At 47.5% G+C, this 70,827-nt stretch overlaps 2 protein-coding genes across 6 annotated transcripts; one reads left to right on the plus strand and one right to left on the minus strand.

Moving 5' to 3' along the window:
* Positions 1–4,034: 4,034 nt before the first annotated feature.
* cnih3 (cornichon family AMPA receptor auxiliary protein 3) lies at positions 4,035–25,406 on the minus strand. Of its 2 annotated transcripts, XM_084700765.1 has the most exons (6): positions 25,287–25,406; positions 20,664–20,732; positions 18,200–18,247; positions 8,245–8,357; positions 4,379–4,522; positions 4,035–4,059 (listed from the first exon to the last, which is right to left on the minus strand). In XM_084700765.1, the coding sequence occupies exons 1-6, from the start codon at positions 25,302–25,304 to the stop codon at positions 4,044–4,046; spliced, it is 408 nt and encodes a 135-aa protein (XP_084556891.1). In that variant the 5' UTR covers positions 25,305–25,406; the 3' UTR covers positions 4,035–4,043. The 2 variants fall into 2 exon arrangements, 1 of the variants encoding a protein (XP_084556891.1); XR_014758542.1 differs by lacking the exons at positions 4,035–4,059; positions 4,379–4,522; positions 8,245–8,357; positions 25,287–25,406 and adding exons at positions 16,164–16,300; positions 24,467–24,647.
* Positions 25,203–30,580, plus strand: spats1 (spermatogenesis associated serine rich 1). 4 transcript variants are annotated; one of them, XM_084700762.1, is made up of 7 exons: positions 25,203–25,548; positions 25,667–25,703; positions 26,417–26,520; positions 26,783–26,980; positions 27,490–27,592; positions 30,200–30,247; positions 30,347–30,580. In XM_084700762.1, the coding sequence occupies exons 3-7, from the start codon at positions 26,505–26,507 to the stop codon at positions 30,483–30,485; spliced, it is 504 nt and encodes a 167-aa protein (XP_084556888.1). In that variant the 5' UTR covers positions 25,203–25,548; positions 25,667–25,703; positions 26,417–26,504; the 3' UTR covers positions 30,486–30,580. The 4 variants fall into 4 exon arrangements, with proteins under 4 accessions (XP_084556888.1, XP_084556890.1, XP_084556889.1 ...); XM_084700761.1 differs by lacking the exon at positions 25,203–25,548 and adding an exon at positions 25,790–26,129 and having other exon boundaries at positions 25,627–25,703; XM_084700764.1 differs by lacking the exon at positions 25,667–25,703.
* The last annotated feature ends 40,247 nt before the right edge of the window (positions 30,581–70,827 follow it).

A 70,827-nucleotide genomic window follows, 5' to 3' on the forward strand; every position in this document is an offset into this window, starting at 1 on the left:
GGGGGACCAATCAGAGATTAGACATGTCACGTGTGCTCGGCTGGGTCAGAGGCAGGGCAGCCAGGTGAGAGTGAGGCATTCTGGGTAATGTGCTCTGACAGAATGGGCTGAAGACACACACACACACACTGAAATAACTGACAGGCCGTCCAGCTCAACCACTCGTCAAGCAGCATACTGCTCAGCGGCATCGGAGGCGACAGCCTGCAGGGAGGGGTGTGTTTGTGTGTGTGTGTGTGGATAATCTACCTGTCCAGACAGCATTTTGAGGGCTTTAGAATTGAGGAAAGTACTTTCTAGTCAAACTGTCTGGTGTTAGGAAATAAAAGGGAGCTAAACTGATAAGGTGGACACTTCTAGAAGATTTCACAGCTTTCAACTGACATCAGTCAAAGATAGAGGTTATAGTGTGTGTGTGTGAGTGTGTGTGTTAGGGGAGGTTGGGGGGTGGAGGGAGTAGTAACCTTTGACCTCTGTCAGTATTAGACAGGTGTGTCCAAGCGGAGAGTGTTTCCTTAATCAAACCAAAACAAGTGCACACACACAGACAGACAACTACTGCTGGGAGGTAGAGATAAAGCCAATCACGTTACACCAGCATCCTGCTACAGGACATCACGTTACACTTTAAAATAGTTAAGACTTTATTTCTGAAACAAGGATCGTAATTAATTTGGGTACACATACACAATAAATATATAAAATGTTAGTTTCTTTTGTAAGAGAAACAAAATGGGCATTCCTTTCAAATCTGTGAGTAAAGGTTCCTGCAGATATGCAGAGGTACGCAAAACAAGGTTAACCCTAACCCAGAGAGAGAGAGAGAGAGAGAGAGAGAGAGAGACAAACAGACAAGGAGCAACAGAAAAAGCAGGGGGAAGAGAGAGCAAAAGCAATAAAATGGTCATAATCAGTTGTCCATTTGACCAGTCGTTTAGTAGGAATGCAACAATTGATAAATGAGTATTTTTTTTAATTCTGTACTGCTTTTCAAAATAAACAAACATGAATATAAATTCAGTGGATTTTGCAAAAAGCTAATAAATACATTTGGTCCGTTATGGAAACAGTAACATGAACATTTCACATTATTTCCCCTCCCATCTACAATAAGGTCCATTTGAACCCTTATTAAAGTTGGAAGACCTCCACCCAGCTGGGCTGATTAGCGTCTTTAAACACAGATATTGCAGATATTGTGCATACGTACAGACACCATTGTGCAAAAGATTAGTGCTTGTCTAGAAGTACTCAACAAAAAAAGCTTCTATTTTTAAGTTCATTTTTAGAAAATTATTTCTCCACCAAATAACACTAGAACTACAGATAATCACACAGTATAATAATACTTTAAGATCGTATCTCAGTAAGAAATGCCCCTTTTAAGAATACACAAAAAAAAGCACACATCACAAAAAGCCATTCATGTAATTTCAGACAGGGTTTGTATTGTACGTGCTGTCTGGTTAAATGCAACATTCGCTGACCACAGTCCATCTATGTAAGAGGTCTTCACTTGGCTCCTGCTACAGTAAGCAGTGGTGTCACCGGTGACGCTACTAGCGGTGACACAGAGCAGGTCTCTTCGTGGTCCTGTAGTGTGACGACAGTGCTGTGCCTGAGTCAAACTGTGCAAACACTACAGTGTGTGTGTGTGTGCTTCCTACGGTTGCGGTGATGCTACGATGCCTTTGCTTCGTCAAGATAAGCTAGCACTAGGCTCAGGGACAGACTGTGGCAATGCTAGCCCTAGGGACATAGACTGTGAGTGTGGCTATGCTAGCCCTAGGGACATAGACTGTGAGTGTGGCTATGCTAGCCCTAGGGACATAGACTGTGAGTGTGACTATGCTAGGCTATGCTAAATTAGTCAAGGGACACGACTGGTTGTGGCTATGCTAGGCTATGCTAGTTTAGGCAAGGGATACCACTGGTTATGACTATGCTAGGCTATGCTAGTTTAGGCAATGGCAAGGGACACGACTGGTTGTGGCTATGCTAGGCTATCTAGGAACAGACAAAACGTGAGTCTGCCTTTGATAAACTAGGCTAGATTAGACCCAGGGACATTGACAGACTGTGGGTCTGTTGAAACTGGGCTAGGCTAGGCTAGGTCCAGGGACATAGACTGTGAGTGCTGGAGTACAAACATTGGCCAGGCAGTGATGATGTAGAAGAAGGTAACACGGTCGATCAGACCTGACTGTAAACAGTAGTCTCTTGGTAGTCCTAACATGAACACAGGAGAGAGGAGGAGACTGGATCAGATGACCCTTCCTAATGCTCTGAGACGTCATCTCCTGAGTGAAACACAACTGGGATCTGAAGGTTCTGGTGTGGCTCTGCTGGGGTCACTGATGCGGTTAGGAGGTGTGTTATCCAGAGGAATGACGTCAGGGGAGGTCATGGCTATGAGGTGACCAGGGAGTAGACCATACTAGGGGAGAAGGGAAAAAGGAAAGTCATCTTCTGTTTTAACCAAGAGGATTAGGGAGAGAAACAATATACACACTAAAGTAAATGAGTCAGTCAGTTATGTTGCTGATGTTATGATCCACACAGAAGCCAGGATGACCTCTGTCCTGGCAGGACTTCCTGCTGAACAGCCACGAGGAGGCTCTGGTGTTCACAGGGTTAGGGTTAACCCAACGCTTCAAACACCAGAGCTTCACGGCTCAGAAGAATCCGAATCAGAAAATCACAGTAAAAGTTACGTTTCATTTATTTATGCGGGCAGATAAAACGGCGATTGGAATGAGATGTGCAGCAAGGCATGACCTCACAAAGCCTCTTTTAATGCGGCCGAACATCAGATGATTTATTGAAACCAGGAGAGGGTTGTTGGAGTGTTTAATTAACCCTGTAGCAGGCCTGGGTGCTCTAATCTCAGACTTCATGTTTGATGGACAATATAGAGGACTGTAGGTGGAAACACCATGTACTGTAAAGCACCTTCAGCTACAATTCTTGTATGAAATGTGCTATATAAATAAAGTCTTACTTACTTACTGAGCTGCCTGTTAGCAATACACTTAGCCACGCAAACTCTGTCTGACTCCACATTGTGTGAGGGTGGGCACAGCTATATTTTTTTTCAGCAAATCACAGATGAGTTTATTCAGTCACATTCTTGGGGGTGTGAGGGGTGGAAGAGAAGTGAGGGTAGAGAGGGGGGTGAGGGTAGAGAGGGAGGTGAGGGTAGAGAGGGGGGTGAGGGTAGAGAGGGAGGTGAGGGTAGAGAGGGAGGTGAGGGTAGAGAGGGGGGTGAGGGTAGAGAGGGAGGTGAGGGTAGAGAGGGAGGTGAGGGTAGAGAGGGGGTGAGGGTAGAGAGGGAGGTGAGGGTAGAGAGGGGGGTGAGGGTAGAGAGGGGGGTGAGGGTAGAGAGGGAGGTGAGGGAAGAGAGGGAGGTGAGGGTAGAGAGGGAGGTGAGGGTAGAGAGGGAGGTGAGGGTAGAGAGGGAGGTGAGGGTAGAGAGGGAGGTGAGGGTAGAGAGGGGGTGAGGGTAGAGAGGGAGGTGAGGGTAGAGAGGGAGGTGAGGGTAGAGAGGGGGGTGAGGGTAGAGAGGGAGGTGAGGGTAGAGAGGGAGGTGAGGGTAGAGAGGGGGTGAGGGTAGAGAGGGAGGTGAGGGTAGAGAGGGGGGTGAGGGTAGAGAGGGGGGTGAGCGTAGAGAGGGGGGTGAGGGTAGAGAGGGGGGTGAGGGTAGAGAGGGAGGTGAGGGAAGAGAGGGAGGTGAGGGTAGAGAGGGAGGTGAGGGTAGAGAGGGGGGTGAGGGCAGAGAGGGGGGTGAGGGTAGAGAGGGAGGTGAGGGAAGAGAGGGAGGTGAGGGTAGAGAGGGAGGTGAGGGTAGAGAGGGAGGTGAGGGTAGAGAGGGGGTGAGGGTAGAGAGGGAGGTGAGGGTAGAGAGGGAGGTGAGGGTAGAGAGGGGGTGAGGGTAGACAGGGGGGTGAGGGTAGAAAGGGAGGTACAGTAGTTAGGGTTAAGGGTCAGTAGCAGGACATGAACAAACGCAGAGACTCACTACTGCAGCCTGTGATGGGGCGAAGTCAGGTCCAGTACACACTGTAGGAGGAAGGAACCGCACTCAACATGACTGCTCTAAATACGACCAATCCCAGTAGGACCGTACAACCAGAAAGAGTAGAGTTATAGAGAAGGTGTAGAGATAGAAGGCGGGGATGAACAGATGCTCACCAGTAGAGATAGAAGGCGGGGATGAACAGATGCTCACCAGTAGAGATAGAAGGCGGGGATGAACAGATGCTCACCAGTAGAGATAGAAGGTGAGGATGAACAGATCGCTCACCAGTAGAGATAGAAGGTGAGGATGAACAGATCGCTCACCAGTAGAGATAGAAGGCGGGGATGAACAGACGCTCACCAGTAGAGATAGTAGAAGAAGGAGAGGATGAAGAAGGCCATCTTGCACCAGGCTTCCTTCTGACAGAACCTCAGAGTGTCTCCGTTCATGACGGAGGCCGGGTCGTACAGTTGCTCCTTGGTGTCTGTTGGGCTATGAAAGTACCTACCGAAGAGAGACACACACACCAGGGTAGTCCACCCGCACACACAGGGGGGAGGGGGAGGACAGGATGGGGGGAGGAGATGGAGGAGAGATGAGAGGATGGGAGAGATGGCAGGATGAGTTGAGCAGGCAGACCATTGGATGACAACATTCCAACTGTTGAATGTTTTCCAGTCTGAAACACCCCGAAGAGGCAGGAACGTGTTCATAGTATATATGAGTATATACTGTGTATATATACTGGGTATATACTGTGTGTATACTGTGTGTATACTGTGTGTATACCCACAGCAGGCTGCAGGCTGGGCCTGTGGGGAGGGGGGGCTCTGATCTACATGCTGGCTGGGTTCACGTGTTCATCATCATGGTTCATGTATGGAAGAAAATCAGTAACACAATGTTGGATTGAATACTTAATATTGAAATGTAAACACCACCAAATGTGTTGGTTTTTAATTTAACTATTTAAAAATGAAATAGGAATTGATTTTGAGGTAAATATATTATTATTATTAAAGATAATTATCTGATCCAAAACTTAAAAGTTCAGAAATTCAGGTTCCTCAAATTCGAATGGTGAAATTTCAATATAAAAAAAAAAGTTTTTCATTTTTCTTCTCAAAATCCATTCGAATTTAAATTAAAAAAAATTAAAACAAAAGAATTTGAGTGAAGAATGGAGCGCGAGGTCGACAGGCGGATCGGTGCGGCGTCCGCAGTGATGCGGGCTCTGCATCGGTCCGTCGTGGTGAAGAAGGAGCTGAGTCGAAAGGCGAAGCTCTCTATTTACCAGTCGATCTACGTTCCTACCCTCACCTATGGTCACGAACTATGGGTAGTGACCGAAAGAACGAGATTGCGAATACAAGCGGCCGAAATGAGCTTTCTCCGCAGGGTGTCTGGGCTCTCCCTTAGAGATAGGGTGAGAAGCTCGGTCATCCAGGAGGGGCTCAGAGTAGTACCGCTGCTCCTCCGCGTCAAGAGGAGCCAGCTGAGGTGGCTCGGGCATCTGATTAGGATGCCTCCTGGACGCCTCCCTGGTGAGGTGTTCCGGGCACGTCCCACTGGGAAGAGGCCCCGGGGAAGACCCAGGACACGCTAGAGGGACTATGTCACTCGGCTGGCCTGGGAACGCCTTGGGGTCCCCCAGGAAGAGGTGGTGGAAGTGGCCGGGGAGAGGGAAGCCTGGGCCTCCCTGCTTAGGTCATTGCCCACGCGACCCGATCCCCGGACAAGCGGCAGATGACGACGACGACGACGACGACGAATTTGAGTGAAAACAAATTTAGCCGTTTAGCAGACGCTCTTATCCAGAGCGACTTACAGTAAGTACAGGGCCATTTCCCCCGAGGCAAGTAGGGTGAAGTACCTTGCCCAAGGACACAATGTCATTTGGCACAGCCGGGAATCGAACCAGCAACCTTCAGATTACTACATTACATTTACATTTAGTCATTTAGCAGACGCTCTTATCGAGAGCGACTTACAGTAAGTACAGGGACATTCCCCCCAAGGCAAGTAGGGTGAAGTGCCTTGCCCAAGGACACAACGTCATTCAGCCGGGAATCGATCTAGCAACCTTCAGATTACTAGCCTGAATCCCTAACCGCTCAGCCATCTGACTCCTCCGTAACTATCCTTGGACTCAGCCTTACCTATCCTTGGTATACATCCTTGGATGTTGCAATCCTTGGATGTTGCAATCTGATTTTCTTCTGTTTTTTTGGGCTTGAATTATTTTGGTTCAAATTTTGGGGTTCTGAATTTCACCATTCAAATTTGAGCAGCCTGAGCAGCCTGAATTTAGTTATATTTGAATTTCTGAAGCTTGAATTTTAGAGATCGGAATTTTGTTGATTGAATATGAGCAACCTGAATTTCCGAACCTTGAATTTTTGCATTGAAATAAATTAATATTTCAATTTTAAAGAGGTGAATTCAAACCAACAAATTTTGTGGTGTTTAAATGTCAATATTCAATATTTTTATTTGTCGCATTTGCATGTAGTGGTGTTGATGGGTCATGATTTTTTGGTTGTCCTTCACAAACTATCACGATCAATTTAGGTAAAGATTAAAATGCAAATAGTTCGAGGGGCAGAGTTGTTGATGATGAGTGATGGAGGGAGAACTCGGCAGGTGAAAAGCGTTACAGGTGAGGAGACTACTTTAGAAGAACATGATGAATGTACAGACATCTCCTAACCCTTCTCTGTCCATAAACACACCTTGCAACACAGCAGGAACACATCCTGACTCAGATCTCTCTCTCTCTCCACTCTGTCAATCCTCTTTGTCTCATCTCTGCCTTTCCAACTTTGTAAGCCATCTTACTATGACTCTCTCTTCCCTATTCTCCCTCCACCACCACCCCCCAACCTCCACCTCCACCTCCCCTGTTGAAGTAAAAGCAGACCTCTGTCTGTAGAGAGAGAGAGAGAGAGAGAGAGAGAGAGAGAGAGAGAGAGAGAGAGAGAGAGAGAGAGAGAGAGAGAGACAGAGAGAACCTTCCGGGCTAAACAATCACCAAGTTCTGCTAGTGAAGCACATCTAACACCTCAGAGGTTAAAACAAGCGTTTCTCTGGAGAGATGTACGACAGGCTGCAGTCACACACTGCTCCTCAGGCTAATATTCAATTTCAAGTTTTTGAAGTATTCAAGGTGTTGAGCTCTGCAACTGTGAAGTTTTCAGCCGAGCTTCACAACCATGTTGCTGACATCAACGTCCTGCTACACAGGCAGGTTATAATGCTTCTGTGAAATGACATAACGGAGATAAGGATGTCAGGTAGAGCAGAGAGCAGAGCAGAGAGCAGAGCAGAGAGCAGAGCAGAGCAGAGAGCAGAGAGCAGAGAGCAGAGAGCAGAGAGCAGAGAGCAGAGAGCAGAGAGCAGAGAGCAGAGCAGAGAGCAGAGAGCAGAGAGCAGAGAGCAGAGCAGAGAGCAGAGAGCAGAGAGCAGAGAGCAGAGAGCAGAGCAGAGAGCAGAGCAGAGAGCAGAGCAGAGAGCAGAGAGCAGAGCAGAGAGCAGAGCAGAGAGCAGAGCAGAGCAGAGAGCAGAGCAGAGAGCAGAGCAGAGAGCAGAGCAGAGAGCAGAGAGCAGAGCAGAGAGCAGAGAGCAGAGCAGAGAGCAGAGCAGAGAGCAGAGCAGAGAGCAGAGCAGAGAGCAGAGCAGAGAGCAGAGAGCAGAGAGCAGAGAGCAGAGAGCAGAGAGCAGAGAGCAGAGAGCAGAGAGCAGAGAGCAGAGCAGAGCAGAGAGCAGAGAGCAGAGCAGAGAGCAGAGCAGAGAGCAGAGCAGAGCAGAGAGCAGAGCAGAGAGCAGAGAGCAGAGAGCAGAGAGCAGAGAGCAGAGAGCAGAGAGCAGAGAGCAGAGAGCAGAGCAGAGAGCAGAGAGCAGAGCAGAGAGCAGAGCAGAGAGCAGAGCAGAGAGCAGAGCAGAGAGCAGAGAGCAGAGAGCAGAGAGCAGAGCAGAGCAGAGAGCAGAGAGCAGAGAGCAGAGCAGAGCAGAGAGCAGAGCAGAGAGCAGAGCAGAGCAGAGAGCAGAGCAGAGAGCAGAGCAGAGAGCAGAGCAGAGCAGAGAGCAGAGCAGAGAGCAGAGCAGAGAGCAGAGCAGAGAGCAGAGAGCAGAGAGCAGAGAGCAGAGAGCAGAGAGCAGAGAGCAGAGAGCAGAGAGCAGAGAGCAGAGAGCAGAGAGCAGAGCTGGGAGCCAGAGTGGATAGTTACCTCCAGGTGTTGTAGAAGAGAAGAGGGATGTTCAGCCCCACAGTCAGCCACTCCTGAGCACACAGGAACATGATGCAGAACAAGCCATGGATGGAGTACTCTGGAAGCACCAGCTAGGAGGGGGAGGAGAGACAGGAGAGGGGGAGGAGAGAGGGGGGAGGAGAGAGGAGAGAGGAGGAGAGAGAGGAGAGGGGGAGAAGAGAGGAGAGGGGGAGGAGAGATGGGGGAGGGGGAGGAGAGAGGGGGGAGGAGAGAGGAGAGAGGAGGAGAGAGAGGAGAGGGGGAGAAGAGAGGAGAGGGGGAGGAGAGATGGGGGAGGAGAGAGAGGAGAGGGGGAGGAGAGAGTGGGGAGGGGGAGAAGAGACAGGAGAGGGGGAGGAGAGAGAGGAGGGGGGAGGAGAGAGAGGAGGGGGGAGGAGAGAGAGGAGAGGGGGAGGAGAGAGGGGGAGGGGGGAGGAGAGAGAGGAGGGGGGAGGAGAGAGAGGAGAGGGGGAGGAGAGAGGGGGAGGGGGGAGGAGAGAGAGGAGGGGGGAGGAGAGAGAGGAGAGGGGGAGGAGAGAGGGGGGAGGAGAGAGGAGAGAGGAGGAGAGAGAGGAGAGGGGGAGAAGAGAGGAGAGGGGGAGGAGAGATGGGGGAGGGGGAGGAGAGAGAGGAGAGGGGGAGGAGAGAGGGGGGAGGGGGAGAAGAGACAGGAGAGGGGGAGGAGAGAGAGGAGGGGGAGGAGAGAGAGGAGGGGGGAGGAGAGAGAGGAGAGGGGGAGGAGAGAGGGGGAGGAGAGAGGAGGAGAGAGAAGAGAGGGGGAGATGGGGGAGGGGAGAGGGGGGAGGAGAGAGGAGGAGAGAGAAGAGAGGGGGAGAAGAGAGGAGAGGGGGAGGAGAGATGGGGGAGGGGGAGGAGAGAGAGGAGAGGGGAGGAGAGAGGGGGGAGGAGAGAGGAGAGAGAGGAGGGGGGAGGAGAAAGGGAGAAAGAAAGGAGAGAGAAGAGAAAGAAGGATGGAAGGAGGAGGATTTGAGAAAGGATTTAAGAAAGGAAAGAGAATCAGAATCAAGTTTATTGATTAAGTTGTTTACACAACAAAGAATGTACTATTGTGGGAAGGTGCATACAGTACACATATCATAATTTTTAAGTGTGTTCCGTCCTTAAATATAAGAAATAACACTATTTATCAACGAAATACAAGCAAAACTGTACAAAATAAAATAAGATGTATATGTAAAGTTGAAGAGTGCAGGAAGGCTGTGTGTCAGAGGAGCGTTAATGTAATGCTAAGTGTTTAGGTGTGAGTTAGTGTCAGTTGGGGGTCCTGGGCAATGTTCCCTCTAAACTGCGCGCCTACGCAGCCGCTCAAACCAGTTGAAGGACCCGTGCACTAGATTTTTCAGACCACGCACAAAATAAAATTAATATTTTTGTAACTATTATTTTAGAAAAATTATAAATGTTAAAGCTTTTAACAAAATGACCACCTGGTGCTCAGCTCAAGCTTTGACTAGCAACGAAAATCTAGGGTGATCAGACGTCCTCTTTTACCCGGACATGTCGTCTTTTCGAGACCTAAAAAATGCGTCCGGCCGGGATTCCAAAATTGTCCGGAATTTTGCCTCGTCGGATATTTGTGTTTCTTTGGGTCTTTCACAAACTATAACGCTCTTACAAGTTTTGGAAAGGGTATCTCCCTTACGTTCCAGCTTCTTGCTCGAGCTCTGACTGTGTAGAGAACTGTCATTGGTCGACAGCTTCTCAGTGTTGCCAAATGCACAATAAGTATCCTCCAAATACGATCATTTTGATCCGATGATGCAGCATTCAATACATGACCGGCACCACAAACAGACACAAGCGATGGTCCAGGTAGGCTGGTGAAGCTTTCTGATATATTTAGCTACCAAGAAGGTAGCGGGGTTCTCTGCTAACTTTGCTCAGCGTACTGAGGTTAGATAGGCGTATACAGAGGGCTGCACAAATATCTCTATTTGTAGGCCTATACAGAGGGCTGCACAAAGATCTTTATTTGTAGGCCTATACAGAGGGCTGCACAAAGATCTCTATTTGTAGGCCTATACAGAGGGCCGCACAAAGATCTCTATTTGCTCAGTGCAGAAAAAAATGAGAGGGAACATTGGTCCTGGGCCTTGTTGATGAGGCCAGCTGCAGATGGAAAGAAACTGTTCTTGTGGTGAGGTGTGAGGGAGAGGTGTTGGTGAGGGAGAAGTGTTGGTGAGGGAGAGGTGTTGGTGAGGGAGAGGTGTTGGTGAGGGAGAAGTGTTGGTGAGGGAGAGGTGTTGGTGAGGGAGAGGTGTGAGGGGGAGGTGTGAGGGGGAGGTGTGAGGGGGAGGTGTGAGGGGGAGGTGTTGGTGAGGGAGAGGTGTTGGTGAGGGAGAAGTGTGAGGGGGAGGTGTGAGGGGGAGGTGTTGGTGAGGGAGAGGTGTGAGGGGGAGGTGTTGGTGAGGGAGAGGTGTTGGTGAGGGAGAGGTGTGAGGGGGAGGTGTTGGTGAGGGAGAGGCGTGAGGGGGAAGTATTGGTGAGGGAGAAGTGTTGGTGAGGGAGAGGTGTGAGGGGGAGGTGTGAGGGGGAGGTGTGAGGGGGAGGTGTGAGGGGGAGGCGTGAGGGAGAGGTGTTGGTGAGGGGGAGGTGTGAGGGGGGAGGGAGAGGTGTGAGGGGGAGGTGTGAGGGGGAGGTGTTCCTCCAGCAGGGCCAGTCCTGGATTTAGCAGGGTTAGGGTTGGTTCTCTGTGGGTTAGGGTTACGTGCGGGACACATTTTCAATGTTTACTATAAGAACATTTGAACAATTCATTAATTTTTAGTAGTGCTGTCAGTTTAACGCGTTATTAACGGCGTTAACGCAAACCCAAATTAACAGCGTCAATTATTTTATCGCGCGATTAACGCTCTTTTTGGCCTAGCAAACTTTGTAGTTTTTTTCACATGCTGTTGCAACAACTACCGACGTTAGAAAAACTACAACACCACACCGGATCTAGCTAGACCGGAAACAAAACAACAGGCACGCCAAACACTCGTTTGGCTTGCGAGCTGGCTAAAGAGTAGTAGCAGAGCCCGTTTACGGATATTAGACATTCTCTGGTAGTAGGCTAACGTTACGTTTTGAGTGGATGACGAGCGCGAGATGCCGAAATGGATGCCAATAAGATTCTGAATGGAAAGTTTGCTTTTAAAAAGTTGCCAAATGGTTCCATTGACAAGACCAGTGATCTGTGTGTTTTGTCGTTGTAAACTGAGCTATCATCGCAGCACGTCCAGTCTGAAATACCACTTGATGGCCAAGCACACAGCTGATTCGAATTCTCTGCCCTCTCGTCAAAGCCAGGCGATTGCAATGTTGTTTTCAATAAAAAAAATATTTTCACAAAGTAATCCGAACCACTTTTCTATGTTGATAAGAGCATTAAAATTTGAAAAAAGATTGGGACAAAAAGAAATCTGGGACATTTAGAATAGATACAAATGTGCGATTAATTGTGATTAATCGCGAGTTAACTATGACATTAATGCGATTAATCGCGATTAAATATTTTAATCGTTTGACAGCACTAATTTTTAGCTAACCACATCTCTAACCACAACCCTAACCAACCCTAGCTAACCACAACCCTATCTAACAGCCAGCCGTAACCCTGCGCCTGCAGAGGGCTTGACAGAGCTAGGGTTCTCATTTCCTCTCAGCTATTTCTAGTTTGGAGATGGGAGCTGCAGCCCATAATCAGCTGCTGTCCTGTTGGAGAGGTGTGCAGGCGGGGGGAGGTGAAGGGGACAAGTTGACCCATTAGCCTGTCACATCAGGACTGGGAGAGGAGGGGAGGGCAGGGCAGGGCTGAGGTGGGGAGAGGAGGGCAGGGCAGGCTAGTGGAGGGTAGGGGAAGGCAGGGGTTGGGCATTTGCTTGTCTTTGCAGGAGAATGTGGCATGTTGTCGTCAGGCAAGAGTGTCCCTCCCCTGGTCTCTCTCTCTCCCTATCCTCCCCTGGTCTCTCCCTATCCTCCCCTGGTCTCTCTCGCTCCCTATCCTCCCCTGGTAGAGCATTTGACTGCAGATCAATAAGTTGCAGGTACATGGGTATGGATGCTGCATGAACAGTCAGATGTAAAGGAGAGAACTCCCTCTTCACAGTCCCCAAGCGGCAGCCTCCGCAGCACTTGGGGACCTGCAGCTGCAGGGGGGGTCTCATTATTGGGCCCCATCCCAGAGGGACACACTACACGTCTGCTATCCTGCCATTCAGCATGTCAAAGAAATAAATAAAGAGGACTTTGATATTTGGGTGGTGTTGTTTTCAAGAAAGGTGAGAGATGTGAGGAGAGCTGATCTCTAGGGTTTAGATCACAACCACACATCAAAGCAGAGGTACTGCAGATCCCTGTAGAGGCATGATGAACACCTCTAGGAGGAGCTAGGATGTCTGTACAGGTACTTCTGCTGGGATTTATCAGTCCTACAGAGGTTTTCCAGCTGTGTCCTTCACTGCGCTCCTCTCATCTACAAACTAAAGTTTGAACAAGTAAATAGCCGTGGATCTGCGCGCAGTCTCTCCGAGGAATAAGTATCTTTTAAAGGGAAAATATGTATAATTATTTTGCTGCTGTTAATTACAGAGTTGCCGTGGTAACGAGGCGGAAAGTAATTGGAGAGAAGGGTCTCTTTGATCTTCTCTGGCGAAGGAAACTTGCGGCTGCTAAAATGAGCGCTACATTCCAGATTAGTCACAAACGCAAATTAGCTAGGTGGGGAACAATATCGCATACATGATTGGATGTATGTTAGCCAGGGTTCATACGGGAGTGTGGAGAGACCAGCTGGATGACTGGTTCAACTCTGGATCTGATTAAATGTAGCCTCTGAACTGCACGCTACAAAGACAGCAGCTACACTGTTAATGATAGCCAAGATTGATCCACAGTTAAAACAAATAAGTTGTATATGGTGATTTGTGAAAATCTCAAATATTTTTTCAAAAAATGTTTGGCATCATTAATGGGGACTCTGTTGTGCTCTGCTGGAGAGGAAAGGCTGTGCTACAGAGAAGGACAGCTCTCTGTGAGGCCGGCCCGCTCTCTGTGCGGCCGGCCTGCCCTCTCTGCTCTCTGTGCGGCCAGCCTGCTCTCTGTGTCTCAGGAGCCCTTTGAGACGTCACAGTTGAAAGGTTCCAGACACTGGGAGCCCTGCTGAGGTTCTTTATAACTGGCCCTTGGTCATCCAGTGCCTGCTCCCCCCAGAGGCCTCTGTCTCCCCCCAGAGGCCTCTCTCTCCCCCCCCTCTCTCTCCCCCCAGAGGCCTCTCTCTCCCCCCAGAGGCCTCTCTCTCCCCCCAGAGGCCTCTCTCCCCCCCCCTCTCTCTCCCCCCAGAGGCCTCTCTCCCCCCCCTCTCTCTCCCCCCCCAGAGGCCTCTCTCCCCCCTCTTTCTCTCTCCCCCCAGAGGCCTCTCTCTCCCCCCTCTTTCTCTCTCCCCCCCCTCTCTCTCCCCCCTCTTTCTCTCTCCCCCAGAGGCCTCTCTCTCCCCCCTCTTTCTCTCTCCCCCCTCTTTCTCTCTCCCCCCTCTTTCTCTCTCCCCCCTCTTTCTCTCACTCCCCCCCTCTTTCTCTCTCCCCCCCTCTTTCTCTCTCCCCCCTCTTTCTCTCTCCCCCCCTCTTTCTCTCTCCCCCCTCTTTCTCTCTCCCCCTCTTTCTCTCTCCCCCCCTCTTTCTCTCACTCCCCCCCTCTTTCTCTCTCCCCCCTCTTTCTCTCTCCCCCCTCTTTCTCTCTCCCCCCAGAGGTTTCTCTCCCCCCTCTTTCTCTCTCCCCCCCCTCTTTCTCACTCCCTCTCTCCCTCTCCCTCCCCCCTCTCACTCTTTCTTTTTTACTCCCAGAAGTGGGAAAAGGGGCTCTCTGATAAATCGCTAGATTACTTCATGTTATATATTGATGTGGAAAAATTGAGTTTGCCAAAGTAGCAGAAAGTTTCTAGATAAAGGCTGTTTATCAATCCACGTTTTTCTCCGTTCTTAAGTTCTTGTGAACTCGTTTGATGTCATATTACATTGCCCAAGTACAGTTCAAAATCTTTCAAGTGGATTTTCTCTGATTTAAGAGGTGCCAACAGTCAGATAAGCATATCTCTTTCAAATGTTCAGATTTCAGTGTACGATAGCCTACGTCATTGGAAAGCTTACAATCAGCACTTTCATGATTGTTAAAAGAAAAGAAAAAAGAGACTATGACCTACATGCGGACTCACATGCAGGACTCACAGCACAGCAATGTGAAACCTGAGAAAGGAAGCATAGCCTGGCCTAGATGTTACACTAGAAAAGTAAGAAATCTTTGAGGGTTTTTAGGATTTATGTTTGTGTGGGTTGTCTATCAACACAGGTTCAGTAGGAAGGGAAGCAGCTATGTGAACGTATAGGTCCCCTGTTGTATTACTATCGCCGCTGTTCTCCTACCTGTGTTAGAGGCACTTCTGGTTCTCCTGCCTGTGTTAAAGGCACTCCTGGTTCTATCTACATCTTTAGGGATGTATTCAGACAATTTCCTTACAGTGAGAATGTGTTCCATTAGATCTGTCTCCTCACAGGCATGGTGCAGTGAACCAATAATACTTTTTCTCAGTGTGTTTGTGTGTGTGTGTGCGCGTTATATGGTCCATTTCATCCAGTGTAGTGGGGTTGGACATGTGATTGTTTAAGAGCTGCAGGGCGTCAGATGTGGAGGGAGGGCTCCTCAAGGCTCCTACCCAGACACAGCTCTCTCGTCCTGGCCAAGCACCCCCAGATGTGTCCTCTCCAGCTGGACCCCACCCTGCCCAGAACACACTTCAATTCCAGATTGAGGGTTTTGAGAAAACGTTTATTGTTAATCTTGTAAAGGGCGTGTGGAGGCTTCATCTCAGGTAACTGTTAACCCTAACCCTGTTAACCCTAACCCTGTTAACCCTAACCCCCCAGTCTGCTGCTGAGCTGGGCGTGTTGAGCTTGGTGTGTTGAGCTTGGCGTGTTGAGCTAGGCGTGTTGCTGATACAGAGAGGACAGAATGAGGTGTGTGTTCTGGAGGGAAGCCTGACTCTACACAGTTACTCAGAATAAACATGCGTAATGTAAAGGTTAGCATGACTGTTTGCATTTTAATGAGCTTGTGGGTGTGTGTGTGTGAGTGTTTACGTGCGGGAAGGGGGTTGTAGGTTATATTTAGTTATTTAAGCGGCACTTTTTCATCACCAAGAGCTAGACTGTGAAATGTCTTTTATGTTATTATGGAAGTGTGCAGGCATGGAGTCTGAATAATGGATATGAGGAGCACAGCATGTCCTCTCCCAGCTGGTGACCCTTTGCAGAGCTCTGGCCTGCTACATGCATGACTGGCCCTAACCCTAACCCAGAGAGCCCTAACCCTCAGAGCCCTAACCCAGAGAGCCCTAACCCTCAGAGCCCTAACCCTCAGAGCCCTAACCCTCAGAGCCCTAACCCTCAGAGCCCTAACCCTCAGAGCCCTAACCCTCAGAGCCCTAACCCTCAGAGCCCTAACCCTCAGAGCCCTAACCCTCAGAGCCCTAACCCTCAGAGCCCTAACCCTCAGAGCCCTAACCCTCAGAGCCCTAACCCTCAGAGCCCTAACCCTCAGGCCCTAACCCTAACCCTCAGAGCCCTAACCCTCAGGCCCTAACCCTCAGAGCCCTAACCCTCAGAGCCCTAACCCTCAGAGCCCTAACCCTAACCCTCAGAGCCCTAACCCTCAGGCCCTAACCCTCAGAGCCCTAACCCTAACCTCGTGCAGCAGGACAGTGGGATGAGTTCAGTGTCAAGACAAGATAAAAAGATCCCTGACAGCAGAATGTGAAGACCAGCAGGGACATCATAATGTATTCTTTTAGCAGTCACTTTTATTTTTATGAGGAGGTGAGACGGAGTGGCTGGGAGGGGGTGGGTAAGGGGGGCAGGGTAGGTGGGGGGGATGGAGGGAGACCTTTGTACTAGAACATCAAAAGTAGTTCCTCGTTTGAAGAATAAACAACCGCCGTCACGGCAACCACAGGGGAGCGTTCCACACAGCCTGCTATCCCGTCCTGATTGGATGAGAGTGAGATTCACCTTGACACTCACATTGAGGGATGAGAGAGAGAGTGAGTGAGAGCAGAGAGAGAGACAGAGAGAGAGAGGGTGAGTGAGAGCAGAGAGAGAGAGAGGGTGACTGAGAGCAGAGAGAGGGAGAGAGAGAGAGGGTGAGTGAGAGCAGAGAGAGAGAGGGTGAGTGAGAGCAGAGAGAGAGAGAGAGAGAGAGAGGGTGAGTGAGAGCAGAGAGAGAGAGAGAGAGAGAGGGTGAGTGAGAGCAGAGAGAGAGAGAGAGAGAGGGTGAGTGAGAGCAGAGAGAGAGAGAGAGGGTGAGTGAGAGCAGAGAGAGAGGGAGAGGGTGAGTGAGAGCAGAGAGAGAGAGGGTGAGTGAGAGCAGAGAGAGGGAGAGAGAGAGAAGAGAGAGAGAGAGGGTGAGTGAGAGCAGAGAGATAGAGAGAGGGTGAGTGAGAGCAGAGAGAGAGGGAGAGAGAGAGAGGGTGAGTGAGAGCAGAGAGAGAGGGAGAGAGAGAGAGGGTGAGTGAGAGCAGAGAGAGGGAGAGAGAGAGAGAGAGAGAGAGAGAGAGGGTGAGTGAGAGCAGAGAGAGAGAGAGAGTCCCTGCACACTGATCAGGCCTGACGTGTGATGCAGTTTTGAACCCTGTCGCTAATGTTACAATGTTAGAATATATGGTAATAACCGAAATATTCAATAGCTAAAAGACCTCAACATCAGTAAAGAGTGTGACCCTATGTCTACGAAACACAACACATCTGTTTCACCAGCTTTGAGGCACAGGTTTACCGTGATGCAACTAGAGCAGAACTCAAATGATTAATATGCATTCCTACAGCGCCAGTTGACAATTACAGGTTGAAAGCAAATATCCACTCTGTCTGTCTCTCGCTCTTTCCACCCGCCACATGAGGAGAGGAAATGGAGAGAGGGGGAGGGGGGGAGGAGAGGAGCCAAGTTGAGCACTGTGGGATGTTTGGAATCCTCCATGACTCAACATAACGTATACACTCTGATTGGCTCTGCTGAATCATTGGCACAAGCATTCCAGATTCTCTTTCTCTCATCTCGCTCCAAACAAAGCAAGGGGAGATGGAAAAGAGAAGCAAAGAGAAAGAGTGAGAGAGATAGAGAAGGAAAGAGAGAGAGAGAGCACATGCAAGGAAAGAAGAAGGAAGAGAAGAATAAGGAGAAGAGAGAGAGAGATCGTGGAGGTGAAAGAGAGAGAGGACAGGAAGAGAGAGAAAAGGAGAGAGAGAGAGCAGACAAGGGAGGCTCAACATGGTATTTTGGGAGCAGAAGCAGCAAACAGACTCCAGCGCAAATGAACAGTCAACACTGCAGGCTGCACCTACTGAGGTGGAGAGACGAGAGGGAGAGAAGAGAGCGAGGAGAGGAGAGAGAGGATAGGAGAGGAGAGGAGAGGAGAGAGAGAGAGAGAGAGGAGAGAGGGAGGAGGGAGAGAGCAATGAGAAGAAGAGAGAGAAAGTGTGACAAAAATAAAATAAGACAAATGAGCCCTCTTGGCTCTGTTGCTGCGACGCAGAGCTCCGGAGTCATCACAGGAGTGTGAAATCCTGGAACCCTGCACCTACAGCAACGCCTGGAGCAAAGCCTAGAGCAACGCCTAGAGCAACGCCTAGAGCAACAGTAACCTCCTCCAGCACCCCTGCTCCACAGTGGGTCACAGCTGCATGGGTCCGCTGGTCCCCAGAGAGAGAGGTGTGTGTGTGACAACACTGACAGAACTGCTCTCTTTATAGCCAGGCTGCAGAATGTGACACAAGCTTGGACACATATGCAGTATGTCTCTGTACATACACACACACACACACACACACACACACACACACACTAACAGGCAGGGTTGTTATTTGACGTCCTCAGGTGTTTTCCTCACCTTTCTCAGCAGGTTACAGATCCTCTCGATGTTCCTGAGTCTCTCCCTCTGTGCAGGGGTCAGGGAAAAAAAAAAGAACTGTTACACACCTTAATCTGTGATGTCACACACGATACACTACCACTGCAACACAACAGCTTGGTGTCTTGTTGGCCTGCACTGTGAATACCTTCACTCCTTTCTGCTCTCCTCCTCCTCTCACCTCCTCTCCTGTCTTTCTCTGACCTGTCTCACTGACCTGTCTGTCTCTGACCTGTCTCACTGACCTGTCTCACTGACCTGTCTCACTGACCTGTCTCACTGACCTGTCTGTTTCTGTGACCTGTTTCACTGACCTGTCTCTCTGACTTGTCTGTCTCTGACCTGTCTCTCTGACCTGTCTCTCTGACCTGTCTCTGTGACCTGTCTCTCTGACCTGTCTCTCTGACCTGTCTCTGTGACCTGTCTCTCTGACCTGTCTCTCTGACCTGTCTCTCTGACCTGTCTCTCTGACCTGTCTCTGTGACCTGTCTCACTGACCTGTCTCTCTGACCTGTCTGTTTCACTGACCTGTCTCACTGACCTGTCTCTCTGACCTGTCTGTTTCACTGACCTGTCTCTCTGACCTGTCTCTCTGACCTGTCTCTCTGACCTGTCTCACTGACCTGTCTCTCTGACCTGTCTGTCTCTGTGACCTGTCTCTCTGACCTGTCTGTCTCTGTGACCTGTCTCTCTGACCTGTCTGTCTCTGTGACCTGTCTCTCTGACATGTCTCTCCCACAGAAGGGGAGCAGAGCTGTTTTCTGAAAGCTGCATTAATGTTGACCAGAAACATACATATTTGATCAAAATCTTCCCTCCCACCAGAAGGAGTTGAAGATTAGATGTATAATTCATGGTGGAGTTTATACTGTAATCTGAGGTAAGACTGTGAAGGCTTACGCTGTTCACAGCTAAAACCATTGTTTTCCATTCAGACACACTGATTCTTGCAGGAAAGATGTGTGTGTGTGTGTGCGCGTGCGTGCGTGCCTGCGTTTCAACACTTCTCATTAGCAACCAATTAAGCTGAGTTTGCTTTGAAATGTTACTCAGCGAAAAAGTGTTTGACAAGCAGAGCGCTGGCTGAACAGGAAATGAGATAAACACAGGAGGAAGTAGAGCGCTGGAGTCACAGGAAGTGACATTCCAGGAGAGAAGAGTTTATTTAGAGAAGACTCACTTCAGATGTACTTTCAGGTCTGAAAGCACAGACTTCTGCCAATTATTCATGTATGATTATCTGTTAACCTTCTGGAGGGGAGAGGACCAGTCTCTCCAGCACCAGTAGTATAGTGAACAGTAAGAGTGGGAGAGGAGCGTATCATTACATGATATTTTCTCCCCAGGCTTTGCAACACCGTGTGTGTGTGAAGAGTTGTGTCATCTGCAGCTTCAGAGGAGGGCTTCCCCTCCTCTGATGTGCTCAGAGTAAACAGGACTGACGAGCACACACACACACACGCGCACACACATTTGTGGAGGAGAAACTGGATTTATCAGTGCAGAATACATTGAGCATGTGTACAAACACACTAACACTATACTGCTTATGAACACACCCACGCTAACAAGTTCTACTTGTACTCACACACACACCTTCTCCTGAAGGAGATAGGCTGTAGGAAGGAGCAGTGCTCCCTGGACTACTGTCTCTCTGGGCCCTGGAGAATCCAGTCTGCTCACACAGAGGATATGTGTGTGTGTACAATGGTGTGTGAGCAGAACTGTCTGTGTTCAGCTGTGTGTGTATAACTGTGTGTGTGTGTTACTGTGTGTGTGTGTGTGTGTATATGTATATGTGTGTGTGTGTGTGTGTGTGTACGTGTGTGAGACCCTGTTGAACCCCCGTTGAGGTCTCTCCAGGGTGAGGCCCCAGAGAGACAGTCCTGAGGAGAAGGATGACAACAGCTGCTAATTAGGCTGCCTAAGTGTGTGTGTGTGTGTGTGTGTGTGTCTGAAGGTAGTAGGGTGCCTATGTGTGTGAGTGTATGTCCAAGAAGGAAGCCTTCAATCTCTAGCAGAACCCCTCTTGACTTCTGGGAGGGAGGGAGGGAGGGATTGGAAAGGGTAGAAGAGGGTGAATCCATGACAAGTGGGGCCCTGGGTAAACTGCAGTGGGTGAACTTCCAGCCTCTATCTCCATTGTAAAGTCGGATTTGCAGTAAAATACAATGTGGATGAATCAAGCGAAACAATTTAATAAAAGGGGTTTGGCAGGAAGCAGATAACTAATTCCTCTCCCTTTCAATCTTCACAGTAACACACACACACAGACTTCAGACAGCAGTTTGCTGTGGGTGGATGCACAGCTGCTTAGTCAAGGTCACCCCCAAAATGACTGTGTGTGTGTGTGTGGGTAGTGTGTATGCATGTGTGTAGTGTGTGTGTAGTGTGTGCATGTGCTTAGAGTGTGAGTACTTTTGTGTGTAGCCTGGTAACCTACCGCATGGAGAGGGTTGCCCTGGTCGATCGGAACCTTGAAGTCTGCCTGAAGCTCATCAAAGGCTGTTATCTGGAAGGAGATGGGAGAGAGTGGAGAGAGAGGGGAGGGAGGGGAGAGAGAGAGAGAGAGGGGGCAGGGGAGAGAGAGGGGGGAGGGGAGGGAGGGGAGAGAGAGGGGGACAGCGAGGGGGAGAGAGGGAGAGAGAGGAGGGAGGGGAGAGAGATGGGAGGGGAGAGAGGGAGAGAGAGGGGGACAGCGAGGGGGAAAGAAGGGTGAGAGGGGAGAGAGAGGGGGGAGGGAGGGTAAGGAGGGGAGAGAGAGGGGGACAGCGAGGGAGAGAGAAAGAAGAAAGAGAGAGAGAGACAGGAAGAGAAGGGTGGAGTGAATCAGAGAAAGGGAGACCAGATTAGACTCCTTGGATTTCCAGCATAACATACACCATGGTAGAGAGTCTATACCCAAGTAGAGAGTCCATACCCAGGCAGAGAGTCTATCCCCAGGCAGAGAGTCTATATCAAATAGAGAATCCATACCCAGGTAGCTCATTTTCTTATTGGTGGGCCACATTCTCTGCGCGGGCAAAGCAGAGAAAGGGGAGGTAACCTTCCTCCTTATGACGACATAAGGAGAGGATTTTCAAAACTGAGCGTTTCAGCTTTCATTTTCTCAAAGGCGAGAAGAATACCCAGGGCTTGATTTACACGTATCGACATTTCTAGCCACTGGGGGACCAAAGGGAGGCTACGGGAACTCATATTATTGTTAAATAACATCCTAAAGTGAACATTTCATGTCATGGGACCTTTAAGCAGTTGCCATAACATGGTACTTGCAACTTGACAAAATGGACCTCACATGGAACAATTCAGGCAGAGGTCCTTATGTGACTGGACAAAAAGAGAGCAGAAGAAAGTGCAATTTTCAGTTTGTCACAAACGGTGTCTGTGTGTGTGTGTGTGAGAACACAGAGGAGCCAGACAGTGATCTTAAAACACAAGCAACTCAAGGACCAGCAAACAAAACAAAAAAGATTGCTTTTTAAATGTATTTTTTGATATTCGATATTCTCTATATTTTCACATTTTACATCGTCGTCAAAATGATTGCAATATTATCGCTAAATTTCAATATATGGCCCAGCCATGTGTGGGTGTAGCAGGAGCAGCTTGTCTGTTTCTCAGTGTGTCAAACAGGATCCTGCTCCATGGAGCTGGACGTCCAGTTACTGCCACACACACACACACACACACACAGCTGTCAGCTACTGTCTGTCCAGCCAGAGACAGAGGAGTGTGTGTGTGTGTGTGTGTGTAGAGGGACATCTCCCTGTGGTGGATCCTGGCAGCCTCTGCTTGGTACTGCGTTCGCTCTAGCAGCACACATGGATGGATACACACACACACACACGTACACACACACATATGAAAGCATCAACACATAAACATGAAAGGAAATCACACAGACACAGGTGCACATTCACATCTACACAACACATGAAAGCATAAACACACACATACACACCACACACACAAATACACATACCCCCCCCCACCCCCCCCCAGACACACACACAGCTGTTTGTAAACACCTGAGGCAGAGGGGCATGTTGAGGAGACAATGAACTGTGCTTCGGTGCTGTACCTACAACTCCCCCCCTTCCCCTCCCCTCTGAGTGTGTGGAGAGGGTTGTGTGAGTGTGTGGAGAGGGCTGTGTGAGTGTGTGCAGAGGGCTGTGTGAGTGTGTGGAGAGGGCTGTGTGAGTGTGTATATGTGTGTCAGTTAACGCATGAGTGTGTGTGTGCCAGACTCGCCCTTCAGGCATTCATATAGAAATAATTGCTTTGGAAACAACATGACAACACTGATGCGGCAAACATCAGTTCCAAAGCTCAAGATAAGCCACACGTTAATAATTCAGCTGCTATATTCACTCATTCACTAGTTTATAAATGGATGGATTCATTTTCTCGAGGTCCGTTCTCCAGACTACTAATCTAGTCAATCAATCAGATTTCAATATCTGGAAATAGGAAAAGGAGCCAGAAAAACTGCCAGAAAAACAGTTTTTCTAGAAGAGTATTGCTGCAGTGAGGCGTCAGTCTCTTAATATCATCTGGTTGGAGCTCAAACACAGTGGAGGACTTTCTCCCAGACAATCCTCAGAGAGATGTGTGTGTGTGTGGGGGGGGGGCTGTGTGTGTGTGTGGGGGGTTGCTGTGTGTATATGTGTGTGTGTGTCGGGGGGTGCTCTGTGTGTGTGGCTGCGTGTTTTTTCATGGGTGACTGGTCTCCTGCATTCTTACATGTCTGCAAGCTCACAGTCTATCTCCACCTTGAGAAGGACAAACAGCCTGTTCTGCTTTCACAGTCCCCCTCTCCAGCAGTCCCCCTCTCCAGCAGTCTCCCTCTCCAGCAGTCCCCCTCTCCAGCAGTCCCCCTCTCCAGCAGTCCCCCTCTCCAGCAGTCCCCCTCTCCAGCAGTCCCCCTCTCCAGCAGTCCCCCTCTCCAGCAGTCCCCCTCTCCAGCAGTCTCCCTCTCCAGCAGTCCCCCTCTCCAGCAGTCCCCCTCTCCAGCAGTCCCCCTCTCCAGCAGTCCCCCTCTCCAGCAGTCCCCCTCTCCAGCCTTCTAAGACAGAGTTCTAGAACAGCCAGGGGGATTGGGGGCTGGGTGAGCACCAAAGATTACCGGAAAGGAGGGGGGAATGAAACCAAGAGGATGGATCCATTCCCAGACTAGTCTGTCCCTCTGGAGGAGCTTACAGATCTCACACACCTGACTGGGCTGTGAGAGAGCAGCCTGTCATTCTCTCATGTCCTCTTACTAAGGAGGGCTGAGTGGAAACATAAGGGAGGGTGAACCATGTATGTGAGTGTTGTGTGTGAGTGTGTTTGTGTGTGTATGTGAGTGTGTGCTCAGGTCTGTTGTTGCTATGCAAGGCTGGCCCTGGGCGATGCTCTCAGAGTCCTGACCCAAATCTGCCTTTACATAAACCTCTGCATGAACGAGAGGTGCTCACACACCAATGATGTGATCCTTCAACATAATCCTGCAGTCTTTCTACCGTTCCTGTATTCCCAGGCAGTCTGCTCAGGACTCAGACGGTGCATGAGGGAGGAAGAAGGATAAGGGGGAGAAGGGGGAGAAGGGGGAGACAGGGAGAGTTACAGACTCAGGGGGAAAGCCAGTCCAAAATCTCCTCATTGATTGTGACTGAAAGGCTTGTCAGAGGGGGAGAGACAGCGTCCATCATCCTCCAACGGTGGATGAAGAGAAACATACGAGTCACGTTGGGACCTCCTGTATAAAGACCATCAGTGTTGCTTGTCCAACAGTGAGAGGGAGAATGTCTCAGGAAACAGCTGCACACCTGTCATCAGGAAGGAGCCAGGCAGGGAGAGCAGGGAGAGCAGGGCTTGGACAGGTACACATGTGGACTGGCTGTCTATTATCTTATTGCTGGCAAGTATCTAGCTATAACTGGGCTCAGAGGATGAAAATATAGGCTTACTGAATAAACGTTGATATTGCCTTATCGATAGGATCCAAATAGCAAATCACTCTGAAAAAAACCCTCTGAATACACATCGGAGTTATGATAATAAATGCCACTTACATGCCATATTGCGAAAAAGATGAGTGACGCGCAGAGGACCAGAGAGAGCATGTAGCAGAAGGCAGCGAAAGTGAACATAATTGAAAAACACGTGGATAATCTCTCAAGAACGACTCAGATGACTCATTAAAAACAGAGAAAAAGACGGTTACGGTGCCGTGGGTGTCCGAGACGGTAATGGCAACATCACCTTGTCCTGAATGTTTGCAACAAATTGTTGCCGAATGTCTCCAACGGAAAGCGCGTCCTCGGTCTCACTTTGAAGTCAAACGTGTTGCCGCTCACTGGAAATCAGACCGTATCATAATAAGGAACGACGCGGAACTTACAGTAGAAAAGCCAAGTAGGTCAGCAGAGAGAAAGTGGTCATTTCAGCGATTAAGTGTAACTGATTTCATGACATCCAGATTGCGCGCAAACGCACCAGGGTAGAAAAACTGAAAATTCCTCAGACGAGCTGAGGCAGTAATCCATTCAGCGGCTATAAACACCGGAGCCATGTGATTAAATTAAAACAAGAGCTCTCCGTTACACTCCCGGTACTGAGCGTAATAAACGATGTCTTCAAACCACATTTAACCCATAGCTCCGCCAACCCGAAGGCGCAGGCAGTGGCGCTAGAACAGGTGGATTTAAAGGAACATACTGTAGGCTATGTTGCAACCGCGAAGCAGAGATTGCAATCTCTCTTCCTCTACGAACTGTTTGTAATTTACAAGCTACACTGATTTCTGTCCAAGTGGGACTGTCTTATTGCAGCACTAAGCCATGAAAAGCCGGACTTGTGTATTGTTGGTCTACGTTTGATAACCTTGGACTACGCTTGATAACGCTTGGACCTGTTTGAGGCGAGTGAGGCATGGTGATAACACGTGAGGAAGGGTACCAGAGAACAACATATGTAGGCTACGTGATTCGAAACACTAACAAAAATATTATTTACTTTCACAGCGGTTTACATAAGGTGAAGTAGCCTAAGACGTGCCTCACTAGCAGGGATTCAGATTTACCTGGTCTATTAGCGACATCTTGTGGCTGTGCGATATTCTGTAGGCTACTATGCCAACAACGTGGGCGCACAACACTTGGCTACTGTAGTTTGGACCTATTGAGTTTCTCAACCAACTCTGTCGCCCTTTTCACGCTGACAAAGTTTACAACCTTCTCCTAGCAACGGCTAATGCCCGCAGACAAGGGTCAGTCACATAGCTCGACTATTGGCAACTGTTCATTGCCTTAACGACAGACGGACAGAAACTAAACAGAGAGGAGGTATCTTTTACGTAATTATATTATTTGGGGATTATGTAGATATGTATTATATATAAAATACTGAATTAGGTCAATCGTACTTACTGAATAATTTATCAACGATCGTTCTCATGGAAAGCTGACCGGTTACCGGCCGCATGTGCGCTACTGACAGAGTAAGTAACTGTACAGCGACCCCTCAAAGCGTTCCAGGAGACATACAATTATATTTAATACTTAAACTTTTCTAATCTTACTATAGTGCAACGGGATTTCTTGTTTATGAAGAAGCAAACATATTAGACCCAAAGGTAGGATTTGTGAGGCATAACACATGTCATGTCTCCTTCCTAATGTCGGACACTGTTATTCTATACTGGCCCTTCAAGAACTGTCCTGTCACAGTGGTGCTCTAGAACTGTCACTGTACTGTAAGCAGTTGTCACGGTGCTCGAATGATGACAGCACAATGGGTATGAGTCATCGGCTGCCATGTCGGTGTCAGACACACAAGGCCAGGCAGAGACCCACTTAGACATGAGCTCTCAACTACCCTCCCTCCAGGAGTTGATCCAGTGATTGTGTGATTTAAAATATAAATGGTAAGTATATGTCTCTTCAGAAATAAACTAGGAAATCAGGTATTAATTCAAGGAAATCCACATGATGTTGAGGAGAGATGTTGAATACGTTGTTAGGGTAAATGCACATACTGAGCATGAACACAAGCCTAACAGTTACATTTACTAGCCACAGTGTAACCACATCTCAGCTTCCAGGCACAGTGTAAAGTAACCAAATCTCAGCTACCAGGCACAGTGTAAAGTAACACACTGAACAAAAACACAAAATAAGTTTCAAAAACAAGTTGTTTGACCTCTACCCCCAGGTGTGACCTTGCCTGGAGGTTGTGTATGGCTGCCCTCCCCTGGCTACAGTGACCCCCCCCAGCAGACACCTGCCTCCTGACCAGCAGGATGAGGGCCTTCATAGGTGAGTGACTGGGGCAAGATGGCTGCCGCTGATATCATAACTACCAAAGCAACACAGAGGAGGATTTGAACCTACAACCTATTGATCTGTCTTCAAATGCTCTAACCACTGAGCTACACTTGTCCTGAAACATAACACAACATCCCACGTAATCGATCACACACTATCTAAATACAAACCTGTGTCATCATCTTCTCACCGGCACTGGGACCAAGACCCCCACTTCAGAATAATCTGACTGAAAATCAACCTGTGTGTTTAGAAGCCAACATGGAGTCTCGCTCGGAGTGGTCCTTCTACCCTAGTGCAGGCCAGGCCAAGACCTACCACGTAGGGAAGCGTTGTTTCCCCACCGCCCAGCCCTGCCCCCAGCCCCGCCCCCAGCCCCGCCCCCAGCCCCGCCTCCAGCCCCGCCCCCTAGAGAGGACCTTGGAGGACTGTCTGGGCAGGAAGAAACCAGGTACGTGGTAAAAGGTCTGGAGCATTTCATTCATCTAGCACACGTGTCAAACTCCGGTCCTCGAGGGCCGCTGTCCTGCATGTTTTAGATGTTTCCCTGCTCGAACACACCTGATTCAATTAAATGGGTTGTTATAACGACCATTCATTAGAATCAGGTGAGCTGGATCAGGGAAACATCTAAAACATGCAGGACAGCGGCCCTCGAGGACCGGAGTTTGACACCCCTGTTCTAGCAGATGCTTTTATCCAAAGTCACAAACATTTGAACATTTGTTTTTTAAATGCAACCAACTTTAGAAATGTTGCCTGTTTCTAAGTCGAAGTCTGATGATGCATGTTAACCAGCTTCACTAGGTGGGGATGTGATGAAGGATCTCTGCTAGCTGAACGTGGAGGGTAGTGTGAGAAGGTTATTACCTCTCTGCTGTCTCAATACAATTTGTGGTGCGAGGTTAGGCTGTTTAAACTAGCAGTGCACCTGGTGGAGTCCTGTCTCCCTGGTTGCAGTCAGGGTGGCCTGGGAGCCTGTTCCTGGTTCCAGACCCTCCTTGACCCCGGAGTACAGCCTAGACTTCCACAAGATGGGCTCCTCCAGAATCCCCCCCTTCCAGTAAGTCCACTTTCTGCTTCACTTTGGGACTCTAATGCTACTCCTAATCCTCACCCTAACCCGACTCCTAACCCTACATTTAGATTTAGATTTATGCATTTAGCAGACGCTTTTATCCAAAGCGACTTCCAAGAGAGAACTTTACAAAAGTGCATAGGTCACTGATCATAACAACGAGATAGCCCCAAACATTGCGGGTAGCCCAAACATGAAGCATACATTGTGAAAAAACAAATGAGTCCCAAAGGGAAGAACCATAAGAGCATGTAGTTAAACAAGTTACAATTAAACAACATGAACCTCAAAAGTGCAAGAGTGTACCTGTAGAAAAGCAAGCAACATTAAACAATGATATATTTCACATCGAGTACAAACATTTTAAGTCAGGGAGATGAGGAACTGGGTAACATGGGAGCGTCTGGGTAGATTGAAGACCAGACGGGCTGCCGCATTCTGAATCCTCTGGAGAGGGCGGGTTGCGTATGCAACGGGACTGCATCCTATTTTTATTGCTTTCCTACAGGTACACTTGCACTTAGAAATTCATGTTGTGTAAGTGTAACTTGCTTAACTACATGCTCTTATGGTTTCTTCCCTTTAGCACTTATTTTTTGGTTGTTCACAATGTGTACTTGTTTTTGGCTACCCACAATGCTTTGGGGTTATCTTGTTGTTATTATCAGTGACCTATGCACTTTGTAAAGCTCTCTCTTGGAAGTCGCTTTGGATAAAAGCGTCTGCTAAATGAATAAATGTAAATGTAAATGATGTGTCGTATATCGGTCGCTGTGACGTACATCGGTCGGGTTTTGGCTCTGCCTATACAAAACCTGAGCTGAAAACTGGTGAGAAACATTTCAACTGTCTAAAGGCCGAATAATACTTCTCCGGCTTCGTTACGGACAGTCAAACGGAGTCGGACGGATTCGTTGAATTTATAAAACTCCAAAGGCTGTGGGTGCTGAAAACAATTCACCGCCAGAAAAGTAGGTGGAGCAATATTTTTGAAGCCTGCCACATGACGTCTTTGTGTGTGGAACCAATTGCGGACCAATCACAACCAAGGGCTATCCGTAAAATGACGGACTGATGGACGGATAGTCAGCAAAATCAGGAGGTGCACGTAGAGCTCTCCGTGGGGCTCGGAGAGGGCGTTCCACATGGGAGAGGGCGTTCCACATGGGAGAGGGCGTTCCCTGTGGACGTCTCTGTGAAAACGGAGTAGTATAATTCGGTCTTAACTCCACATTTCACATGCTTTACATTTACATTTATTTATTTAGCAGACGCTTTTATCCAAAGCGACCTCCAGGAGAGAGCTTTACAAAGTGCATTGCGGGTAGCCAAAAACAAGAAGTACACATTGTGAACAACCAAAAAATAAGTGCTAAAGGGAAGAAACCATAAGAGGATGTAGTTAAACAAGTTACAATTAAACAACATTAATCTCTAAGTGCAAGTGTACCTGTAGGAAAGCAATAAAAATAGAATTAACTAAAATAAAATACAGCAGTTTAAATCAGCTACTACTAACCAACATGAACAACAGTCTAAGCAATAGTCATTGTGATTCTTGAGGAAACTAGCATTGGGTTCAGCAAACCATTCCTAAGTACCGTTGTACTCCCGGAACAAGTGCATCTTTAGCCTTCTCTTGAAGGTGGAGAGACAGTCCGTGTCTCTGATGGAGGTGGGGAGTTGATTCCACCACTGGGGGGCCAGGCAGGAGAAGAGCTTGTGTTGGGATCGGGCGGTCTTGAGCGGTGGGACCACCAGGCGGTTGTCTGAAGAAGACCGTAGGTGACGGGTGGGGGTGTAAGGCTGCAGGAGAGACTTGATGTAGTCGGGTGCAGTCCCGTTCACTGCTCGGAAGGTCAGTACCAGGGTCTTGAATCTGATGCGGGCCGTTATGGGTAGCCAGTGGAGGGAGATGAGGAGCGGGGTAACGTGGGAGCGTCTGGGTAGATTGCGTTCTGAATCTTCTGAAGGGGGCGGGTTGCGCATGCTGGGAGACCGGCGAGCAGCGAGTTGCAGTAGTCCAATTTGGAGAGGACAAGTGCTTGGACAAGTAGCTGGGTGGAGTGCTCAGACAGGTATCTCCTGATCTTCCGGATGTTGTAGAGGGTGAATCTACACGACCGGGAGACCGCAGCAATGTGGGCCGTGAGGGAGAGCTCGTCATCCATGGTAACCCCAAGGTTCCTGGCAGAGGATGAGGGGGTCACCGTCGCAGATTATGCTTTCAGTAACTCATTTCACTCATTTCAAGTATAATGTACTGAGAAGCAAAACATGGAATTTGCTTTACAGCATCTTTTACAATTTACTTCATTAGTCAGTGCATTTGTTTATATTAATAATCCTGGAAAAAAATGCTGCAGCATCCCAATCAACACAAAATCAAAGCAGTTTAACCAAAAACACAAACCGATGCACGCAGAATTCCATGTCAACGCGTTCTTCTGAGATTGCCAGGTATCCACTGCAGCACACAGAAGTCCAGGTGTCGGACTCAGCACACAAGTCAGAATTGATGTAGGCTAAGAAAACATTACAAAACTGAAGTAAGTTTTAAAATGATTAATGACGGCTGTGTCCTCCTCTCAGTGCTGCAGATACCTTCATCTCCCTCCAGCCCCCAGCAGTCAGCCCCTGGTGAGCTGGACCACCACACACACACACCTGGAATATGGGTGTGTATTAATGTGTGTGTATGTTTGTGTATATATGAATGTGTGTGTGGTGTCTCTGCAGTAAACCCTATGTAGAAAAGCGCAGGGTGGAGAACAGGGAGGTGGAGGTGATGGAGGTGAGGAATCTGGATCACTGGAAACCTGCTCCAGACATGCTGAAGAGATTCCTGCAGGAATGTGACCTCATGACCCTGGCTTGACCCCTTACACTGAGAAGCCAAGCTTACACTGGTCTTTATAGTTACATAATATCTCCTTCTAGTCATCCTGTATTTTTTGAAAAGACTGAGAATAAAGTATGTAAAAATGTTGTATTGACTTGTTTATAATATAAAATAAGACTATATAATTACAGACATGGCAAAAGTACACACATCCTTCACCCAAGTAGAAATACAAAACATTTTCAAATTTCAAACAACAAAAAATCATACACATTGTAAGGAAAGGAGACGGTTGAAAAAAAAAAAAAAAAAAACTTTTTCAGAACATATTTTTTCAACCTTTCAAAACCTCTTTTTTGAAACTTTTTGTGAAAATATTTTTTAAACCTTTCAAAACCTCTTTCGAAACCTTTTTGTGAAAATCTTTTTTAAGCCTTTCAAAAAAGAAAATCACACAGAGTGAAAGGAAAGTGATTTTTCCACACAACACACACCTGAGATGGCAAAAGTACACACATCCTTCACTCGAGACGGAGGGGAGAAGGAAAGCCAGTCCTATCAACTCTGCAGCTTGTACATTACATTTATGCATTTTTTTAGTACTTTGTCATTGTCATGTATCCGTGGTGCTTGACTACACACACACACATTCTGTACACACACGTCTCTCCAGCTATGATTACTATTCTGCTTGAGATAAGGCATTATAAGGTTGCTGCCTACATATTGACCACCAGATGGCAATGTTTTGTTTCTTTTCAATTCGCCTCATTGGCAAATTGGGTCGTGTTTTATGTGCCTGATAGGAATCAGGAACATTGAGCTTCTCTAACATCTGGACACCATCAAACGAATCCACAAACATGTCATTTGCATAAATACTTGTCTCAAAACCACAGACTTTAATAATGATTTGTAATGGATCAAGTCTGTATAGTCGAGGTGGATCTCAGCTGTTCTTGGAAGTCGGAAATAAACGTGCCATGAGACTGCCTGGGGAGCAGTGTCATTGGTGGAGCCATGGAGCTGGAGTGGAGGTGATGTAGAACACAGTGGAGGTGATGTAGAAGAGTGGAGGTGATGTAGAAGAGTGGAGGTGATGTAGAAGAGTGGAGGTGATGTAAAACAGAGTGGAGGTGATGTAGAACACAGTGGAGATGATGTAGAACAGAGTGGAGGTGATGTAGAACACAGTGGAGATGATGTAAAACAGAGTGGAGGTGATGTAGAACACAGTGGAGGTGATGTAGAACACAGTGGAGGTGATGTAAAACAGAGTGGAGGTGATGTAGAACACAGTGGAGGTGATGTAGAAGAGTGGAGGTGATGTAGAAGAGTGGAGGTGATGTAGAAGAGTGGAGGTGATGTAGAACAGAGTGGAGGTGATGTAGAACACAGTGGAGGTGATGTAAAACAGAGTGGAGGTGATGTAGAACACAGTGGAGATGATGTAAAACAGAGTGGAGGTGATGTAGAACACAGTGGAGGTGATGTAAAACAGAGTGGAGGTGATGTAGAACACAGTGGAGGTGATGTAAAACACAGTGGAGGTGATGTAGAACACAATGGAGGTGATGTAAAACAGAGTGGAGGTGATGTAGAACAGAGTGGAGGTGATGTAAAACAGAGTGGAAGTGATGTAGAACAGAGTGGAGGTGATGTAGAACAGAGTGGAGGTGATGTAGAACAGAGTGGAGGTGATGTAGAACAGAGTGGAGGTGATGTATAAGAGTGTGGAGGTGATGTAGAACAGAGTGGAGGTGATGTAAAACAGAGTGGAGGTGATGTAAAACAGAGTGGAGGTGATGTAAAACAGAGTGGAGGTGATGTAGAACAGAGTGGAGGTGATGTAGAACAGAGTGGAGGTGATGTAGAACAGAGTGGAGGTGATGTCGAGGGATGCCATTGTAGCTGCATGTTCAGTTCCTGCCAGCCAGCATCTAACTATCTTAAAGACGCAGCATGCTGGATCAGCAATTTTTCTCCTCTCTACTCTTCTATCATTTCACTAAGAGTTTTGTCTGCCATTCACTATGAGGAACCCAGCTCTTTAATTCAACTTTAATAGGGCGGTCAAGTCAGCAGTATTTAAATCACAACAGCATGTTCCCTGTAGAACCCAGTCTGTTAGCCAGGCGCTGTGAGGCTGTGGGTCACACTGTCCTCACAGAGATCTTTCTGCTTCCTGGAGTGAACAGCAGGTACAGGAGCAGTGGTTCTAGATGCCACCTCAGAGCAGAGTCTAATAAGAAGCTGTGTTGTTGCAGCCCCTTAACCTCTCCTCTTCTTCTCGGTTTTTTATTGTGTGTATGTTCTGTATTACTTGTCCACCCCTTAAACCTCTACAGATGATTTTTCTACATTGGAAAGCTAATATGCAAAGATGCCAACATTAACAAATATGTTCATTAAGGGTTACATGTTACAAATTAAAATAGTGACAGAACCAGTTAAAGGACTGACACACACAAACCGAGAAAGAGAGAGAGAGAGAATGAGAAGGGAGATGTTTTTCTTGTGCGATTCTCATTTTCCAAATGGTCCTGTTTGCTTTGAAAGAGCGATACTGAAAGCTGTTACCCTACTTTAGAGGAAAGCTTATTTCATGGAAATGTTGCTGCATTATGTCAACCAGATATTTTTCTGTCTCTCTTTTTCCCTCTCTCCTTACTATCCCCCTCTCTGATTTCAACAACTTTATTTTTCAGGTTCTCTCATCTGTCTCTCCCTCTTTCCATCTCTCCTTTTCTCCTCAGTTCTTAGTCTGACCTCATTATTGGGCAAGGCTGTTCAGAGAGAGAGAGAGTTGTCTTAATCACAGCAGAGCTGCATTGTGATGGTACCAGTGAGGAGTACCAAAGGAGCCTGTCTCTAACCCTAACCCTGTCTCTAACCCTAACCCTGTCTCTAACCCTAACCCTGTCTCTAACCCTAACCCTGTCTCTAACCCTAACCCTGTCTCTAACCCTAACCCTGTCTCTAACCCTAACCCTGTCTCTAACCCTAACCCTAACCCTGTCTTCCAAAGAAATAACGGACGTCAGCTGCTGAATTCATGTTCATTTTTGGCCAATATAGCCTACTGCAAAATACAACAGCAACGCAATTCCATAGGGATGAAAATGATGAAGGAAGAATGGCAGGAGTGTAAAATATCTTGCTTGATAGCCCAATTCAGAGAACAGGAACATAGCCCAAAACGCTGTCAAAGCTTTGGTACGTTTGACTAGCCTGTCACTGCTTGACTGCTATCCCAGTCTGCTGTAAAGCCAGGCTAGATGCTAGCCTGTATAGGTTGCTGTCAGCCAGTTTGTCAAAAGTACCATACAAGCTGTATAGTATTGCAATCAAAATTCGCACTACTTCTACAATTCTCTCAAAATTGTAGTGTAATTCACCTAGTCCTTATCTCAGGGATTATGTTAGAAACTGGATATTTACCATCCATAAATACTTGCCAAATGTCTGTCTGATGTTGCTGCTAACTCACTCATTGACGTATAAGCTATAGGGAAAACATGACATGGATTTCAGGAGAAATAGGTTTCGTTAATGTATAGTGTAAGGATAGTCAAATGGATTTGGGAAATGGACTGGCCGGGATTTGGTATTTTCATTGCTGGAAAGAAAGACGTAGGCTAGCAGTCATCGATATTGCCCACATAATCATACAGTATGAACACATTGGGGGAGACAAATTGTCCTTCTTTAAATATTGGGGGGGATGTGTCCCCCTGTCCCCCCCCACGCCAGCCCTGGATGTAATGTATCGCAGAGATTTGTTTTATGTTTATTCACAATCGATATAACGTTTCTCTTTATCACGCACAAATGGAGGGCTTTTAGGGAATGAAACTCTGTGATCATTCGGTTTTTGGCTCAACCAGGGTGCTTACATACACGTAAACACACATACACACACATCTACACTCACACACATACTATTTACGTGTACTGTGTACACAAGCACAGTGTTACACAGGAGAAAATGTTGTACAGTAGAAGCTTTGCCGAGCCAACCACAAAACTCTCCAGCAATGTTCCTGTTTGTGTGTGTTCATCCACATGTTGTTTTTTTATTTATTTTTTATTTACCCAGGCAAGTTCATTAAGAACAAATTATTATTTACAACGATGGCCTGAAGACGTGTGTGTCTGTATGCTGTTGTACTGTACTCCACCTCGGTTAGAATAGGTTATAGGGTTGTAATAGGTATTATGTGCATTTAGGGTTAGTATAGTGTATTATTTATTGTTATCTGTAATTTAGGAAGTTTTAGTATTAGGGTTAGTATAGTTTATTATTTATTGCTATCTGTATATTTAGAAAGTTTCACTTATTTAAGCTCAGCATAGATGTTTATTCTACCTGACGTTGTCATACTCATAATTCTAGTCAGAATATGAGTCTGAAAACTCTTCGTTGGGCTGTGACTATGGGGCGTGTTTCAACCAAGGTCGTAAAACAAATGCCTCTATGCTCAATTGGATAGACCTACAACCAATCAGAGCAACGTAATATGTTGTTTGTTGAAAACAAATTCAACCCAAGGGCTCTTTCGTGACGTTGTTGATTACGTTACTGTTGATCATCTGTCCATCATCGTATAAAGCCCACCCTGGCAATTTCATTGGTCCGCCCAGATCCTTGTTTTATGTAGTTGTTCCCGATATGAGACCCTCCAGACCCAACTCCCCGACCACATTTTTTTGTCGGCGGGGAGAAGTTGGGCTGGCAGCCAGGCTAACCTTGTGTTGTTCTGTGTACCTGACAAATAAAAGACTTGAGGCGTGTGTGTGTGTGTGTATGCAACTCTGTCAGCTGAATATCTCAGCCGAATATCATTGTGCAAGTAGATTTTACCTGTTAAAAATATAATTTCAGGAAAAAATAAACTGGCAAAATGTATTTTAAGGATGCATCAAGCAGCTGAAACTTTACAAAAACAATAAAAAAGACATGACATGAACTGTAATTTGACTCTGACAATGAGGTTGGTCAGACTGACAAACAGAAAACATTTTGAATAGTGGAAAGAGGAACAAAGACAAGTTAGGAATGCAAAACTATTTGTGTTGGGGATAAGGCAGGGTTAGGGATAAGGCAGGGTTAGGGATAAGGGAGGAATGGGATAAGGGGAGGATGGGCTCACCACTTTGATGGTTCCTGCTTCGGGTATACTGTATCCTTTCTTTCCAAGAGAGTCGAGGAAAGTCTTTCCTTAGGGAGGGAAGGAGAGACTCAGGGCCTCATGTACCTACATTTGCAAACGTAGAATTATTAGCGCCATGGCCAACACGCACAAAGCGCACGCTGTGATACTTCAGTTTACGTCGTATTTACGAAACCTGCAGGTCATCGGGTAATCAGCGCCTTTCTCCGCCCACTATACCGAACATTGAGAGCATTTAAACTCGCTATTGAATGGGCCTCATTCTCTCTATCATGGATCAGCCACTAAAGTCAAAATATCGATGCCTGTTTTAAATGATGCTGATGCCAATATTTGTAATGTACTCAACAACTCAAAAAGTGCGATCCTTGTGGCAAAAATCCTTTGGCCCTATGTCTTCGTCTTTCTCGGGTTACGCTGCCATTTCACCAGGATGCATATGCGCGTCCTGGTTTACGCCTGCTTTTAACAGGCGGAGAATTTTCACTGCACAATAGAGGTGCACTTTCACCGGCGTTTTTTGTACCGCTGAATACATAATTAGGCCATTTCACGCATCCCCTCTCATCTCTTGATGGGAAACTCCCACTTTCCCCTTGACCCTCCTGTGAATGCAAATGCATGACACGTTAAAGTGCAATTAGCCATTTCCAGTTCCCGCAACTGTGCTTTTATCTCAGTGCGGCGTGTTTGCACATACCTCGCCATGCATTTACGCGCAAATTGCGAAACAAATACGCCTGAAGTGGGCGCAAAAGCGTTAGTACACGAGGCACACAATTCTTAAATTCTTAAAAACAATACCACTGGATACATTTTTTATCTGCATTGAAAGTCCTCTGGCCAGGACCAATTACATATTTTTTGGAACATTTCTCACACACACCCAGAGTTGCCGGCTGAGCGTTAATAAACATCTTGCTTTCTAAACTTGGTTTTAAAACCGGGTTTCACAACCCAGTTTCATGGCACTGAAGAAAAACAGGGTTTAGTCACAAGGCATGCATGTTAACACTGAACTCAAGAGTCTGTGTGTGTGCTCAGTTAATCAGTATTGATTCGTATGTGATTATACAGGCTATTTCTCCATTAATTATTGTTGGTCCAAAGTTCTCATTGAAGTGATCCATCATGTGTGAGGCTCCCCAGGGATCAAGGAAACATGAACATTGATTAGTCCCCTTAGTGGATCTGGTAGTCCCCTTAGTAGATCTGTTAGTCCCCTTAGTGGATCTGGTAGTCCCCTTAGTAGATCTGGTAGTCTCCTTAGTAGATCTGTCAGTCCCCTTAGTAGATCTGTCAGTCCCCTTAGTGGATCTGTTAGTCCCCTTAGTGGATCTGGTAGTCCCCTTAGTAGATCTGTTAGTCCCCTTAGTGGATCTGTTAGTCCCCTTAGTGGATCTGGTAGTCCCCTTAGTAGATCTGTTAGTCCCCTTAGTGGATCTGTTAGTCCCCTTAGTGGATCTGGTAGTCCCCTTAGTAGATCTGTTAGTCCCCTTAGTGGATCTGTTAGTCCCCTTAGTGGATCTGGTAGTCCCCTTAGTAGATCTGTTAGTCCCCTTAGTGGATCTGTTAGTCCCCTTAGTGGATCTGGTAGTCCCCTTAGTAGATCTGTTAGTCCCCTTAGTGGATCTGTTAGTCCCCTTAGTAGATCTGTTAGTCCCCTTAGTGGATCTGTTAGTCCCCTTAGTAGATCTGTTAGTGGCCGTTTTCTGCGTTCAGGTGAGTAAGCACATCACAAATGAGACCTCCCTCTAACGCTAACATCAAAAAACTAATGACCTCAACTGTTAGTTTTTCTCTCTCCAGTAAACACACAGTATCTCTCTCTTTCTCTCTCTATCCCCCCCCTCTCTCAGTTTCTCTCTCTCCTTCCTCTGTTTCTCTCCCTCTCTCTCTCTCCTCCCTATCTTTGTCTCCCTCTGCAATGGCCTCCCACACACCAGGACTGTACCTTGGCAACCAGTTTTCAATTTGAGAGAACAGATTTAATAATGTATGTTGAATGCAAAACTAGGGTCCACTCACACCCACCCACCCACACACACACAGACACACATGCATATACTCACACCTACTCACACACACACACATACACTCTCTCTCTCTCTCTCTCTCTCTCTCTCTCTCTCTCTCACACACTCACATCTACATTCCCCTGAGGCTGATAGAGCGATAAATTTTTAAACAGCCACAATTATTGCAGACTGACAGTTTTATCCACAGATTGATATTAGAAAGCCTCAGTCAATTCTGAACTGCTTTTGTATTGAAGGGAGGGAGGGAGAGGAGGAGGAGAGAAAGGGGAGGGACAGAGAGGAAGAGGGGAGGGAGGAAAAGGAGAAGGGAGAAGAGGAGTGAGGGAGAGGAGGAGAAGGAGGAGAGGAACAGCAAGGCTGTGTTCCTGCTGTGACTGACACGGAAATGTATTCATCATCTTCCCCAGCCTTCCTCCCAGCCCGTTCTCCCCTACCAAGCTTTATGTACATGATCAATTATTCACCATGCAGTTTGCACAAGCTGCCTTCCTCCTCTTCCTCCTCCTCTTCCCTCCCCTCCTCCTCTTCACGCCTCCTTCTACTGGCTTTAGCTAGTAAATGTAAAAGCTTGTCTTTTGCGGTTGGAACCCAGCCTGTGTATCTCCTCTGAGTCTGTCCCTGGAGAACCCCACACATCGGTCATACCGTACTCTGTAAGAGTCAGGTGGCTGAGCGGTTAGGGAATCGGGCTAGTAATCAGACGGTTGCCGGATTGATTTCCCGCCGTGCCAACTGACGTTGTTCCCTTGGGCAAGGCACTTCACCCTACTTGCCTCGGGGCGAATTTCCCTGTACTTACTGTAAGTCGCACTGGATAAGAGCATCTGCTAAATGACTAAATGTAATGTAATGTAAAATATATTATAAGGCTGGCCTTCTAAACAGGATCAATTAAGATGCTAGTCAGTGGAAAACAACCAGCTGACCTTCATCCTCATCCTCATCTTCAGTTGTGTGTCTTAAAATGCATCTGGCTGAAAGCAGGTAGCAGAAATCACCCCTTGTGAGTGTGTGCTTGCAGGAGGGTTTCCCTGCGTGGCTCCTTCTCCCCTCCCCACCCCTCCCCTCCCCTCCCCACCCCCCCAGAGAGGCCACACTGTTGTCAGCACTTTCATGTTTCAGTCTCCTAGGTGTTTCCTGCCTGGCGACTGGTATGAGGGCTTCTGTCCTGCTCAGTGCCCCCCCCCCCCTCAGACTGGTATGAGGGCTTCTGTCCTGCTCAGTGCCCCCCCCCCCCTCAGACTGGTATGAGGGCTTCTGTCCTGCTCAGTGCCCCCCCCCCCTCAGACTGGTATGAGGGCTTCTGTCCTGCTCAGTGCCCCCCCCCCCCTCAGACTGGTATGAGGGCTTCTGTCCTGCTCAGTGCCCCCCCTCCCTCAGACTGGGATGAGGGCTTCTGTCCTGCTCAGTGCCCCCCCCCCCTCAGACTGGTATGAGGGCTTCTGTCCTGCTCAGTGCCCCCCCCCCTCAGACTGGTATGAGGGCTTCTGTCCTGCTCAGTGCCCCCCCCCCCTCAGACTGGTATGAGGGCTTCTGTCCTGCTCAGTGCCCCCCCCCCCCCCTCAGACTGGTATGAGGGCTTCTGTCCTCCTCAGTGCCCCCCCCCCCTCCCTCAGGGGCTCTCCTCACAGCATCTGCTGACTGGTCGAATTACAGGAGAGATTGATCCAGGCCTTGCTGAGGTGTGTTTTATGTGATGGTGATTTACACACTCGCTACACACACACACACTCTCTACACAGCTACACACAGTCAGTGCTTTAGCAAAACTCCCCAAAATCGAAAAGATTCAAACCAAAGCAGCAAGATTCAATTCTTTGCACATCAAAGCATTGTATTTGGTTTAGTTTATTCCTTAATTTATCTGGGGAACACAATGTGCAAATATCGTACAACATCTGTGATGTTGGGGTTAGGGTTAGACACAGTCTCCTACTGTGTCTCCTACTGTGTGGTCTCTGTCTCCTACTGTGTCTCCTGCTGTGTGGTCTCTGTCTCCTACTGTGTCTCCTGCTGTGTGGTCTCTGTCTCCTACTGTGTCTCCTACTGTGTGGTCTCTGTCTCCTACTGTGTCTCCTGCTGTGTGGTCTCTGTCTCCTACTGTGTCTCCTACTGTGTGGTCTCTGTCTCCTACTGTGTGGTCTCTGTCTCCTACTGTGTGGTCTCTGTCTCCTACTGTGTGGTCTCTGTCTCCTACTGTGTCTCCTGCTGTGTGGTCTCTGTCTCCTGCTGTGTGGTCTCTGTCTCCTACTGTGTGGTCTCTGTCTCCTACTGTGTGGTCTCTGTCTCCTACTGTGTCTCCTGCTGTGTGGTCTCTGTCTCCTACTGTGTCTCCTACTGTGTGGTCTCTGTCTCCTACTGTGTCTCCTGCTGTGTGGTCTCTGTCTCCTACTGTGTCTCCTACTGTGTGGTCTCTGTCTCTTACTGTGTGGTCTCTGTCTCTTACTGTGTGGTCTCTGTCTCCTACTGTGTGGTCCTGTCTCCTACTGTGGGGTTTCTGTCTCCTACTGTGTCTCCTACTGTGTGGTCTCTGTCTCCTACTGTGTGGTCTCTGTCTCCTACTGTGTCTCCTGCTGTGTGGTCTCTGTCTCTTACTGTGTGGTCTCTGTCTCTTACTGTGTGGTCTCTGTCTCCTACTGTGTCTCCTACTGTGTGGTCTCTGTCTCTTACTGTGTGGTCTCTGTCTCCTACTGTGTGGTCTCTGTCTCCTACTGTGTCTCCTACTGTGTGGTCTCTGTCTCTTACTGTGTGGTCTCTGTCTCCTACCGTGTGGTCTCTGTCTCCTACTGTGGGGTCTCTGTCTCCTACTGTGTGGTCTCTGTCTCTTACTGTGTCTCCTACTGTGTGGTCTCTGTCTCCTACTGTGTGGTCTCTGTCTCCTACTGTGTCTCCTGCTGTGTGGTCTCTGTCTCCTGCTGTGTGGTCTCTGTCTCCTACTGTGTCTCCTGCTGTGTGGTCTCTGTCTCCTGCTGTGTGGTCTCTGTCTCCTACTGTGTCTCCTACTGTGTGGTCTCTGTCTCCTGCTGTGTGGTCTCTGTCTCCTACTGTGTCTCCTACTGTGTGGTCTCTGTCTCCTACTGTGTGGTCTCTGTCTCCTACTGTGTCTCCTACTGTGTGGTCTCTGTCTCCTACTGTGTGGTCTCTGTCTCCTACTGTGTCTCCTGCTGTGTGGTCTCTGTCTCCTACTGTGTCTCCTACTGTGTGGTCTCTGTCTCCTACTGTGTGGTCTCTGTCTCCTACTGTGTCTCCTGCTGTGTGGTCTCTGTCTCCTACTGTGTCTCCTACTGTGTGGTCTCTGTCTCCTACTGTGTGGTCTCTGTCTCCTACTGTGTCTCCTGCTGTGTGGTCTCTGTCTCCTACTGTGTCTCCTACTGTGTGGTCTCTGTCTCCTACTGTGTGGTCTCTGTCTCCTACTGTGTCTCCTGCTGTGTGGTCTCTGTCTCCTACTGTGTCTCCTACTGTGTGGTCTCTGTCTCCTACTGTGTGGTCTCTGTCTCCTACTGTGTCTCCTGCTGTGTGGTCTCTGTCTCCTACTGTGTCTCCTGCTGTGTGGTCTCTGTCTCCTACTGTGTCTCCTACTGTGTGGTCTCTGTCTCTTACTGTGTGGTCTCTGTCTCCTACTGTGTCTCTTACTGTGTGGTCTCTGTCTCCTACTGTGTGGTCTCTGTCTCCTACTGTGTCTCCTACTGTGTGGTCTCTGTCTCTTACTGTGTGGTCTCTGTCTCCTACTGTGTCTCTTACTGTGTGGTCTCTGTCTCCTACTGTGTGGTCTCTGTCTCCTACTGTGTCTCCTGCTGTGTGGTCTCTGTCTCCTACTGTGTCTCCTACTGTGTGGTCTCTGTCTCTTACTGTGTGGTCTCTGTCTCCTACTGTGTGGTCTCTGTCTCCTACTGTGTCTCCTACTGTGTGGTCTCTGTCTCTTACTGTGTGGTCTCTGTCTCCTACTGTGTGGTCTCTGTCTCCTACTGTGTCTCCTACTGTGTGGTCTCTGTCTCCTACTGTGTCTCCTACTGTGTGGTCTCTGTCTCTTACTGTGTGGTCTCTGTCTCTTACTGTGTGGTCTCTGTCTCCTACTGTGTGGTCTCTGTCTCCTACTGTGTCTCCTGCTGTGTGGTCTCTGTCTCTTACTGTGTGGTCTCTGTCTCCTACCGTGTGGTCTCTGTCTCCTACTGTGGGGTCTCTGTCTCCTACTGTGTCTCCTGCTGTGTGGTCTCTGTCTCCTACTGTGTCTCCTGCTGTGTGGTCTCTGTCTCCTACTGTGTGGTCTCTGTCTCCTACTGTGTGGTCTCTGTCTCCTACTGTGTGGTCTCTGTCTCCTACTGTGGGGTCTCTGTCTCCTGCTGTCCACATCCATATAGCTCCCAGAGAACCAGGTCCACATCCACACAGATCCCAGATAACCAGGTCCACATCCATATAGCTCCCATACCCCTTTTCCACCAAAGTGAACCGGGAGCTAGTTGGGAGCTGGTGCTAGAGCCGGTTGAGAGCTGGTTCAATTAGCGAGCCTTTTAAGAACCGGTTTGCTTTTCCACGGGCTAGAGAGCCACCACAGAGCCACCTCATTACGTCACTGTATACGTCTCATCTTTACCAGCAACGTTAGTGTGGCAGCGCCAAACACAAAGGCTGTTTATCAATCCGAAGAAGATGCTTGAGATGCAGGATTTCTTGGCTATTTCGTAATACCCTGGATTTGCAGCAGTATGACAACACTGGCATTATCAGCACAACATTTTATAAACTTTTGCTGTAAGGTGCTTGTGTATTACATCTGTGTTAAATGTATGCTCAATAGCTCATGGCTTTGGCTTGCAGCCAAACTGTTTCATTTCTCTCAATTAATTAGCAACGGAAAGAGACACGATTGATTTCAGTCATTAAGGCAAAAACTCAACGACTAAGACATCAGTTCTCCCTTCTGCTAAAGTCCTGTGGTCTTGAAGGTCTGGTGATGTGATTATGAGGAAGATGTGCCGTGTTGTTCATGTGCAGGCTCATTACATGCATTGAAATCGTTTCATTAGCTCCCTCTGCAGATAACAACCAAGTGGCTCTCTTGTATCTTGGAGGAGAACACACACTGTGTTTCATACCAACGTGTGCTAATGTAATTGGTTGGATCTCTGTTGCCATGGGCACAGTATGTAGTGAGTGTTTACTCAGAAAGACCTCCGAGAACAGCGAAGGAGGAGGAGACACAGGGAACAGCCAGGGAGGAGGGGGAGACACAGGGAACAGCCAGGGAGGAGGAGGAGACACAGGGAACAGCCAGGGAGGAGGAGGAGACACAGGGAACAGCCAGGGAGGAGGGGGAGACACAGGGAACAGCCAGGGAGGAGGAGGAGACACAGGGAACAGCCAGGGAGGAGGAGGAGACACAGGGAACAGCCAGGGAGGAGGAGGAGACACAGGGAACAGCCAGGGAGGAGGATCCTGTTTGACAGAGAAGCTAAAGTGCTCCTTTTATATGTGAACATATGCATCTGCAACTCTCCCTCTCCCTCTCCCTCTCCCTCTCCCTCCCTTGATTTTGCCATCCAGGCGGCGGGGAGTGAGTGCAGCACTGCCATGATGGACGGCCGTGGTGTGGCTTACACCGTGGAGGACGAGGGGGGCTCGTCCTGCTGTTTGTCCATCAGAATGTCATGGCGTCTCCAGATGTGAAGACAGGAAGGAGAACCTAACTAACTGTAAATACTGACGTTCCTCGAGCCTGAACACCCTCTTATACTGTAGACCTCTGCACTGCTGCTCTTGAATCTGCTGCTTGGATGCAATTTAACAGGCAGGCAGGCAGGCAGGCAGGCAGGCAGGCAGGCAGGCAGGCAGGCAGGCAGGCAGGCAGGCAGGCAGGCAGGCAGGCAGGCAGGCAGGCAGGCAGGCAGGCAGGCAGGCAGGCAGGCAGGCAGGCAGGCAGGCAGGCAGGCAGGCAGGCAGGCAGGCAGGCAGGCAGGCAGGCAGGCAGGCAGGCAGGCAGGCAGGCAGGCAGGCAGGCAGGCAGGCAGGCAGGCAGGCAGGCAGGCAGGCAGGCAGGCAGGCAGGCAGGCAGGCAGGCAGGCAGGCAGGCAGGCAGGCAGGTCTCCTAAACAGCAGTGTGTGCATCAGACTCAGATCCACCTGGGTGTTATTAGCAGGCAGAGTAAAGCAGCTGGAACACGGAGCCACAAACACAATCCACACACATACACCCATGACAAGGTGTTCATAATAAGGTGTCCATTTGGCAGACACTGCAATCCAAAGCAAAGTACAGGGGGATTTGAACCAGGGAGCTTTGGATTTCCACAGCAAACGTGTTGTGTAGCACCAGGAGATAGGGCCCTTGGAGTGTTGGTATAGGTGCACCTCATGAGAGCGGACCTCTCACACAAATCATCAACCTAGAAAACTAATTACTGATGGTCGTGGAAAAAGTTCTGGTCACAACAGAATTCCGAAACTGATTTTGGAACTCCACCAAAGTTGAAAGCAATAAGGGTTCAAGCCAATTCTAAACCATTAGATTACATTTAAATAACTGAATATAATCTAATGGAATGGAACTGGATCGAATTGAAGTGAGTTGAATTTAAATTCAGATAGAATAGAAAGTTGACAGAACAAATCCAGCCTTGTTGTGACGCATGGGGAACAGCTGCCCTGCAGGGTGCATGAATAAATGATGACATCACTTCTGCCGGATATTTATGAAGGGCTTCCTGTATGCTGACAGGAACACCAATCAGAGGAGAGAATAATCTCTGGCTGGCATCTGGACTCACAGAGGACAAACACACCTGCTTATTTATTTATATATCTGACACACACACACCAACCCCCCCCCCCCCCCCCCCCCCCCCGTGTGTCAGGTAGACAGACAGTTAACATCTTCAGACTTTTCATAAATGAAAGTGTAAACATTTAGGTGTAAAGGCTGTCTGTTTGTGTCTGTGTGCGTTGGTGTGTGTGTGTATTAGTGTCTTTGTGTTAGTGTCTGCTAGTGTGTGTATGTGTGTGCGTAACATAGTTCATTTGAGATGTTTCAGATCACTATATTTTGAAAACTAAAAATAGGATGTATTAGAGATACGTCACTGACACATGGGGATGATTAACTCTAATCCTCTTCTTTATTATTGATGCCTTTGATAGACCACAGTGGTATTTATAGACCACAGTGGTATTTACAGATTACACACAAGACTCAAGTCATTTATAGTAAGAGGACCTGCTCTGACAGCATGAGCCCTGTAACCTGCTCTGACAGCATGAGCCCTGTAACCTGCTCTGACAGCATGAGCCCTGTAACCTGCTCTGACAGCATGAGCCCTGTAACCTGCTCTGACACCATGAGCCCTGTAACCTGCTCTGACAGCATGAGCCCTGTAACCTGCTCTGACACCATGAGCCCTGTAACCTGCTCTGACACCATGAGCCCTGTAACCTGCTCTGACAGCATGAGCCCTGTAACCTGCTCTGACACCATGAGCCCTGTAACCTGCTCTGACAGCATAAGCCCTGTAACCTGCTCTGACAGCATGAGCCCTGTAACCTGCTCTGACATGGTCAGCAGGAGAACTGACAAGCTGCTAGTTTTGTTGTTGTAGCTTTGGTGGGTGAAGGAGAGGGATGGAGGGAGAGAGGACTTAATCAGTAAGATACGTTGACAATCAGAGAAGTTTCTCTGTATATTAGTTCTCTCATTACAGCATGAACATGGGTCATGCTGTAATGACAAACGGCAGATGTCAGACAATCACTGGGTCGCTTGAGAGAGAGAGAGACAGAGGGGGGAGGGAGAAATACTATGTGGGAGGGAGCGAGAGAGAAAGACAGGAAACAGTTTCAGGGACAGAAAGCGTCCTGGTAGATGCAGCGGAGTGGATGATAGAGACACACCTCCCTCTCTCTCCCTCACTCTCTCTCCCTCACTCTCTCTCCCTCACTCTCTCTCCCTCTATCTCCCTTACTCTCTCTCTCTCTCTCTCTCTCTCCCTCACTCTCTCTCACTCACTCTCACTCCCTCACTTTCTCTCCCTCACTCTCCCTCACTCTCTCTCCCTCTATCTCCCTTACTCTCTCTCTCTCTCTCTCTCCCTCACTCTCTCTCACTCACTCTCACTCCCTCACTTTCTCTCCCTCACTCTCCCTCACTCTCTCTCCCTCTATCTCCCTTACTCTCCCTCACTCTCTCTCACTCTCTCTCACTCCCTCACTTTCTCTCCCTCACTCTCTCTCCCTCTATCTCCCTTACTCTCTCTCTCTCCCTCACTCTCTCTCACTCACTCACTCTCACTCCCTCACTCTCACTCCCTCACTCTCTCTCCCTCTATCTCCCTTACTCTCTCTCTCTCCCTCACTCTCTCTCTCTCCCTCACTCTCTCTCCCTCACTCTCACTCCCTCACTCCCTCACTCTCTCCCCTCACTCTCACTCCCTCACTCTCTCTCCCGCACTCTATTTCCCTCAATCTCTCTCCCTCACTCTCACTCCCTCACTCTCACTCCCTCACTCTCTCCCCTCACTCTCTCTCCCTCACTCTCACTCCCTCGTTCTTTGCCCCCCCCCCTTACTCTCTTTAACTGTAACCCTGATGAGTCATGAATGTAAGTGTGTGAATGAGACCGTAAACCACTCACATTCCTTCAGGGTTTATGACCACTAAACACCTGATGTGATGAGATTAATTTTCACACAGATATAAGGTCACTACATGTAGTGTTGACGATGCAAGTGGATGAAGACAGATTTGAGATACCTCTTTAAACTCCAACGGGTTAGTTTTAAATCAAGGGGCTTTTTCCAGGCCAGACAGAGGCTCCATACTTAGCAGTGGTTGCTAACATGGCTGCTGAATCATCAAATCAAATAAATTCAAATGTTATTCACAGAGGTCTTCACATCACCCATAGAACTGCCCCTAAACCAACCTATACCCTCAGAGAAGACAAAGGAAAACTCAGAGAAGAGCCTTGGAACACAGTCACACAGAGAGGAGCAGACCAGAGGATGAACACAGTTACACAGAGAGGAGCAGACCAGAGGATGAACACAGTCACACAGAGAGGAGCAGACCAGAGGATGAACACAGTCATGCATCAAGAGTAGAGGTAGAAACAGAATTGTGCAAATGGATGTTGAAACACAGAAAATCATTCATTTACAGAACATCAGTCATTTACAGTAAAAAAGTGTGTGAGGAAAGAGAGGAGGAGGGTAGAGAGGGAAAGTGAGAGGAAGAGGGGGAGGAGGAAGAGGAGGATGAGTGTGAGGAGGGGGGGTAGAGAGTGAGAGGAAGAGGGGGAGAAGGGGGAGGGTAGAGATTGACAGGAAGAGGGGGATGGGGAGGGAAGAGAGTGAGAGGAAGAGGGGGAGGGTAGAGAGGGAGAGGAAAAGGGTGTGGAGAAGGGGGAGGGTAGAGAATGAGAGGAAGGGGGGGGGGGAGGAGGAGGAGGGGGAGGGTAGAGAGTGAGAGGAAGAGGGGGAGGAGGGGGAGGGTAGAGAGTGAGAGGAAGAGGGGGAGGAGGGGGAGGGTAGAGAGTGAGAGGAAGAGGGGGAGGAGGAGGGGGAGGGTAGAGAGGGAGAGGAAGAGGGGGAGGAGGAGGGGGAGGAGGGTAGAGAGGGAGAGGAAGAGGGGGAGGAGGAGGAGGGGGAGGGTAGAGAAGGAGAGGAAGAGGGGGAGGAGGAGGGGGAGGAGGGGGAGGGTAGAGAGGGAGAGTGGCTGAAGAGGAAGACAGCTCTTATTTGATGAAGGCTCCGGTCTCTGGCGGGATGTTTTTTCTCAAAAGATATTGATTTCTGCATTCTGCAATCGTAGTCTCACAGGCCCCGTGCTGTAAAAAGACAAAATCCCATCTCTCCTGGGGTCAGAATTACAGACTGTCAGGGAGGAAGTTAGAGGCTGGCCGCTGGTCTCGGAAGGTTACTGCGTCATGCTGGATGGCTTTTATTACACTGGAAGAACAATTCGTTTTGTTCAGATTTTGTTCAGTAAACTACTTCAGTGACATTCTGTATGTCCACATGAGGAGAGGGAGTTTCTGGAGAAAATGAGCTGTGATGTCACTGCAGAAACAGGAAGAAGATCCCAAGGTTAGCAGATAAAAACACTCTCTCTCTCATTCTCTCTCTCACACACACACACACACTGATCCATGTATCACAAAACAAGGCTATCTACTGCCCATTCACAAGCCATCAATTCACAGTAAAAATAAATTGCTGCACTTCACAGTTCACCGGAGAGGAACAGGCCTTTGTACGAGGGGACACTTCTCTCTGTCAATACACACACACACACAAACACATGCAGACACATACTTGCAGTGGCCCTGATACACACACACAGGGACATATGCACAATGCCGCACACAGACACACAGACTTGCACTGGCATTTACATGCACGGACTAGGGGTGGACGGTATGAACGGTATAGAAATATACCGGTAGGAATTTGGCTATGATATTGGTTTTGCTAACCGCGGTAGAGCCTTCCAGAAATAAGATTTGTCACAGCCCCATTCACACCAGGCAAGGCATACCATATGGGACTTTAATGCAAAAATCGCAAGCAATTTATGCAAACATCAATCAATGGTCTGCATCCTCATAATCAGCATCTCACAGATGGAGCGATGAAAAAATATATATTTTTAAATGTTTTTTTTAATTGTTTTTTAGAAAAATATTCTCTTTTAGAATGCTTTTTTTTAGGCTGCAGTAAACTTGGTGTTGAAAGCTACATCCTATCTCTTCTTCCATGGCAAAGCTCTGCAGAATTGCACTGCACTACAAAATTGTATCCTGTACATTTGTGTTTTTTGTAATATTTGTATTTTTTGTATTTTATATTGTAAATTACAGGCAACTTATATTTTATTTTATGTTATTGTATGTTGTATTTGTATTCTAATTCCACTTAGTAATGCTAGTTTATGTACCCTTAGTATAGATAGTCCACATATTTAAATTTAAGGTTCCTATATGTTTATTGTATGAACCTTCCTGGCAAAGCAAATTCCTTGTCTGTGCAAACTTTCATGGCAAATAAATCACTTTCTGATTCAGAAGTTTGACTTGTGACACACCTGCCATACCCCATCCTAATCCAGCACAATTCAATAAATTAGCCGCAGCGGTCATAACATTTTAAGAAAAACTAATTCATCGTGATATATACCGTTACTATCCGTGCTTCAGAATTATACTGTGATGTTATTTTTAGGCCATACCAAAACCAGCCAAAATGTTTTTTTTTAAACATCCTAATGTGACATTTAAAAGCTTGATTTGAGACTGGTGTTCCTGTGAAGGAGAAAGAGAATACATACATACACACACACACACACACACAAATACACAAACTCATACACACAAACACACACACATGCATAAACACACCCAGACAGACTCCGGTATTATAGCACTATACCTGTTAGCTGAGATGTTCCTATGCAGGGTGTCTGGGAAACACAGACTGTTCCTGGACTTCCTATGTACACTGTTTGTAAACAGCTTTGGATTAAAGCATCTGCTAAATGAAAATAAGGCCATGATGATGTCTGATGATGTTTCCAGTATGAACACGATTCAGGGGAGGTGGAAACTCTGGGTCTAACGAGCAACACCTAGAAAGAGGGGGAGGAGGGCTCCTTTACGACTGTTCTTCAGCAGTATGAGGGTTAGGAGGGTTAGGGTTAAGGACCCTAGGGTTAGGGTTAGGCACCCTAGGGTTCTTCAGCAGAATGAGGACACGCTGCCTTCACTACACGTCATTAACAGATGACATGTACCCATTCCACTCATCACTTCATCATGTCAGCCTGATAGTTTGGCAAAGGAGAGGTAGACTGGGTTGTGAGACGGAGAGAGAGAGTGATGAATATCACCCTGGGGTCAAGGTGCAGTTGTAGCCGGGAGACGAGGGGAGGGATGGAGGGGAGGGGAGAGGAACAGTCCAGGATGACTGAGTACTTTCCTCAAGGTTTCTTTCTCTCGCCCTGCTGACATAGGGAGGCTGTAAGAAGGAAAACCCTTCACTTGGAGGAGAGGGGAGGTGTGTGTGCGAGTGTGTGTGAGTGAGTATGTGTGTGTGTGTAGGGTGATACTGTCTCCTCTCCAGTCCTCTCCACAGCCTCGCCGCCTCAATGTACTGATTCAGCCATTAAACATCTCTAATGCCTTTCAGTCTGTCTTTAGATTCCCTCCATGTCTCCCCCAGTTAATCTAGCTTGCTCTGTCACCCCGCCCATTGCAGGGGGGCTAGGGAAGGCGGGGGGGAGGGGGGGCGGGGGGGGGGGGGCAGGGGGTCCAGGTTGCCATTGCAGACACACGCCTGACTCATCTGCTCTCGTTCACACTGAGAACAATAACCTGCTTCAGCTCCCTGGGGAGAGAGGTGATAACGAGCACTGTTAGCTGATTGGCTTCTCCCAGTCTCGGTTTGACTATTCTGGGACTGGATGGAGGGGCCGAGGTTTCTGTGACAGGAAGTGTGGGACACAGAGCAGTGTGGGACACAGAGCAGCGTGGGACACAGAGCAGCGTGGGACACAGCAGTGTGGGACACAGAGCAGCGTGGGACACAGAGCAGCGTGGGACACAGAGCAGCGTGGGACACAGAGCAGCGTGGGACACAGCAGTGTGGGACACAGAGCAGCGTGGGACACAGAGCAGCGTGGGACACAGAGCAGCGTGGGACACAGAGCAGCGTGGGACACAGCAGTGTGGGACACAGAGCAGCGTGGGACACAGAGCAGCGTGGGACACAGAGCAGCGTGGGACACAGAGCAGCGTGGGACAGAACAGCGTGGGACACAGAGCAGCGTGGGACACAGAGCAGCGTGGGACACAGAGCAGTGTGGGACACAGAGCAGCGTGGGACACAGAGCAGCGTGGGACAGAGCAGCGTGGGACACAGAGCAGCGTGGGACACAGAGCAGCGTGGGACAGAGCAGCGTGGGACACAGAGCAGTGTGGGACACAGAGCAGCGTGGGACAGAGCAGTGTGGGACACAGAGCAGTGTGGGACACAGAGCAGCGTGGGACACAGAGCAGCGTGGGACACAGCAGTGTGGGACACAGAGCAGCGTGGGACACAGAGCAGCGTGGGACACAGCAGCGTGGGACACAGAGCAGCGTGGGACACAGAGCAGCGTGGGACACAGAGCAGCGTGGGACACAGCAGTGTGGGACACAGAGCAGCGTGGGACACAGAGCAGCGTGGGACACAGAGCAGCGTGGGACACAGAGCAGCGTGGGACACAGCAGTGTGGGACACAGCAGTGTGGGACACAGCAGCGTGGGACACAGAGCAGCGTGGGACACAGAGCAGCGTGGGACACAGAGCAGCGTGGGACACAGAGCAGCGTGGGACACAGAGCAGCGTGGGACAGAGCAGCGTGGGACACAGAGCAGCGTGGGACACAGCAGCGTGGGACACAGAGCAGCGTGGGACACAGCAGCGTGGGACACAGAGCAGCGTGGGACACAGCAGCGTGGGACACAGCAGCGTGGGACACAGAGCAGCGTGGGACACAGAGCAACGGTGGAATTCATTCTCTCTCTCTCTTGTTTCCTTTTGATCTTTCTGTAACACACTCACAATAGACACACACTCCTTAACACACATACACACACTCACGTTAAACACATACACACTTACATTAGAATCACACACTCCTACACACACACGTCTCCCTCTCTGGTATTCAGCATCACTGCTGCCTCCAGCAGAGGGCTCTCCAGGCCTCGTTGCTACGGAAAATTTGTGTCATGACGCCTTAGTTACAATGATCTGAGTGACGAATCTGCATAACTCAAGCCCTCCCCCCATGAGATTGATTGTGTGTGTGTGGTGAGTGTGTGTGTATACAGAGACAGAGAGAGAGAGAGAGAGAGAGAGAGAGAGAGAGAGCAGGAGAAGTCACCTTGCTCAGTCATCACGGTATCAGCTGGAGCTGTACAGCGTTGGTGAGGACGCTGCAGCCTGTTGAGGATTCAGAAACAGGCCAGCGTCTAATAATGTCTGACCCAGACGTCTAAACCAGGGCAACTGTCTCTGTCTGCAGGGACAGGCTAGACGCCTCAGGACCAAACATCCGTAACAACACACTACGCCTTGCTCTTCATCTCTTCTGTAGCTCTGTATTCTTGGTTACAAGTTCATGATGTTGCTTATTGTTTAAACACAATGGGCCTCATTCTCAAACATTTTCTTAAGTTTCTTCTGAATTGTTTCTTATGGGCTTCGGAAAAACAACGTAAGAAAAAGACATCCGCCAAATTCATGAATGCTTGAAAATGTTCAAGATTCTCAACTGAAGATAATGTGCTTCTCTTCTTGATTATTTACACACTATTAGAAGGCATTCTCCACTAACTGTTTGCAGGTGTTTTAGGACCATCCAATTACAGTGAAACACCACTGGGTGTAGTAGAATGCCAATAAACTATCAACAGAACACATATTAACCATTTGTACATAAAGAGGAAAGTTTTGCTAAACTTATCACTAACACTGGTTAACTAAAGTCAATACCAGGCTATAAAGTACAGTAAAACAAAAATGATAGGCAACAAATGAAAGGAAAAAAAGCTCTTTTATTTTTACAACCTTTGGTCAGGTGGTCAATACCGTAACTGTACAAAAATGAAACGTTGCCAGTGTGGTGATTGTATGTATGTTTTATTTTTGGTAACAATTTACAGAAGAAGAACAAGAAATCCTGCCCAATACTGAGGCTGACATCAACTGTTAGAAACACTATAGCGTTACATCACCCCCTAAGCTTGATAATGAACTTGAAGCTTGTTACAAGCATTTAGTATTTGACAGTAAAGGGGATGAGCTATTTGTTGCTTCATCTTGATTACCTTTTCTGCAATGATCCTGATGCCAATATTTGTAATTTAGCGAGGAGTTTAACAACTGCTGGAATAAAATGTGAACGCTGAGTCGGAGATTCGCTGTAATGTTTGATTTCTTCCAGTAACTGTAATATTGAATGGCTGCTTAATCTGTATGCGTAATGATTTCCTGTTCACTCAACTCAAAAAGTGTGATCCTTGTGGCAACAATCCTTTGGTCTATGTCTCCCTGGTCACCCTGGAAACCCTTAAATGAGCTTGGCCCCATTCTCCACATTACCAAGCACAGATCACTGTTCCTCTCCACATTACCAAGCATACATTCCCATGCTGTTCCTCTCTGGCCTTGAGCCCTGGCGCGTGTCTGTGTACATGTCCGTGTGTGTGTGTGTGTGTCTGCAGGGGTTTAAAGCTGCAGCAGGAAGAGAGGGAGGGGAAACTCTCATCCAGAAGTTATTTATAGATCCATCAGGAGGAGGTGCTGGACCGTGTGTGAGAATGAAGGAGAGAGACCGAGAGGGAAGGGGGAGAGAGAGATAGAGATGGATAGAGGAGAGAGAGGAGAAAAAAATACCTCACATTACTAAGAGCCACCGCAGGAGACGAAGGAGGGAGGGGGGGGAGGGAGGCAGGGAGGGAGGGAGGGGAGAGAGGGGAGAGAGAGGAGAGAGATAGAGAGAGGAGAGATGTAGAGGGAGGAGAGAGAGGAGGAGGAGAGAGAGAAGAGGAGAGAGGAGGGACACCATGGGACACCAGCCACACTAAACAACTGCCTGTCCCTGCACGTATCATCAACATGAGACAAACGCCTAGTCTCTCTCCCACAGAGCTGTAAGGGGATGGCAGGGGGAGGGAAGGGACTCAGTAACCAAAGCGGACAGTAACCGTTTGGAGCCCAGCTGACCTTTGGCTGCTCCTCTGTCTAACCCTTCAAATACCTCACATTACTAAGGGCCACCACAGGAGACGAGCGAGGGAGCGAGGGTGGGAGGGAGGGAAGGAGGGAGGGAGGGCACAACCCAGTCTCTCAGTTCTCAGTCAGAAGCCTTTCTCTCTGAGCTGTTGGTGATGCTGCTTTCTTCCATGTGTGCTCCATCTCTCTCTTTCTCTTCAGCTGGGGTCTCATTTATAAAGCTTGCGTACGCACATTTTCAGCCCCGTTTTGTGCGTACGCAAGCTTTATAAATGAGACCCCAGCTGAAGAGAAAGAGAGAGATGGAGCACTTTCTTTTGAGCCACTTTCCACGCAAAGGTTGTGATTTATAAAAAACAAACTTGACGGGAGAATGGGCGGTCCTCCATGCAAACTCTGACCCTCCCGTAGGCCTACGCACATTTTGGAAACAGTTGGAATTGGCAACGCAGATGACCGTACTGTAGTCAGACTGCAGAAAATAAATGCGGGAAGAACATTACTCGTAATATTTATATAACCCATTTTGTTTTCCTCACACACGTTTTTTTCATTCAATTTCATGATTGTCATGAAGATTACATCCAGCAGTGTTATTTGCGCTTGTACTGAGTGATTCTTGTTCCATAAACACCTTGTACAATCCAACTCAAATTTTTAATAAAAATTCAGCGCTTCCTCACCATCAGATTGTCCACTACGAGAATTCAGGAGGGGGAGATTCCCCGACTGCATGGAGTGCAGGATAACATCACATATCCTACCTTTAGATAACTGCAGAACACAGTGTATAACTAAATATATTTCTTTAATACTGTGCAAATATCCTCATATGTCAAAAACTGGAAATACAGTCGTTAAACTCCCGTGGAATCGCTACACTCTACATCCCCGTTATCAGTCCAGAATTTATTAGATTACTGTTCATAATAGGGATGGGACTTAACAGGAGTTTTCATGTTCGATTATTGATTACGTTATTGAACAATTAATCGATTATTTGCTAAGGCAGGACGTCACTCCCCCCCCCCCCCCCCTCCTCACAGCGCATTATGCCAACAGACGGATTTTAACAGATAGCGATTGCAACGCATCACTGCCTGGCTACTGCATAGACTTTGAAAAATAACATTGGAAAATAATTTTCAAAAAAAATATACACGGTTAAATCCATCCTTTTAAATGCCAGGCTTCTCGACGCTGGCAGAAGCCTAATTATTTGACAATTTAGTTTTAACCTTTAACTACGCTACTTAATGTAAAACTATGAGCGTAGTTGACTGGTCATCAGACTGGACACAAATACACAAGAATAATAACAAAACATGTCTTAATGCCATATTAAATCATTGTTTTAAACTGACAGCCGTGGCAACTTATTAGCAAGATGTAGGCTATAGCTACCTTACAGGCTAGCCTACTTTCGTTAGCTCGCTTGTCATCACACGTCCTCCTAGCTAGTGTAGCCTAAATGGTTTGCTGCTGTAGACCTCCGCTGGCATTTATATTTGTTAAATTATATATTAGCTGAGACGTTGAACTATGGTAAGTAAATACAGCGTCACAGTAACTGCAGTAGACTTTATCTTTCCTTGAGAAATGGTCCCACACTGCACTTCTCCTAGCCCGCTTATCTTTGCTTGTCTGCTGTTGAAGTCGCGCTCGCGCAAAATACTGGAACATGTTGTTTTCATAATGGGCGGCAATACGATAACGATTATTCATTAGGCTTGGATTTTTATTCTAATGAATTCTTACTGACAATTAATCGATCATCGATTATTCATTACCAACCCTAGTTCATAACAAAACAGAAGTGCCTATGTTACTCCAAACACGACTAAAAGTCGTGTGCAAACACGACTTGGACATAGCCTACTTTGCGTTTGAGGCAGATGACCGTGGCGTTATAATTAATCCACAGAAGCCACTATGCAGAAGATGCTACCGTGTTCTTCAGATCAAGGGAGGTAATACTTCCAATTTAGCTAAGCAACTGAAAGATCGTCATCCGGATTTGTTTAAAGAATTCAAGGTGAGCCGTTCCAGAAGAGGCAGAGCACCGATGCTAACAACTGGCATCATACCAAATAAATCAATGTTCGTTGTGGTCGTGGCGAAGTTCTGAATACATCCAAAGAATGCACTATTTCTGTTTTTTAATCTGTCATACACGTTACACAATGTTTGAAATGGTGGGCACTAGAGTTACAATGGCTTATGTTATGTACGTAGTTTAGGTTAGCTATGTTGTAGTTTTAACGTTAGCCTATTAGCCTACCTTGGTTAGAAGGTAAACTCATGTTCATCTTGTTAGCTGAATGGTTTAATTGCACTGTATTATGTTGTGCTATGCCCTGTTGCACATGTTTTGTATGTCTTATGACATTTAGCTATTTTTCCAAATATTTTTATAAATAAGTTCATGTTTCAAGTTCAAGTACATGGAATCTTAGAAAATCCTTTTTTTTTTACCACGGTATCGAAATTGGCATCGAGAATCGTGTTATTTTACTGGTATCGGCACCGACTACTGAATTTTTGGTATCGTGACACCCTTACCCTGAACACATCCTCACTGATGAAACACACTTCTGCCCTGAAAAGGCACTTTCAATTGAACTATAAAGTGTTGTATTAAAATGAGAGGACATGGTCCACTTTTCTGTTCACTATTTTTCATTTGGTGAATTTAAACTTAACAAATCTTGAAATATTACCAGTAATTGAGTTTGCCAAACATGGGAGACCAAGTTTACTGGAGAGCTGAGGGAGGGATACTGGGATGGATCAATTGAATATCGATACTGAATCTGTGGTGGAGGGTTTTAAACAGTCTGTAAATCCCTTTCCTCAGGGCTATGTGCTGGTGCTACGATGCAGCGGGCCTGCTCTTTCACCAGAGACAGACTCCTGCACAGAGATTACTGTCATTCAGTCGATTTTTGGGGGTATCAGTACTTTACAACTTTATACTTTCAGTCCTTTACACAAATGTCTATACTTTCTACTTCTTACATTTTCAAACCAGGCTTGTTACTTTAGTTTTAATCTGTATTTTGTGGCCTAATCTATATTATTTATTGTCATTGCGCAATTTATTTCATTTCCTGGCTATCACACACAGCAAACGTAAGATAGCCTAAGAAGCTACCATGGAGCAAGGCAGAAGGCAACAATAATGTTTTAGTTACCGGTAATGAAAAAAAAAACATGCATAATTGATGAGTACTTGACGAGGACTCTACTATACTCTGATCTGCTTACTAAACCATGGATGAAGGAAAGAATGGATGGATGGATGCAGGTAATCCCCTGATCTCACTAAACAGTCTAAACTAAAAGTGGGAATCTGCAAAGAATCAACATGGATGACATGAATGTCAGACCTCCTCCATCTACTGTGGTATCAAGTCAGACCTGCTCCTGGTATCAGAGCCATGTTTTAATGATCACTCAGCTTACAAGCAGGGTGTCATGACAGCTTCTTGAAAAGCAGAAACAACTCTTTTAATCTTTTTTCACATGGCCCTTCATACTGTCAAATGTAAAATTGTTCTTTGTTTTCTCTCAACTTTGGTACAGTTTTTATATGGTTTAAAAAGTCATAAATCAAATATTTGAGCAGAGAGATTGCTGGTGGCAATGTCATCTATCAATGCACCAACTTTACCTGTACAGGCTGCAATGAGGTATGATATGGAGTGTGTATGTGTGTGACTGTGTATGTGCATGTTTGTCTGATTGTGAGTGTGTTCGTGTGTCTGTGTGTGTATGTACAGTATGTGTGTGTTCCTCCATTCAGGTGCTCTATAATTACAGAATTACAGATTCCTTGGTTTAGAGGTCATGATCAATAACTAAACTACAGCAATGTTCATCATTACCACTGTTCTGCTCTGTTGCCCACTACTGTACCATCATCCCCTATCCTCCCCTCTCTCTAGCGCTTCTCTCTCCTCCCCTCTCTCTAGCGCTTCTCTCTCCTCCCCTCTCCTCTCTCTAGCGCTTCTCTCTCCTCTCCAATTAGGTTAATGGGAACAAAAGCCAGCACATTTTAGAGTCCTACTCAATCTTTCATTACACCCTCCGCATTCTTCAGATCTGTGCTGTCTGAGGCAGCCTTGTCTCACTGCAGAGTCTCGTAATGAGGCTGGCTGAACCATCCCAGCCTGTCTCCTGGAAGTCTGTCAGCACCTGGTGTTGAGTGAAGCTTCCTGAGCAGGTAGAGGACGGGGTGTGAGGGCCTCTCTCTTGGCCTCTCTCTCGGCCTCTCTCTACCTCTCTCGGAGCTCAAGAGGGGGTGCTTCACAGGAGTGGTGGAGTATTACACAGAGACTATCTGGATTACACAGAGACACAGAGACTAGCTGGATTACATAGAGACACAGAGACTAGCTGGATTACACAGAGACACAGAGACTAGCTGAATTACACAGAGACACAGAGACTAGCTGGATTACACAGAGACTAGCTGGATTACACAGAGACACAGAGACTAGCTGGATTACACAGAGACACAGAGATTAGCTGGATTACATAGAGACAGAGGCTAGCTGTGGGCAAACCAAGGAGGTTCGTTAATGAAACATTGTGGGATTGTGCCCATTCACAGGATCTGTCCCAGAGCTCCAACACAATTAGAAACCACCAGGGCACAGAGCAGGCTGCAGCACTGACACACTCACCACACACACCCCTGAAGACATAGAGGGACTGAGTTGTGCATGTGTGTGAGAGTGTGAGAGTGTGAGAGAGAGAGAGAGAGAGAGAGAGAGAGAGAGAGAGAGAGAGAGAGAAAGTTTACATGATCACCTCTCTGTTACACACATTGAAACCCTCATCTTGTCCTATGGATGTTGTTCCTACTGTGCTTTTTGTACAATCTTTTGACTCCATCGGCCCCTGTATTGTAGAGTTGTTTAATACTTCTCTCTTAACTGGTGTAATTCCTAGATTTTTAAAACATGCTGTTGTTAAGCTTGTTCTTAAAAAGCCCAGTTTGGATTCTTTACAACCTAAGAACTACAGGCCAAATTCCAAACTTCCATTCATGTCTAAAATCCTTGAAAAAGTTGTAGTAGAGCAACTCACTCTTTTCCTAGAGAATCACAAGTTGTTCGACAAATTCCAGTCTAGTTTCAGGAAACAGCATTCTACGAAAACTGCACTACTTAAAGTTTGTAGTGATCAGCTGACTCTAAGAAATATACAGTTTTGGTCCTATTGGACCTCTCATCTGCTTTTGACACTACTGATCATAATGTTATGATCAATAGACTTTGTGATCTGGTAGGGATGTCTGGATCAGTTTTGAAATGGTTTTCATCCTACCTTTCTGGTTCAGTGTCTATGTGAATCAGATCATGTCTGAAACTGCAGAATTGTCGTGTGGGGTACCTCAGGGTTCTGTTTTAGGATCTATTCTGTTCCTCTCGTATATATTTCCTCTAGGACAGATTATTAGTCAAATTTGGCGACATATCTTACCATCTGTATGCGGATGATATTCAATTGTACTGCTCGTTTAAGGAAACTGAGTTCTATAAACTGTTGTCCTTTATCAATTGCTTGACTAGTATCAAACAGTGGTTGGGGGACAACTTTTTGCTTTTAAACTCAGATAAACAGAAACTCTAATTATTGCCCCTGAATGTAAAATCCCGTAGATAAAGCAGCATATTGGTGACTTTGGCTCATCTCTTCAGCCGAGCCTCAGGAACTTAGGTATAGTGTTTGATTCAGCTGTGTCCTTGGGGCATCACTCTAAACAATTAGTTAGAAACTGTTTTTTCCAACTGAGGTATATTTCCAAATTAGGAAAGTTAGTGTCCAAGGGTGAACTGGAGATGATTATTCATGCTTTTATTTCTTCTCGTTGAGATTACTGTTTGAACAAGAAGGAGCTTGACCGTCTCCAGGCCGATCAGAACTCTGCTGCAAGGCTTTTAACGCACATTAACAAAAGAGCACACATTACACCTGTTTTAGCATCACTTCACTGGTTACCAGTCCAGTACAGAATTCAATTTAAAATCCTGGTCCTCACCTTCAGAGCCCTGAATGGAGAAGTTCCTCCCTACATTTCTGATTTAATACAGCTTCATACCCCCACCCGTAATTTGAGGTCATTGGGTCAGAAGCTTTTAGTGGTTCCCTGTACCCATCTTAAAACTAGAGGGGATCGATCACTCCGAGCAGTGGCCCCTAGGTTGTGGAATGCCTTGCCTCTCTTTCTACGGTGTGCAACTTCTGTCAAAGCTTTTAAAAAGCAACTCAAGACTTTGCTATTTAAGCAGGCTTTTAGTTAGTTGAGCGTTTTTTATGGTTGTCTGTCATGTTTCTATTTCTATTTAAATGTTATGTATTGTTTATTTGTAGTGTTATATATAGCATTTTGTTGTGTAGCACTTTGTGATTTTATCCGCGAGAGGTGGTATACAAATAAACTTTACTTACTTAAGGTTAATGTATCTTTCTGTGTGTTTTGGAGAGTATAACAGTGTATCAGTAAAACAGGCAGACCACTCTCCTCCTCTAAAAGAAACAGGCAGGTTAGAAACAGACAGATAACTCTCCTCTCAAAGAGTCTGGCCCATTAGAAACAGACAGATCACTCCTCTCAAAGAGTTTGGCCCATTTTATACCGCATGAGAACCAACTTCATTAGACAGATCAAAGATAATTAATTCCCCATCCACTCACAGAACTGCTCAGGCTTCCTTAATAAGATCAGAATGTAGTTTCCATTCATGGAAAGTTTCCATCAATTTGGATTTTTCCTTTCTTTGTATCATTATTTTTGTACTGAAAGTAAAAAAGTGAGTGCGTGCATGTATGTGTTTGTGTGTGCAAATAATGTATCCTCATCTGTCCAACCCCTGCCTAACACACACACCACCTCCACAGGGCCAGGGGGTGACGGACAGCTCTCTCCTCCACTCACACATTTTTATGCGCCAGGAGGAAGAAGGAAAAACTGCCAATTAATTATTATCACAGGTGGGAAATCTTAAGAAGGGAGGAAAGGAAGGAGGACGGAGGTGTTATCTGATGTAGAGAGGGAAAGGAAGGTGTGGATGGAGGGCATATGTGACAGGGTGTTAATAAGCACTCACTAATAATACACAGTAATAAGAACTCCTCCAGCCTGGCAGTGGTGTGAGGAACACTGACCTACAGAGGTGCTGTGGTGAGTTGACCAGGAAGCCTCCCCAACAAGCTGTCTCACACCAGCTCCTACCTGGGAGATGTCTTCAAAAATGATTGAAATAAATGAAATCTAATTTATTGCTAAAGCTAAAATAATGCTTTACACATCCGCCGGTCAAAAAGTTATACTCTGATTCAATCACAAGTTCATATGAAGACTCTTGAGAATGTTAAGTACACAAATCTGAAAAAAAGTTGAATGTAAGATGAAAAGTTGATTTTTAGTGAATATTTTAAATATGCATGTCAGCACATACCAACATCAGTGTGTCCATTTTCTTTCATGCAGGCCTGGTGGCTGGGCCAACACACAGCTACTGTGGTGGCTGGGCCAACACACAGCTACTCTGGTGGCTGGGCCAACACACAGCTACTGTGGAAATGAATATAACATTTAAACAGCAGGTGGGCTTCCCTGAACTTACGCCAAGGTGAATCATGACTCAGGTTTGCTTTGACTGCTGTGAGTGTGTGTGTCCTGAAGCAAAAGGGGGTGTTAAAATGACCTACAAAAGAAACTGTATCAATATGTCTCTAAGTAACCAGATGAACAGATAACATCCTGCTGAATGAACAGGACAGGACAGTGATGCACACAAATGATGTGAATGTAATTGAGTCTGCTTGGTCTTTTTTTTAAGGCAAAAAGTGAAGCTAACTGTTGCTAACCACAGTCACCAACGTCACCAACCTGCACGTGGTTACCTACAGACAGTCAAACAGTTCAGTAGCTTGTTAGCTTTTCGGAGATAGCTAGCTAAAATGGCAAAAAGACATACATGGGGAATCCCCGGTGGGCCGACGGGGTTGGGATGGTCCAAAATACCGGCCCACTTCTGTCACCAACCGGCCCCCCCTCTGACATCACTAGCATCTCATACTATCCCATATTACACAGCTTGAACACGTATAACGTGTAATATATAAAGTTGCCTTGTCTCGCCTACTCAACATTTGCGTCACTCGCAGGGGCGGATCTAGAAAAATATATTCATGGGGTGGCAAGAGGGTGGCAGGAGATTTTGAGAGCTGGCATCCTGTGGCAAATGTGTGTGAGATCAAAAGGAAAAAACTAAAGGCTGTGCAACTTGTATCCATAGTCAATGAACACTGAAATTAATTTGAAGATAGAGGGCCCTATCTTGCACCCAGCGCAATTGACTTAGTCAACGACGCAAGTGTCATTCCTAGTTTGCACTCGACGCAAAGGCGACTTTTCCCTCCACAGACGCACGTAAAAATGACTTTGCGCTCCCGTGGGCGGTTCAACGAAAAAGGAGGCGTGTTCCGGCGCAAACGTTCCCTGGTGCTATTTTGCAGTTTCCGAAAAACAATTCCGCCACTGACCGGGAAAAACGTGGTCTAAAGTCAATGGCGTAATATTCAGATGCTATTTTAAGGGCGCAAGCTTGGCCCGTGCGCACTGCTGGCGAGTCCAGGGTCTTCTTTCTGCGAAGCTAAGTTACATTGTTTTGATTTATGGCTTGTTACATTTCTTCAATGATTATAAAAAGATTTTCCTGAGAAATCTCTATGAACGTGAACTTGATTTGTAACAATTGTGGCAATTTCCTCCCACGCCTGTTTAACCAAAGCTAATTTGGGTAGGTTTCATCTCCCATCTCCATAAGGATCAGAATCAGAATTCGGTTTATTCGCCATGTAGCCTATGTTACACAAACACGGAATTTACTGTGGCAGGAAGGCGCAAACAATAAACATATAGGGCCTACCGGTCTTAAATTAAGTAAAAAAGTACAATAGTTCAACTACTTCTAAGAACTAAACAATTTAAAAAATAAAATATATATAAAAATAAGAATTTGAATGAACAGCATGAGCGGGCTATTTAGTGCAATGAGAAAACTGCTCTGCCTTTCCCATACAATGTAATTTCTCTATCTTTTACGGCTCTCACGAGATCGTCGGTCTCCTCCTGTGAACCGCTCCTGGCGTGCCCCTGGCAAATCCGCCATTATAATAGCAATCCGCCATGGAACAAGCGCTGCTCTTAAAGGGAATGTGAGATGACGCTCTGATTGGTTTATTGCATGTTACGCCCATACCCACACCCATTAGTAATGTAGCTCCTTCAGACCAACCCATTTTAGATGAGTTAGTAATTTATCCCGCCGGTATCATAGCAACAATGTGGAGTCCCGCCCACAAAGTTACTTGCGCTTTGTATTTTGATACGTGCGTTTCAGATCGTCAAAATAGGGGGGTATAGGTCACATGACCAAACAGCTACTGAAGTTTGAAGATTTCTTTTGAATAAAATATTTTTTAATAACCTGAGAGGAAAATGAACAAAATAAATCTGTGCTGCATGAATGCATACATCTTCAACAGTTAAACATTATTTTGATGCTCCTAGTTCATTTTGTTGAAAAGCTATTGACTTTTGAAATGTGTAATTTGTTAACGGTCCCTAAATGTATGTGTTGGTCGTCCGAATATCTGTTGAATATCAAACTTCAAACTAACTTTACCACAGTCATCTTTTATGTTGCTTTGTTGCCCAAAGCAATCACAAGTTAATGTTATTACCTCAATTTAACAGTAAAAGTAACGTTGCAACTCCGTTAGCCCTGCACTTTTCTAATTATTCTTAGTCATTAATAGATAATTGCTTAACACCTCATTCCTCTGGCGTGGTCTGCTGTCCCTGACGACAATGTCTTCCTTGACCAGGAGCCTTTTATGGTCAGTTTGCGCCTTCCTTGTGTTCAAAGAAAGCAATTCTGGTGGCGGTGTGGGGAGGGTGGATGGAGTCATTTTTTGTGCTGCATTTACTTGCATTCGGATATTAGAAATTTGCTCTCGCAAATGCCCGACTCGGTGCAGTGGGGAGGGTGTTTGGAGTAGTCTAGTGCTGCATTAACTTGCAGTCGGATATTAGATATTTGCTATGGTAAAAGTCAGTTGAGCCACAACTTTTCTTTGCTTTTTGTTTTCAAAGCTGCCAACTGGGTTGGCAGCTGGGGTGGCAGCTATTTTTAGGGTTTTTAGCATTTGGCCCCCCATGCCACCCCGGTAGATCCGCCACAGACGATACGTGCGTTGCATTGAGTGGGCAATGCACCGTGTATTGAGTGGGCCGGTCTGACAGAAACTCCCGGGACACTTTTTTCCCCAGTCCGTTGCTGCCTTTGCGACCCAAGTCAATAGACATTTGTAAATCACAAAATAAAAGGTAGATTTTACCATTATTGAACATTAACGAGGATATGTTATTGTTATTTTATTTTATAAATGATATGTCATTGTTACTTCAGAATTTGTAGGCCTACTGCCATTGTTAATAAGCTGTCAATTTGTGGCAGGCAAAATTCATTTTTCAGCAATAGTGTGTGGCTGTTTCTCAATGGCCACACGGTAAGCAACCATGTAAGAGGCGAGTTGGGCTTTGTCATTTAATGTGACATTTCTCCAGAGAACGTTTGCAGATGTTTTAATCTCCTGTGCCTTTCTTAGAAAAAAAACGGTTGTCCACAAAATCGGGTTGCAGTGTTTTCTAAATGTCTCTTAAGTGTAGTTGGCTTCAGACTGTCCTTTGCTAGTTTTTCGCTGCAGATGACACACATTGGCCTTGCATCCTGGCTAGGACCAGCACAATTGACAAAGCCATAATTCAAAAAATAGTCTTTGTACAGCCTTGCCGATGCCGTTATTCAGGGGCGAATCTAGGTTCCCACTTTTGGGGGGGCTAAGCCCCTAGATAAAACCTATTATTTTTCCTGTGACACAGCAAAACTAGGGGGTCTGGGGGCATGTTCCCCCAGTATACATTTTTGAAAATATCCTTTTCAATAGTGTCGTGGGTTTTAGGTAGAGAAATTAACAAGTTTAGATTTAAAATCTGGAGAAAAAAAAATGGGGGGGCTAATGAAACTTTTGGGGGGGGCTTCAGCTCCCATCTGTTTGGGGCTCATTGTTATGATCAGGGACCTATGCACTTGTAAAGCTCTCTGTTGCAAGTCGCTTTGGATAAAAGCGTCTGCTAAATGAATAAATGTAATGTTGCCTAAATGTAATAACGCAAGAGCCGTAGCGTATATAGGCAGGTCATTTAGAATACGTTTTGTTCCCTTTACACGGTTTACCAGTGCATTCACTTATATTAGTTTAAACAATAGGTTTGGAGGTGACACAGAAAATAAATAATTTTCCATAGAGAAACCTCCCTTTCATTACCGTGATTGTTTACTGTGATAAGTGTTGGACCATCGTCACACGTAATTGGTACATTCATACATGCATTCTCCACATTAAGAGGCTACAGACCACCCACACAGTCAGCAGATAATGACAGCCTACTGCATGTGTGATCATGCCGCGTGATCAATTCATACTGTGTATCGTCTGTTCCACTCGAAGACAACCATGAATATTCATGCACATGTGTGTGTCATCTGTGTTCTGTTACTGAAGCTTTGGAGATCCCAATCTACTGGAACGGACGAGGTGTAGATTGGAGTGGAGGCAGAGCTGGTGGTGTTCTGACTCTTGTCCTGGTGATTTATGAACAATAAGAGTAGTTCTCTGCAAGGACTCTGATGGCTGTGTTTAAAGCAATGCTCTCTCACCCATAGAGAATCTCTGCCGGTTCAGTGTCTCTCTCTGTCTGTTGCTCTCCCTTTCTCTCTATCTCACCTCTCTCTCTCTCTCTCTGTGCTCCTCTCTCTCATCTCGCTCCCTCTCTTGCTCCCTTGATCCTCTCTCCCTCTTTCTCTCAAAGCCTTTCAATCTCTCTCCTCTCTATTCTTCTTTCTCTCGAAGCTTCAATCTCTCTCTACCTTCCTGACTCTTCTGTCCTCTGCTTTCACAGAAAACAGAGCATGTTCCTTTCACAGCAAATGCTACAACGTTTACCTTACTCAATACTTAATGAAAGGAGATATGTTTGATTATTATTCATGAGAAGCATAACAACAAAAAAGCAAAGCAAAAATAAGCCTTGATGTAAAAACAAATAACACACACATGCAAAACTCCACAATAAGTGTAACATTGTTGTTGAAATGCATGATAGAATTGCTTTTGGGGGAACTGGAAATATGCCTTAATGACTCACAAGTCAGGAGAAACGAGTTTGCTCTGAAAGTGGAGGACTCATTTCGTGGTTCCAGGGAGAACAGGCAAGGACAAGCAGAGTGGGGCCTTATCAGCTGAGTCATGTGGTCTTCTGCTAAGTCACTTTTACACACGCACACACACTGGAAGGCTGTCAGATGTGCTTGGTCTACAAATGAAGAATTAAATTTAGACTGCAGGCTAAATTTAGCAGGAACTGCCCTTTTTATCCATGTAAATGATCAGAAGAGAGGAAACATAACTTTAATCACATGGAAAAGGGGATATCTTTTTTAGTTGGGAAGTAAGTGTGTCTTTGTAAGGCAGAAAAAGACAGGCTTATGAATAGATGGATGAATTGGGTTGACACACACCTCCAAAACATGTTGGATGATTTCTGTCCTCCATCCCCACTTCCCCTGCCTTCTCCCCTGTCTGGTCTGTGTTCCATCAAGGTGTTTATGGTCGTCATGCTGCTAGGAGGCAGGCAGGCTGACTCTAGTGCTCAGAGGCAGGCAGGCTGACTCTATTGCTCAGAGGCAGGCAAGCTGACTCTAGTGCTCAGAGGAAGGCAGGCTGACTCTAGAGCTCAGAGGCAGGCAGGCTGACTAGTGCTCAGAGGCAGGCAGGCTGACTCTAGTGCTCAGAGGCAGGCAGGCTGACTCTCTAGAGCTCAGAGGCAGGCAGGCTGACTCTAGTGCTCAGAGGCAGGCAGGCGGACTCTAGTGCTCAGAGGCAGGCAAGCTGACTCTAGTGCTCAGAGGCAGGCAGGCTGACTCTCTATTGCTCAGAGGCAAGCAGGCTGACTCTCTAGAGCTCAGAGGCAGGCAGGCTGACTCTAGAGCTCAGAGGCAGGCAGGCTGACTAGTGCTCAGAGGCTGGCAGGCTGACTCTCTAGAGCTCAGAGGCAGGCAGGCTGACTCTAGTGATCAGAGGCAGGCAGGCTGACTCTCTAGAGCTCAGAGGCAGGCAGGCTGACTCTAGTGCTCAGAGGCAGGCAGGCTGACTAGTGCTCAGAGGCAGGCAGGCTGACTCTAGTGCTCAGAGGCAGGCAGGCTGACTCTAGTGCTCAGAGGCAGGCAGGCTGACTCTCTAGAGCTCAGAGGCAGGCAGGCTGACTCTAGTGCTCAGAGGCAGGCAGGCTGACGTGATTCAACAGGACAAAACATTCAAGGTTCAACATCTTTGAACCCATTACATTTATTTGCTAACTAATGAACACGAGTTACAAATTCCTGCATTTGTGTGTAGATTTTTGGAACTTTCCTTACGCGCTTAGATTCACAAATGCATTGGCTAAAATTGGAAGAGACATTTGATGATCTCTGCAGAGAATATATTTTAGAAAAAATGCATTTGTGAATCTAAGCCCGTCAGAAAAGTTCCAAAAATCCACAAAAATGCAGAGATTTGTAACTCGTGTTTGTCAGGTTGCAAATAAATGTAATGGGGTCAGAAGATGTTTAATCTTGTGACATTTATTTGTGAATCACAAAATATATTTGTGAATAGCGTGACATTTATTTGTGAATCACAAAACACATTTTTGAATCGCGTTATATTTGTTTGTGAATTATGAAACTAATCCAACTCTGTAGGAAACCTGCCCCCAGATAGAACCACTTAACCATGATTCCAGATGAAGTATCAATATGTGGCCAAGGGGAGCAGGAGGTGTGTGTGACTGAGGTGTGTGACTGAGGTGTGGGACTGAGGTGTGGGACTGAGGTGTGGGACTGAGGTGTGTGGGACTGAGGTGTGTGACTGAGGTGTGGGACTGAGGTGTGTGGGACTGAGGTGTGTGGGACTGAGGTGTGGGACTGAGGTGTGTGGGACTGAGGTGTGGGGGACTGAGGTGTGGGACTGAGGTGTGGGACTGAGGTGTGGGGGACTGAGGTGTGTGACTGAGGTGTGGGACTGAGGTGTGTGGGACTGAGGTGTGGGACTGAGGTGTGTGACTGAGGTGTGGGACTGAGGTGTGTGACTGAGGTGTGGGACTGAGGTGTGGGGGACTGAGGTGTGGGACTGAGGTGTGGGACTGAGGTGTGGGACTGAGGTGTGGGGGACTGAGGTGTGGGACTGAGGTGTGGGACTGAGGTGTGGGACTGAGGTGTGGGACTGAGGTGTGTGGGACTGAGGTGTGGGGGACTGAGGTGTGTGGGACTGAGGTGTGTGACTGAGGTGTGGGACTGAGGTGTGGGACTGAGGTGTGTGGGACTGAGGTGTGGGGGACTGAGGTGTGGGACTGAGGTGTGGGACTGAGGTGTGGGACTGAGGTGTGGGGGACTGAGGTGTGGGACTGAGGTGTGGGACTGAGGTGTGGGGGACTGAGGTGGGGGACTGAGGTGTGGGACTGAGGTGTGGGACTGAGGTGTGGGGGACTGAGGTGTGTGGGACTGAGGTGTGGGACTGAGGTGTGGGACTGAGGTGTGGGACTGAGGTGTGGGGGACTGAGGTGTGGGACTGAGGTGTGGGACTGAGGTGTGGGACTGAGGTGTGGGACTGAGGTGTGGGACTGAGGTGTGTGGGACTGAGGTGTGGGACTGAGGTGTGGGGGACTGAGGTGTGGGACTGAGGTGTGGGGGACTGAGGTGTGGGACTGAGGTGTGGGACTGAGGTGTGGGACTGAGGTGTGGGGGACTGAGGTGTGGGGGACTGAGGTGTGGGACTGAGGTGTGGGACTGAGGTGTGTGGGACTGAGGTGTGTGGGACTGAGGTGTGTGGGACTGAGGTGTGGGGGACTGAGGTGTGGGACTGAGGTGTGGGACTGAGGTGTGTGGGACTGAGGTGTGGGACTGAGGTGTGGGACTGAGGTGTGGGGGACTGAGGTGTGGGACTGAGGTGTGGGACTGAGGTGTGGGACTGAGGTGTGGGACTGAGGTGTGGGGGACTGAGGTGTGTGGGACTGAGGTGTGGGACTGAGGTGTGGGACTGAGGTGTGGGACTGAGGTGTGGGACTGAGGTGTGGGGGACTGAGGTGTGGGACTGAGGTGTGTGGGACTGAGGTGTGGGACTGAGGTGTGGGACTGAGGTGTGGGACTGAGGTGTGGGGGACTGAGGTGTGGGGGACTGAGGTGTGGGACTGAGGTGTGTGGGACTGAGGTGTGGGGGACTGAGGTGTGGGACTGAGGTGTGGGGGACTGAGGTGTGGGGGACTGAGGTGTGGGACTGAGGTGTGGGACTGAGGTGTGGGGGACTGAGGTGTGGGACTGAGGTGTGGGACTGAGGTGTGGGGGACTGAGGTGTGGGGGACTGAGGTGTGGGACTGAGGTGTGTGGGACTGAGGTGTGGGACTGAGGTGTGGGACTGAGGTGTGGGACTGAGGTTTGGGACTGAGGTGTGGGGGACTGAGGTGTGGGACTGAGGTGTGGGGGACTGAGGTGTGTGGGACTGAGGTGTGGGGGACTGAGGTGGGGGACTGAGGTGTGTGGGACTGAGGTGTGTGGGACTGAGGTGTGGGGGACTGAGGTGTGTGGGACTGAGGTGTGTGGGACTGAGGTGTGGGACTGAGGTGTGGGACTGAGGTGTGGGGGACTGAGGTGTGGGACTGAGGTGTGGGACTGAGGTGTGGGGGACTGAGGTGTGGGGGACTGAGGTGTGTGGGACTGAGGTGTGGGACTGAGGTGTGGGACTGAGGTGTGGGGGACTGAGGTGTGGGGGACTGAGGTGTGGGACTGAGGTGTGGGGGACTGAGGTGTGGGGGACTGAGGTGTGGGACTGAGGTGTGGGACTGAGGTGTGGGACTGAGGTGTGGGGGACTGAGGTGTGGGACTGAGGTGTGGGACTGAGGTGGGGGACTGAGGTGTGGGACTGAGGTGTGGGACTGAGGTGTGTGGGACTGAGGTGTGGGGGACTGAGGTGGGGGACTGAGGTGTGGGACTGAGGTGTGGGACTGAGGTGTGGGACTGAGGTGTGGGGGACTGAGGTGTGTGGGACTGAGGTGTGGGGGACTGAGGTGTGGGACTGTCTGTTTCTGTACACAGTTGTCCGTCGTTCACCACGGGTGTATGTGTTTGTGCCTGTCTGTCTCTGGACGTCTGGGTATGTGTGTGTAGCGTGTATGTGTGTGTATAAACACAAATGCACAAGCGTACTTGTGTGTGTGCATCCCTGTGTTTGTGCATGTGTGTGCGTGTGAGCGTGGGTGTTGATGAATAGTGGTGATTAACTCGGAGGTGCCCTGAGAGTGTAAGTGTACTCTCCAGGATTACAGTGTGTGATCGCCAAGGGTTACGGGATTCACACTGACAATGAGGCAGAAACCTGGGACCTGATAGGACCAACCACAGGGTCCTGATTGGACGGTGGCAGGACAGGTGACCTGGAGAAAGGTCACACAACAGATGCTGTTCAGGAGAGCCGCACTGCAGGTCTGAGGAGATAAAAACACCATCAATAGGTTGTGTGTTCCAGGTTCCCACTCAATACTCTGAACAATACTTCTCACATTGGCAAGTCAAATACCAACAGATGCTTCCATTCAGATCAAGTTCCATTCAGCATAGTGTTTCCTGCCACATTCAGCATAGTGTTTCCTGCCACATTCAGAATAGTGTTTCCTGGGTCAAGTTACTATAAAAGTGTTTGACTTCCGGCACCGCTATCCCACAAACCCTCAGATGAAGTGTATCCTGTTAGAGGAACCACTCAGCTGCAGTTCAAAGGACTTGAGAAGGAGAGCCTGCAGGGTGGACAGTGGTTAACACCTCCTTGAGAAGGAGAGCCTGCAGGGTGGACAGTGGTTAACACCTCCTTGAGAAGGAGAGCCTGCAGGGTGGACAGTAGTTAACACCTCCTTGAGAAGGAGAGCCTGCAGGGTGGACAGTGGTTAACACCTCTTTACTCAGACGAGGCCACAAGCCACTACAGGTAAGAAACCAGACTTTACATATATGTGTCGCTTTGGATGAAATAGTCTGTTAAATGAAATGTAAATGCTAATGTACATGCAGTGATCGATTGATTAAATAGTTTTTAAATGGTCTTTTAGAATTGTTTGTTGATGTCTTTGGTTTCATTTGACATTGGGTTTCAGAACGACATGTGTACTAATTTTTCTGGATTATGATTTATCATAGAAGGTGTGTTAGATTACTTTACCGCCAGAAGATAG

This window comes from Hypomesus nipponensis, chromosome 6 (genome assembly GCF_054491055.1).
Source record: "Hypomesus nipponensis isolate SF chromosome 6, ASM5449105v1, whole genome shotgun sequence".
In the NCBI taxonomy this organism is placed as follows: domain Eukaryota; kingdom Metazoa; phylum Chordata; class Actinopteri; order Osmeriformes; family Osmeridae; genus Hypomesus; species Hypomesus nipponensis.

Coding starts and splice junctions, on each gene's coding strand:
- cnih3 (XM_084700765.1), bottom strand. Junction 8,358..18,199: donor TCTGTAACCTGCTGAGAAAG/GTGAGGAAAACA, acceptor TCCCCCTCCTAG/CTGGTGCTTCCAGAGTACTC. Junction 4,523..8,244: donor CTCTTCTACAACACCTGGAG/GTAACTATCCAC, acceptor TCTCTTCGGTAG/GTACTTTCATAGCCCAACAG.
- spats1 (XM_084700762.1), top strand. Junction 26,981..27,489: donor TCTGGGCAGGAAGAAACCAG/GTACGTGGTAAA, acceptor CCCTGGTTGCAG/TCAGGGTGGCCTGGGAGCCT. Junction 30,248..30,346: donor CCCCCAGCAGTCAGCCCCTG/GTGAGCTGGACC, acceptor GTGTCTCTGCAG/TAAACCCTATGTAGAAAAGC.